Source organism: Electrophorus electricus, unplaced genomic scaffold, assembly GCF_041902795.1.
Source record: "Electrophorus electricus isolate QZ-2024a unplaced genomic scaffold, ASM4190279v1 Scaffold27, whole genome shotgun sequence".
Lineage (NCBI taxonomy): Eukaryota > Metazoa > Chordata > Actinopteri > Gymnotiformes > Gymnotidae > Electrophorus > Electrophorus electricus.
This window is the reverse complement of record NW_027658550.1, coordinates 2,627,678-2,699,766: the sequence shown is the minus strand read 5'-3', so window position 1 is coordinate 2,699,766 and position 72,089 is coordinate 2,627,678. Positions and strand designations below refer to the sequence as shown.

The 72,089-nt window shown below is 39.5% G+C and overlaps 1 protein-coding gene and 1 pseudogene across 1 annotated transcript in view; one reads left to right on the top strand and one right to left on the bottom strand.

Moving 5' to 3' along the window:
* Positions 1 to 7,276, top strand: part of LOC145655526 (TOG array regulator of axonemal microtubules protein 1-like) — a 9,428-nt gene extending 2,152 nt beyond the window's left edge. The window contains exons 3-15 of the mRNA XM_081709051.1: positions 885 to 1,016; positions 1,267 to 1,601; positions 1,813 to 1,825; positions 1,984 to 2,151; positions 2,433 to 2,603; positions 2,699 to 2,911; positions 4,370 to 4,487; positions 4,706 to 4,811; positions 5,113 to 5,348; positions 5,731 to 5,889; positions 6,216 to 6,342; positions 6,812 to 6,924; positions 7,129 to 7,276. Coding sequence (XP_081565177.1) covers positions 885 to 1,016; positions 1,267 to 1,601; positions 1,813 to 1,825; positions 1,984 to 2,151; positions 2,433 to 2,603; positions 2,699 to 2,911; positions 4,370 to 4,487; positions 4,706 to 4,811; positions 5,113 to 5,348; positions 5,731 to 5,889; positions 6,216 to 6,342; positions 6,812 to 6,924; positions 7,129 to 7,276 — 2,039 coding nt within the window. The remainder of the gene's footprint in view (positions 1 to 884; positions 1,017 to 1,266; positions 1,602 to 1,812; positions 1,826 to 1,983; positions 2,152 to 2,432; positions 2,604 to 2,698; positions 2,912 to 4,369; positions 4,488 to 4,705; positions 4,812 to 5,112; positions 5,349 to 5,730; positions 5,890 to 6,215; positions 6,343 to 6,811; positions 6,925 to 7,128) is intronic.
* Positions 7,277 to 22,453: 15,177 nt separating this feature from the next.
* Positions 22,454 to 66,289, bottom strand: LOC145655525 (cytochrome P450 2K1-like; annotated as a pseudogene).
* Positions 66,290 to 72,089: the final 5,800 nt, after the last annotated feature.

Sequence of the window (72,089 nt, the reverse complement as noted above, 5' to 3'; positions counted from 1 at the left end):
CATGAAAAATATCCTAAAATCCACACCGAAGCATTAACACAATGTAGCAGTGTGTGGATTATGAAACATGGGAGTAGTATTTATTAGAAACACTAGAGGAAGTCTGAATTTGAGTGTATTTCATGCTCCAGTACTAATTTTAGCAGTGATATGTTTGTAGATGACTGAGTAGAGCACACTAGAGTGGGCACCATGACCACCCACATGCAGGGTGGGTTTACGGTGAAACACATTATTTGTTGGGCAGTTTTGTTTAGCCTAGGATGATAATGCTTCCTACCATTGATATAGAAGCTTAGTATAATACTGGCTATACATGTATATTGATTATAGTTGTCACTTTGTCATTATTTTAACCCGCCCCAACAAACAAACAAAACATTGTCATGTTGCTTTGCTGGCTTCTGATACCACATCTAGATGGCTGCAAACGCAATCATCTATATAACATGGCTTCTTTAATATGCTGGGTGAAACAAGGCCAGTGTTGAGCTCTGGTGTGCTGCAGCGGTCTGTGTGATGTAAGGAATTTGTGATTTTTACCAAGTCCTATTTTAGTTGGCATTGACATTATAAGACTGCAGGCAAGACTAGACTTGAATCTTTTATTGCAGTCTGTTGATAAAAGATCCCACCTGCACTGTTCAAATCCAAGAAGAGCCTACAGAGGTCTCCTGTAAACAATGTAACCATATGATTAAGTTTTCTTAAAATTATGTTAAAGTCTTTAGTTATAAAATCTAAATTGCTATTGCTCACTTTTTGTTTACCGCTTAGTTGTTTTTTGGTATGCATTTGTAGTCTGATGTGTGCCTATTAGTTACATATGCTGAGCTGATGCTTCAAATTGTCCTCAAGTTTCCTGTTTCTGTTTCATTCTCCAGATTCAGTAGAGCCTTTCCAGCCCGATGCTCCAGGATGGAAAAGAGAGACAGTGGGTAGACTTTGTCGAAGCGGTAGCCTTGGTGCGGACCCAGATATTTTAAAAGCAGCTAATCTCAGTGATTCTGACAGAGGTGACTTGTTGATGTTGATTTTACTTTATTTATATATACAAAATGTAGAAAATAGCACATTTGCATAATTTTTGCAATAGATTTGTTTTGTTGTAAAATATTGCTAAATAGAATAATTGGAATCAAGGCATCACTTGACCATAAACTTCACTCACTGAGTGTCAAATGAAAGGAGCTACTGAACATTATTTGCTGCCAAATGAATAGTCATGGAAGATTCTCTTGAGAATAGATGCTCTTTTCCATACAGGTTTGCCCAAAGCCAACCGCTTGCTGTCTGGTAACCCCAGTGTAGAGCGCACCTTTTCAGTTCCTTCCAATCCACCCCCCCCCGGGTCTTTTCTGCTGCCCTCCTACCCTCTGGCCACTCTTCCGGGAGTGCAGCTGACTCCCACCCTGCCTCGTAGATGCCATGCAAACTCCTCACTGTCCATGTCCAATACATGGCCCAACAAGCGAGATACGATCCCTCGTCACAGGGACCCCAGCTCATGGGGGGATAAAACAGGTGAGGGCATAGCTACATTGCTTAGAAAATGTGTCTTTGTTCAGTGGGAAACTGCCAAAGCATTTTTGGCTCTTCAGTATTTAGCAGTGTCAGAATTAAAAATGAATCATACTGAAATATCAAATTGTATTGAAATGTAAGATTTCAGGATTCAATTAAAAAAAAAAAAGAAACTGAATCATTGTTGGGTCACACATTTACATGAGCTCTACTTAATCTGGAATGGATGTCTTGCTTTCAGTTATTCTTTGTTATATCTTTGTGATATCTAATCACATTTTGAGTAAGAACTTGATAGTTGGTAACAAGGATGCCAATTACAGGATGAAAATGTAAACTGTTTACTGTGATTGTAATGCAGCTGCCTTCACTTTTGACTGGTGTGTTTCTCCATATGTGAAGTACACAGAGGTTGATGTGGCTTTGCCTTAAACTGACACTTTTTTACCACCATGACAGGAGTTTTTGGCTTCACTGGTGCTCCCTGCTACCCTGGAGTGACTCTGTCCCCAGAACAGGAGGAGTTGGTAAGAAAACCCCCCAGGGAGCCACTGATTGGGGTGTATGGCCATGCTGTTTCAGCTGGCCATATGGATTCGGAAGAAAGCACTGAGCCAGAAAAAGCAGCGGTGAGACAATGTTTATTTTGTTTTATTGAACAATCTGCTAATATTTATTGATTCCCTTTACTTTAATCTTTCCTAACTTCAGCAGTGGTTTTTGAATGTGCTGTTGATATGGAATGACTTTGTTGCCAGTTTGACAGTAAAATTTTGATAAAATAACGATTTGATAAGATTTTAATGCAAATTGACTCCTACGTTGCATAATTTCAGTCCGGTCCTCCAGGTTCTGATTGACAGTCTTGAATAGAGATGCTATGTGGTTATTCATGTATGTGTATTTGTTGGAGAGGGTAAAGCCGTTTAGGTTTGCAAGGGTTAAGATGCATCAACATCGTCTGGAGCAGCAAGAAGTTCCGCCTATACAGGGGGAGTGGCAGAACATGCAACGATTGAAGCAGAACTTTAGACACATGGCATTTGACGTGGGCTCAGACGACACGGCATCTCTGAAAGGTAACGGTTGACCTCAATGAATGCTCCTCCTCGTGCTTACTGAGACTCATGGAAGCTCTGTAGTCACCATAGCCTGTTAATCTCCTTCCCATCAGATTTGCAGCGCAACGGTAGTGTTCTAGCATCCACGAAGGCTGAACTCCTGGATGATTTGCCCTCGAGCCCCAACAGCACACACGCACCCAGAAGCCTGGTCAAAAGTTTCATTCGTCCCAGCCCTCCCACGGCTCCTTCCAGACGCATGCTGCCACGACGCCAACAAGCCCCCAGTCTGAACAGAGCATGTCCACCCCTTTCAAACTGCTCTGGTGAGTGTCACCTGTTATTCTGCGCTTCATGCATGGTCACTGCTCTTGAGTAAATAGATTTGCTCTAAACGCTGTATCACACAATTGTGTTTTAAAGGCCCTGCACAGTTGTTTGTTTAAAAATGCAAAAAAACAAAAAAAAACCCAACCATATATATTCCAAAGAATGTTAAATATTCCAGTCACCTTCCTACTATCATTTTTTTAAACCATAAAACGACATTAAAAAGAGTGTTGTCCTTTTACCATTCTGCTGTTTGGGCGTGGACCTCAGAGGATTCATTGACAGCCTCTGTGTGAAAAGCTATTAGGGATTTTGGTCAACAGCAGAATCCTTGCTGTGTTTAAATAGACTAATCAATTAGAGGACACCACAGTTCGTATTTTAAGAATACATTTATAGCAATATCATCTGTGCATTTATTACATATTGATCATGTTTACATTAAAGCTATTAAGGAACGTTAGCTAACTAGCGTATATTCGGCTGGTTAATCAGGTCTAGCTAACAGGCTTTGACTACGCACGGAGAGAGCTAAACATGGGACAGGCAGAGACTGGTGGCAATTTCAAATAGTGTTGGTGTATCATAACGTTATAAAAAATACATTTGTTGACCCAAATTGCACAAAATTAGCAAACGTTTGCATGTACTAACGTTTTGTTATATTTTCCATTACTTGCTACGGTATTGAATAAAGTGTCGAATGAAAACAATGGCTGTTAATTAATATCAAAGACTTACTAACTTATCAATATTACCTCCAGTAAGTGTGGGGAAAGGTGTTGTGTTTCAGTTATAGTCGGCAGGCAAATCTAGAGCTGTATTGAGCTCAGTTTGCAAATTATTTCACAGTAAAATGCTTGCTACAAACTCTTGTATTGGGTGTCACTTAGACCCCAGAAAGAAATTTGAGCAACCTTGATTTGGTCTTGTTTTCTGGAATAAAATGTAGAGTAACCCTTTTCCCGTTTGTATACAAAAACTGAGCATTTGTATGTACATGTCATCTCTGTTCCTTGAAAAGAGCTATGTGCAGTGATTGAAGTGTAGTAGGGTCAGTTGATTTCACAGTTCATGTATATGCAATATTACATAGCTTATGATTCCCTATAGTCAATTAGTGTTATCTGTGACATCAAAGATAACACCACATAAAGTGTAAGTCCTAAATAGAAGTTAGGCGGTATAGAAAAAATAAAACAATTAGAGGTTGTTTTATGCACTCTACAATGCCCAATAACTACTGAACTGAAGCAGAAGTATGAAGATAATCACATACTTCCAGCTAATACAACATTTTGAGTAAGGAGAAAAAATACTGTGCAAGGCCATTAAATGTAGTTGGCCATCTTGAATAATGTTATGTTTTGCAGTCAAGTTGATTTGAAACAAAGTTGAACTGGTAGCCCTAAAATAAGTAGTCAGTTTGTTTGTGGTGCGGTATTCCTCTTTAGATGAACTCACACCAGGAACCCCCAGGAAGAATCCCCATGAGCAGCTGGCTTTGCGGCCGTTCTCTAAACCGGACCTTGCTGTCACTCAGAGCTTCAGACTGCTTAGCTCTGATGACTGGTAAATCTCATACCTGTAAAATTATGACGCATTTGGCTAGGGTCAAGTAAAACAGTTTAGTAATTTATGATTTTCTGCATATATGATACATATGCTTAGAAATTAGTAAAGTGATTTTATCACTATCACTTTTTTCCTTTTGTCCCCTCTTTCATAATCTTTTTTCAGTTATGATAACCTACTTTTACAGTTTGTGTTTGTCCAATATTTTCATACAGGGAGAAGAAGATTGATGGCCTGATACTCATGCGTAGTTTAGCACGGTATCACTCTGATGTGCTTAGTAGTAGGCTTCATGATGTCTGCCTTGTTCTTAATCAAGAGGTAAGTGACTATATCTGCTCACTATTGCGTCTGACTCCTTGTAACTTCCTGTGAATCTGTCTGATTCCTAAAATTAACCTATAATACCATTAAATTTTTTGTCATACACCATCAGCCTATGTTATTGAGACATTGCTGCCAAAAACTACACAGATCTTTCAGTAAAGTTAGTATAATGCTTGAAATTATTATAAAAATAATTTTCATCTAAGGGCATTTTAGATGCCATATTTAACTGTAATAATGAGTGATGAAGCCATTTCTTGGCATAACACAAGCTGGAATGTCTTCCTTCCCCCAGGTTCAGAACCTACGCTCTGGAGTGTCACGCGTGGCGGTGGTGACCTTGGGAGAGTTGTACTCTGGCCTGCAGAAAAGTATGGACCAGGAGGTGGAAGCTACAGCCAAGGTCCTCCTCCACAAAGCAGGAGAGTCCAATGCTTTTATTAGGCAGGATGTGGACACAGCCCTGGACTGCATGGTGCAGAACTGCACCCCCACCCGAAGCATGAACGCTCTTCTCGCTGGAGGACTCGGGTCAGTTAACTTGCAGTTAGCTTTCAGCTATAGCTTTCATCTAGCTGCAGCAGTCAAGAGGCCAACAAATGAGAGCGCTTTGGCTGCTGTTTGCTATTATTTTCACTTATCCTTTGGTGTTTCGAAATGTTTTTTGGCATTGGACAGTATTTTTGTTGATTTATCCTCTTAAAGATTTTTTTTAAAGCCATCAAATAGAATAGGATAATTTGATTATGCCTTTAGTTCATAGATAAGTGTATTAAGTTACTTTAAAGATGAAAGAGTTAAACATTGCACTGTATACATTGACTAGATTACTACATATTTGTTATTATGTCATACTTTTTTGAGTGCCTTTAAATATTTCCTTCTCTTTTCTCGTTTGTGTTCTCCTCAAAAGTCATTTGAATGCTGCAGTAAGAAAGTGCACTTCTCAGCATTTGGCTACTTTGATAGAAAAGATTGGCGCTGACCGCTTATTGTCTGGGACAAAAGGTGTGACTAATCGAATTCTACCTGCAGTCTCCAAATTGGCGCAAGACTCTTCCCAAGAAACCAGGTTGGTACCAGGATCAGATGGAAAACTATCAAAGCTTTTCACATGCCCAGATAGTAATCTTTTGGTTTATTCTTTTAGTCTCCTAACTATGACACTCTGAAGTCAGCAAATGCAGCTAAATTGTAGAGTAATAGAAGTTTTTTAGACACAGAGTGTCTTGGCAACTGGAATTGTGTCCTGGTAAAATAAATATACTAATAAATATTGGACTCTGCTTAATTGTAGTAAATGTAGTAGACTGGTACAATTTGTTGGTGTGCTGTGAGTCACCCTTAAGTTCCTCCCTCATGGTTCTCTCATGGGAACGGGGCTGTTATTTGTCTCAGGTACTTTGGTCGCCGCATGCTACTGTTCCTGTCGTCTCATCACGACTTTGATAAGATGGTGGAAAAGTACATCCCTACCAAAGACCTGCCCACCATCAGGGCCACTGTCCTCACTCTGAAATCCAAGGTGACAATTCAGCACAGTGTCTATTTGTATATATGATTAGGATTTTTAATTCCATTCAGCCACTATGCTGTAAGCTTACTGACTAAACAAAGCTTATTCACTAAACTTATTCACAGTATTAGTGAAACCCCAGAGCTGACAAGGTAGACAAATGTTTTAAACAAATACTAAAGTACAGAGCAGTGCAAGGCACCACACATTGTACACAGCAGTATGTATATACAACAAATATATTAAGCCAAAATCATATATTAAAGATGTCAGTGTACAAAAAGATGAGGCAATACAGTTGTCTCCTAGTAAATAGTTTGTGATCTCCCATTATAATAGTTCAAATATTGTATTTACAGTAAGGTATAGATATTGCACAGTGCAGTCCCAGACCCAGTAGTTAGAAACAAAGTATGAAAGAACATTTGGTCTTCATTATCTGGAGAGTCATCACCCAGTGATGCTGATGTGGATTTAGGTCCCGGGTGAGAAGCCTCAGGATACCCCTTCAGCTCGAGGCAGGCGCTATATCCCTTGCGGTGGAATGAGGTATGCCTCCTCTATAAACCGTCAACCTCAGATTGTCAGCAGGTGAATTTTTAAACAATCAAAGCAAAAAACATGAGTTCCTATTGAAACTGCTTTAATCTTTCTACTTTTTGATGGTGATTATGTTGTTGTTGTTGTTGTTGTTGTTGTTGTTGTTGTTGTTTTAAATTTATTGTAACCACATTCAATTTCTTTTTATTACAATAAACCAATCCTTACATTTTCTCTCTTGTTGTGTGTGTTCAGCAAAGATGCCAGCAAAGCACAGGTCCACAGCATTGCAGACAAGACCAAGTACATCAAACAGCTTAAATACACAGACAGGACAAGGTCCAGGTGTGGGATCCTCCCAACTGTACGTGGCGGGCCAAACCACATGACTCGCGGGAGATGAGCGTTCTGTGACACTTATTGCCAAGGTGCTATTTAAACAGACTGTGAGCACACAAGGGGTCACTGACTTATGGCATGAAGCTGAACTCAGAATCAGAACAGAATGACCTCAGCAGCACTCTAGGAAGCCAATCTGATATATTCAACACTTGCTGTCTGCAGAGATGCTGAGAAGTGCTTTGCCAATTCTGTTTGATGTGTTATGAGTTATGCTTAGAGTTATGATGCCCACAAGCTGCTGTCATTTGAGGTGCATTAGTGCTGGAGGACAGGTGGAGTTTAGCAAGTAAATATGGTTGTAGCCATATTATCAACAAGGATAATGGAGTTGAGCCTGTGCAGACTTTGCTAAGATGTTGTGTATACATTTGGCTGTCAGCTGGGCCATGCACTGGACTGACCAAGTATTTTTTCTTTAACTGGAATAAAAAAATTTAAATGTTTTCAAGAATAACACGCTTCATGTGATGTTTTATGGTTTATTGTTTAAAAAATTAATGATATAGAAGTCTATTTTGGTCATGACATCAGTATGGTAAAAAATTAAATACTGGAATTAATTAAAAAAATTAAATACATGGAACAGGATAATCACAACATGATTATACAACAAATTTAATTTATATATCCAAAATGTATTAATTTTATGAGATACAATCTAGTAGTTCCTTTCTGTGATATGAAAAATATTTTGTAAAAGGGTGCTATCTGTTGTAGTTACTGATTCTTATTTTCACTTCTTATATATATATTCCTGTTAGATCATATAGAAAATTGGTCATTGTTAGTATGGCATACTCCCTTGTGTAACCCTTTTCTTTGACACGCCACCCAGCACAATATCCTTAGATTCAGCCTTAACCTTTAGGTCCTTATATGTATTGACACCCACAGTATAAGCTGTGCAATGACTGATAAATTATTTTTGCTTTATACACACTACTCCAGTGTGACATTTATTTCTGTGTTCCTTTCAATAAAAAATAATCACATCATTGTGGTACAAAGTTTCTTCAACAAAATTCCCTTGCTAAACAAGAGAATTCATTCTAAAAATGTGGATGTTGGCAGCTGTCCCTAAACATTGTCAATTCACATCAGAGTGTAACTGGCAAACTGTCAAGACTACTGCAGCTACACATTCTTCTGTTTGAAAATGTGTGAAGATGATCACTGTAGATCATTGAGGCACCTCTATCACTGCAGATCAAACTGCCACTGATTTTACCCCTGATTTCCACTACCTGAATGCACAGACTTTCATTCTTAAAAGGAATGAACTGAAATAAAATGCTATTTGAAAATAATTATTGCTCATACTCTGGGGAGCTCAGATTAGATTTTAGGACATTCTCATTTACAAACAGTCTATCTATTTTTCTATTTTTATTTTTCACTATCTCAGGAAATTGCCTATGTTTATAAATGCTTACAGCTGATGTCTGTCATGAACTGAAACAAAAAAGGGGTCAATCTGACATTTTAGAACTTGAAAGTTGTACAATGGATAAGATAATGTTGTCTTGACATCATGCTCAGAACAAAGAAACAGTAACCTCCCCAAGAAGCAAGAAACCTCCAGCATACACTTCCAAAAGGGCTCAGTAACTGGCAAAAGTGGCACAGTGACTTCTGTTGAGCTGTAACTCACAACCGCAAGGGCCTCTGTGAATTATGACTGCAATCTGAAGCATTAGTGCCTTTAATCTCATGAAAAAGCCTTAGCAGCACGCAGCCCATTGTCTGAAATAAGATAACCCAGCGCAACCTGGTTTTATGTGATAAAGGAGCCCTGACAAACAGAAACACAAGGTGTTACCTTTTTTGGCACATGTATGAAAAGCATGTGCAACGCACAATTATAAGTCAAGGTGAATCCCTGTGTAAAAGGACTGGGAAAAGTGAAATATATACTGGCGAGTGTGATGAATAATTAGGATCTTCTGAGTCTACTATATGGCACTTCTATTAACACTTATAATCATATCCATATTCTGCTATACAGTATCCATACGATGAGGGGTGGTGCCTGTGGTAGATTATGTTATATAGTTGTGCCTATAGTATTTGATTTGCTCCCCTGATAAGCCTTGTAATCCTGGAAATCCCTGCATTGTCATTTTAGTCACTCACTGGGAAGAGGTTGAATTTTGTTAGAAGTTACAAGAGGTGGGTGTGGATTGTTTTACTTAGCCTTTATTGTTCTGCCAGTTCTGCCAGAGATTAAATCAAACAATATCACATGTGATATTGCTTTTATACAACAGTTCCACAAGTGCCATTTATTAGTTAACACTAATAATCTACAGTATGTTATGATTTGTTTGTTTATTTACTAATTTATTTGGTTCTGTCAACACAAATAGCTCCGCAAATGGACTGGTACTGAACTGTCACCAAACAACACAAACATTTTCCCATAGGTTGCTACTTTGTGGAGGTTTATGTTACCACAGGCCGGCTACTTTTATAATGTACATTTATCTGCATGTTCCCATTTATTGTGCAAACAGAAAAATATGAGTCTGTTGACAAATCATTTGATGACGTGACTCTGATGAGATAACAGCAAATGTTACAATCTAAGATAGATAACAATTGTAATTAAGGGTTAATAAAATGCACTTGTAAAGCAGAGTACCATTATACTCTATATCAGCACTCATGAAATCTCTATCGTCTAATCAAAGAACTAACTGTTCTATAATAAACAATATCATTGGATTTTAATGTTGAGCTGAGTTTTGGTCTGTCTTGTTCTTGTTACTTTTACTTAATTTTCACAATAATACACACAACCATTTACATGGAACTCCAATTTCATTGTGCCAACCCTTCCGTTTTTGCACAATAAAAGATGTCTAAAAATGACCGCAACACACATTCCAAAGTCATAAAAAATATGTGATTGCGCTGGAAGTGACAGAGTGTACCTGGAGTCTCATTCAACCTCTTTCTTGATATTCTGCTGGAGATGCTTCCGAATTGACCTGTAAGAGGATAGAAACTGTCTGGGGGTTTATGAAACAGCCAGTGATAGAATGCATGTGTACATGTGTTTTGTATGAGAGAGAGATCGCAAGAGAGAGATGTAGAGAGATCTAGCTGCTTGCCCAGATTTTGGATATATAGCCTTAATGTTTAGCAGACACATTTAGGCCAAGATTTGCCACAACATGACAACAAATATGCCATGACAAGATTGGTTCATTTAGGCCAAGGCTAAATCTGATCCTGGCATTTCATCAGCATTTCTCCTGTGATATTTTATAGTGACACTTAATAAGGCTTGTAGAAATACAACCACCCAGAACCTTCAACTTCCCAAGAATCATTTTATATAATGTGAATGGTTAGTGGCTTTCATGGCTATGCAGAGACAATGGAAAGACCGTAGGTCCACCAAAAGCTTTAATCAGCTACTTTGGGTGGACCCACTTGCACATGAAAGCAGTAATTTAAATATTCAATCCATTAACTGCTTTATAGTTATGCAATTGTCTCCCCTCTATGATCACCACATCTGTCAGAGCATTTTCCCCTAGTCCTGTCTGAAGCAGAGCAGAGCCCTGATCGATGCTATTGTTTTTTGGGCAGGCTTTAGCAAGTGATTGCTGTCTCTTTACACGCTTCTCAGAAAAGACATGTTCTTTGTCTTGTGTTACTCAAAGGTGGTTCTGTGTGCTAAAACAACATCTTGACCTTTCAGCGATGCTGCCACACTGAAAAACAGAAGGCCAAGAAAAAAACAGCTTCTATTCTTAGACTCTCTGGCACTCTAAGTGCTTGCTGATACCTTGCTGACTGCAGTATTTCCTACACCTTTCCAACTGAGAGGCTCCTGAACTTGCAGCGCCTCTGTCAATTAATCAATTGCATAACAAGAGTTCATCCACTCTATAATTGAGGGAGATACCCCCTCTAATCATTAACGCTCATCATTACAAAGACCATTAGTGTAAGCTGATGAAAAATTACTATTGGTCCTGATCAAACAAGGTTTCATAGACTTTAATGAGCACAGCAGACGCAAGGCTACACTGGGGGTCTGCAGCCTTTTGTAGTGCTTTTATTTTTAGGACTCATGTAAGGTGGTGCATGACCACCATGTGCATTGTAAGCTGTTGCCTTGGAAACAGGAGAAGCCATAGCACTGGCTGTGCAATGTTGCATCATTCATTGTTATAGCTTTCAAGAAAGCCCAGGTTGAGGAAATCATACATTCAAGCTTTAATGCATGCTTTCATACTAGTGCATAGTCCCAAAAAGCATTTGGAAATGGATGACAAACAGTGGCCACTGCATCCTCCTTAAGCCCAGAAAGCAAGAAGAAATTCTGAATATTGCAGCTAAGAAACCAATTTGTCAGTAGATCCAAATTTGGAAGACATTTCATGCCATGTCTGGTGTTCTTTGCAGTGATGACCAGTCTTACCTAAGCATTTCATTATTCACTGCTGATTTCCAGATATTTGTCACCTGGGATGCCCTACAGTGCTCCTTGCAGTCATAAGCACAGTTGCCCAATGAAATTCATTCAAACCAAGCTTCATTCAGCTAACTGACCTCTGGAAAGAAAAGGTGATCACAGCAGAGTACAGCTAGAACAGAGATAACCATTCTCAGGTCAGTTCAACTTCACAATCTCTTACCCTCTTTTGTACCAGGCCACATTTAAAGTGAATAAAAGTAAGAGGTAACTTGGCATCATTTGGTAGCAAGATTTGTTAACCACTAGACTGATTAAACTGTGCTTTATGTGCAATTATTTCTGAGGATACAAAGCACTCAAATAATCAGAATTTTTTGATGTTCATATTGTCTTCTATATTAAAGCAATTAAAATGTTGGTGGACTGATTCCATTTTCCAGCACAGTAATTTAGCCTTTATGTACTTATTCATGTGGAGCCAGACTATGATAAATCTCTCTCTCACACACTCACTCACTCACACACTCACTCACACACACACACACACACACACACACACACACACACACACACACACACACACACACACACCCCACATAGCAAGTCATATGATACAGGACAAAAAAAGGTGCAGTAATTTTCTAATATGCAGTGTGAAGCACACTCTACGTTACCATGAACATCACAATTCCCCCTACAATTTTTTGCAATTTAAAAAAATATGCTGGGTGAAGTGATGTGTAACTCTGGACACGATTCAAAGTAAACAATGCTTCGTCATGCTTCTCCACACCAGCCACTCCCCCACAGCAAGGGATGTTGGTGGCAGGGGACAAAAAAACCAGAGTGGTTTAACTAAATCCTTCTAATTGAACAGAATATACCACAGCAAAATTCGATGAAAGATGCAGTTCTTTTATTACAGCTCTTTTACACATGTCCATATTGAGAAACATGTCATTTTAAGTCTGCTGGCCTTAATATTTTATACATGGATGCAGCAGCTGGGAAGAGAATGTTTTTGTCAGTTGCTCTTCAGTTGTCCAGAGAGTACAGACAGCACATACCCTGGAACAAATGCAATTTCCCTCTTCATTAAAATGATTGTTTTTTTTTATTATTATTATGCCAGAAATGGTTTCCAGCAACATGCTTTCCTTTCTCAAAACTGTGTTTGGACCACTCAAGGACCTATATTCACCCATTCCTCAGGCTATTTAAGTCTTTTTTTTTTCATAATCTTAATGCATATTCCATATGCAGGTTGTCAAGGTTCAGATGGCTTCCTGGACAGCAAAATGAAGGTTAAATGCACATTTATAATCAGTATGGAATAATGCATTCCATTTTGTGATTAGCGATAGACGTGGTTATTTTTACTCCATCCAGATTAATGAGGTCCATATTCTTATTGGTCCAGTTTCCCTAGAATGTTTGCATTTCTCCAGATTATTTGTCTTTGTATTGCTAATCCTAGCAAGCATTGTTATTATTACAAACTCAGCCTGTATTTAATCATTTTTTATTCATTTAGTCTTTTAATCATCTTTTCTTATACAGACACATACATAAGAGATATGCAAAATGTATGATGTATAGTCCATGTATCATATCCAAGAGCCTTTTATCCCTTTTAATGCCTTTTAAAAATCTTTTTTCCAGTGGCATATCAGAGTGTGATTCCTGCTATGCCAAAAGTATTATTACATATTTTTTCCTTTGGCTAGTTTCTGTTCCCATCTCTCCAGACTGCAAGCGTCCTGTGCTGTCCCATTTCTCTTTCACATTCTCTCTCTCTCTCCTGCCCTCTCTCTCACTCCAATAATAGCATACTTCCTGTGGCTCCTGTAGTTCCATTACTAACTGTAACGCTCTCTGAGATCCTAATCATGCTGTATCAAGTGTAGGTAGACACGAAAGCAAAGGGACCCAGTAAATTTTCATATGGTAGTTTACACCAAGATTTGTTTGGAGATCTGTTTTCTGTTGTGATATGTGGAACTGATATTAGCTTTTGATGAATTGCTATAAAGAAATATTATGAACCCATAGAGGGGTGTCATCATTTTTATTTGAAATATGAATGGATGCTGAGGAACACAAAGGTGGGAATACATGTGTAGGTTAAGTCAGGTTACAGTGTGATAAATCACTCCCACCGTCATTTAAACATGCTTTTCTAACCATAGTTTACTATACCATGTAATGGACACCTGAGTCTTAAGGTGGACCCCTAAAGCTACCAGTAAAATGACACTCATGAGTTAGGTGATGTTTCAGCAAGGTCCCTCGCTGTCTCTTGCAGACTCCTCTGCGGTGACTCTGCGGCGGCGCACTGGCTCAGATGAAACCACGTTTCCCCTTTACCCTTCAGGCGTACGGCGTGGCTGGTTCTTTCTGTCACCTGGAATGGACCTGTCCACCTCGGCTCACTCCATTTTCTCTTGATGACTCTCAGCAGCACCCAGTCCCTAACGGGTATCGTCTGGGTTTGTCTGCTCCCTGTCCGGTCCCCCTCCTGCGTGGAGAAAGCTGAAACGATACTTTGCAATTCATTAAAGTATGATGTGTGTGTGAGATGTCTTTGTTTTCTCATTTATTGTTAAGGGTCCCTGGGGTCCTGGAAGTCCTCGACCTGTCTGCAATTCAAAAGGGGTAAAACCAGTTGTTGCATTTACTGAACATCTCATTTGCATTAATGCCAAAGGGAAGGCGTCAACCAAATTTAATTTTGTCTGTGCACAGATTTTGGCCACGTACGTGTACCCCTGTGCTGAGTCCACCATGTCTGTGTAGTCAATTACTATCTCTTCCCCTGGTGTTAATGACAACGGATACTTACCGGGTGCCACCTTAATTGCAGGTTTGGGATTGTACTGTTGACATACTCTACATGTCCCCTGCACTTTTGAGGAGAGACCACAGGTTCTCAATGGGACTAAGATCTGGGGAGTTTCCTGGCCATGGACCAAAAATGTCAATGTTTTGTTCACCGAGCCACTTGGTTATCATCATTTTGGCCTTGTGACATGGTGCTCTGGAAAAAGCAACCCACTAGCAAGTCTGGGTTTGACATCCTAAGACGGCGGCTTCGTAGCTAGCAAGCTATAGCGCCAACTAGCTACTGAAACTCTGCATTTCCATACAATTATGTCGCTATTAACAAGATAGCGAAGATTAATTAGCTACTTTGTTTCATTCTTTGGAAAGGTGCCATTTATAGTGATATAGATGGCTACTTATGTGGTGTTGCTTAAACGTACAGGTTTGATGGTATAGATTGACTTTTGCTAGCCAATATAGAGCTAACTAGCGAGCTAATAGAAATAGCTAGCTAGCAGAAAACGTTCGCCATTAGCGATCACAAAACCAGGTACAACTAGGAAACTCATTGCGGTCCATTGGTTGCCCGAACAGTTACATTTCTAACAGTGATTTAATATCGGTACTTACTTAATACTTTTGTTGTTTTTATTAATTTAACTGGTGGAGTTTCTGTCAGCCACGACCCTCATGTTTCTCCAGTGGTGGTGTTCATCTCTGCCCATCTGAATTATTGCATTTAACTACTTGTTGTTTCACGTTGACATTTTTTTTTTTTTATCGGGGACACTGCGTGTATATAAGCAGATATGATTTCTTTTCCGCCATCTGTTTCCATCTTCTTGTTGTCCATGATTTTTCTTCAAAAGAGTGGACATATTCCAGTTAGCTAGACTCTCTCTCCAGATACCGTTTTAGACAGATAAACGTCGGCTGGCCCTAAATGATGGCTTTGGCTCAACGTCCACGATAAAGCGTCAAACTATTGGCTGTGGAAAAACAACCAGTTTAAGACAAGACATGCGGTGCGTAAAGATACGAAAGAGCTTAAACGTACCGCTTGTCTAAACAGACTTTTGGGGGATATGAATAAGCATAAAACGGACAAGTAAGACACATGAAAATGACCATTGCCAGAGTGAAGGACAACTGATATTCAAGTCAATTATATTTAAAGGTATTTCAACGCAGACGTCGCCCCTGTGTGGCGAACTGTGTTAACCCTGAGTGACCGTGTTAATAGAGTTATGGTTACTGCACAATATTTTATCTTTTTAACCTATCGTCCTTCTTTTTTAAACAAAGTAAAAGCGCATATGAAAAATCTACATATGCTTTCTACTTTATATATATAAATTATATTGGCTGTGGAACCAAAGTATTAATCAATCTTTTTTCTGGAAAGCCCAGTAATATGAAGGCAACCTAGCTTTAGGAGGCTCAGTGAATGTTTACTTTGCATTTCTTGACTGACAGGAGAGCATAATCTCTCCTGTCTTGGACAATAAAGCATTCGTGTGAGTATTACTGAAAAACACTAACCATAAGAGAAAAAAGCATATTTTTTTCAATTGTTGTGTCCTGTGTTCGTTTGGTGTGTGTGTGTGTGTGTGTGTGTGTGTGTGTATCCATAAGACAAGCTTCCACTGTTGACAGCATTTGACCTCACCCTCAACCACTCTCCTCCGACCCACAAAGCGGCCAATGTTCTGGACCTGATCTTCACCTGTACCACCACAACATCGGACATCAGTCACCCCCCTCCACCTCTCGGACCATCACTTTCTATCCTTCTCTCTCTCCCTTCCTTCTCTTTCCATCCTGTCCTCTCCAACATGTTCCTCCTTCCTCCATCACAATCTGCACTCCATAACTCCCTCTTCCCTTACTTCTACTGTTTTGTCCACCCTTCCTCACCCTGACTCTCTGTCTTCTCTCTCTTTGGATACAGTTACAAATTCTTTCATTTCTACACTCTCCTCGTTAATGAATCTTCTGTGCCCTCTCTCCTCTAGACTTGCTAAGTCCTCCCCACCTGCCCGCTGGCTAACAGAAAAACTTCGCTGCCACAGGAGAGAACGAAGGACTGCAGAGAGGCGGTGGAGGAAATCTCACGTAGATTCAGACCTCAGCTCATACAAGTCTCTCCTTTCCAAGTTCTCACTGGAAGTAACATCTGCAAAGTCATCCTACTACAGAGAGAATTTCAAATCATCAGCATCTGATCCACGCAAGCTCTTCACTATTTTTTCTTCTCTCCTTAATCCTCCCCCTCCCCCTCCTTCCTCTTACTCTTACTCTGGAGGATTTTATCACCTTCTTTGAGGAGAAGGTTGCAGCAATCCGCCAGTCCTTTTCCTCTGTGCCCACTCTTCCAACCAACATATATTCCCCAACATCCAACTCTCTGACCTATTTTTCTCCTCTTTCCTCAGATTAAATTCTTCAACTCCTCACTTCCTGCAATCTGACTACATGTCTGCTGGATCCTCTGTTCCAGACAATCGCAAGAGATCTGCTTCCTTTCATCTCTTTCATCATCAACAACTCCTTATCTTCTGGATGCGTGCCTACTGCATTCAAAACCGCCAGGGTGGTACCAATCCTCAAGAAGGCCACACTTGACAGCTTCAGTGTTACCAACTACAGACTGGTATCACTTCTCTCTTTTCTCTCAAAAGCCCTTTAAAGCAGTTTATAATCAATTCTTTTTTTCACCCAGAACCAGCTGCATGATCCCAACCAGTCTGGCTACAAACCGGCACAGGTGACATGGAGAGGATCCACATCCAAACCATGTAGACTCTCCACTGGTGTTCCACAAGGCTCAGTATTAGGCCCCCTTCTCTTCTCTTTGTATACTCATTATCTTGGTGATGTAACATCTTCTCATGGTTTCTCCTACCACTGCTATGCTGATAACACTCAATTATTTCTTTCTTTTCCACCCTCTGACATGCAGGTCTCCAGATGTATCTCAGCATGTTTGACTGACATTGCGTCATGGATGATAGCCCACCACTTGAAGCTCAACCCCAGTAAAACCGAGCTTCTGTTCATCCCAGGTACTCCCAACCCTTACCATGACCTCACTGTTTCCTTTGAGAACTCCCTAGTATCACCATTCGAAGCTGCCTGTAGCCTGGGCGTAACTTTGGACAACCAGTTGTCGTTTTGAACTCGTTTCTAATCTAACCCGGTCTTGGAGATTCCTCCTTTGTAACATATGATGGATTCGACCCTTTCTCTCACAGGAAGCTACCCAGGTGCTTGTGCAGTCTCTTGTGATCTCAAAGCCAGACTACTGCAACTTGCTACTTGCTGGTCTTCCTCTAAGAGCCATCAAAGCTCTACAAGTTGTCCAGAATGCAGCAGCACGACTGGTCTTCAATCTTCCGAAGTTCACACATTACGCCACTGCTGCGCTTTCTTCACTGGCTTCCTGTAGCTGCACGCATCAGATTTAAAACCTTGATGCTTGCCTACAAAGCCAAAAATCGACCAGCCCCTTCATACATGAGGTCAATGGTCAAAGCCCAATCTATACCTCGAGTAATTCGAACCTCAAGTACGGCTCGGCTTGAAATACCTTGCTTCAGGTCTTATGGATGACAAGCATCGAGACTATTTTCTGTCTTGGCTCCAAGATGGTGGCATGAACTCCCACTTCCTGTCCGGACAGCAGAGTCCCTTGCAGTCTTCAAATGCAGACTGAAGACCCATCTATTTGCAGAATATTTAAAGGACAACTGACACTGCTCCCATATTGACTGACTAAATTAATACTTTTTGTAGGGTATTGTTTATGTTGTTTAACAAACTCTAGCACTTATTGTTTATAGCACTTATCATTGTTTAAGATAGACCTTATGTATTTTGTACTTCTAGTTATTAGCATTCATCCCTGTATTCTACAGTATTCTAGTTCATTGGTATGTCTGATTCTAAACTACTGTACTGTACTTGGATATATTCTATGAGTAAATGACAAAGCACTTTTGTAAGTTGCTCTGGATAAGAGCGTCTGCTAAATGCCGTAAATGTAAATGTGTGTGTGTGTGTGTGTGTGTGTGTGTGTGTGTGTGTGTGTGTGTGTGTGTGTGTTCCATTCTAGATCCACTTCTAGATTCCATTACAGAGTTTCATGTTTGCAGAAAATCAGGAGACAAGACTCTGCCCACCCTGAGGAGAAATAAAAGAGGGAAGAAGCTAGAGGAAGAGAGAGATGTTCTCTTGAGTTGTTTGTTAGCAGTGTTGATGGTTGGCTTAGTGTATGACTTTGCTTCCCATGTTGACTTTGCACTAGCAGTTTGTTTTTGCCGTTGTGTATTTGTATATGTTCCACTTTGTTCCCTTTGTTGTGTTTCACTGGTAAGTAGGAAGTGACTGCCATTTTGTTTGGGGGGTGGGTTTGCTCTGTGTTTTCCACGTAGTGTAGTTGTATGTGTATTTTTCTTTTGTCTGTTTAGGTTTAGTGAGTTATTTTGGCCTGTGTCACTCCTGACGTTATAATCCAGTGTTACACTGTCTCTTATATATATATATATATATATATATATATATATATATATATATATATATATATATATATAAATATATAAATATCATACTGTCTATTGTACAATACACTGTATATCATTGAACTGTTTTGGTTTGTCGCTGTCTGACTTCATTTCCACCATTCCACTTGATTTGTGGTTTTTATCACATTTCCTCTTACGACCTGGAGCCTTAAATGTTGTCACAATTTTCATTAATAATTTTACAATAAGCATTTAATTATGCTTTAATTGGGGTGCATGTACATAAAGCTTCTCAATGCTTATCTAGGATTTGTTTGTCAGTGTTGTAGATGAGACAAAAATATCACCTTAGGTTAGCACTCATGCTTTGAGAAGCTTTAAGAATATAGGCCTAGATTTAGTAAAATTAAAGTTTAGTTAAGCCTCTTTTCCTGTAAACATTCTTTTAGTTACCTCAACACCACCTATTTTTCACACACATACTGTTAGCTTTAGTCTTTGAGCAAGTAGTATACTCTAGTATCTGAAACAACAGAAAGGACAAAACAATATGAGCTGAAAACAGAAGAAAATGGAAATATAATGCTCTGTAAGTGTATGTAGCATTTAATATGAGAGTGCGCTGACCAAACATGCTGCAATGAACAGGTGATGCCTTTAGGATGTGCAGATTGTGGGGACATTCTGTTTCATGAATTCTAATGGTTTTTTTTAAATACCTAAATTGTTATTACTTTTCTATCATTACTTTTGCACTGTTAGAATAGATCTGTATATATCTATGATAAACTGTGGACCTCCGTAATAGGCATGCTACAGCCCTAGCTACAAAATCTAGATAATTTTCTGGTGTCAGATGATCTAATCTGGTCAATGATGGTCAAGATAGTTGAAAAGCTGGACATCCAGGCAATAGATGTACTTTATGCTATTAAATCATCTGATTAAACTGGTAGACTAGCAAAAGCTACGTTTTGTTTCAGGTTTGATGGTTTAGCCACAATTTCCAACTGGACAGCAGGTCCAGCAGCATAAACAACTTGACCAAGCTATTCAACCAGTATGATTGAGCAGTTGGGTCATACTGGTCAAATCTCAATCTGATTATACTGGGCAACCAGTTTGGTCATTGGTTATGCTGGCCAACTATCTTGTTCTTATCTTATCTGAAGTGTAATGCTTATAGATACATACAAAACACTCTTAATTGTAGGTATTTATCCAGAAACCAGAGTTGTATTATGCAGCATCTCTTTAGATTGAATACTATTCTGTAAAATAGTAGGCAGGTATTTAGACAGAACCTGAATTGTGTTAAATGGGATTTATATCAGCGTTTGTAAGGCTGCGATATGTACAACCTAGCATAAATAAATACGCTAGAATGTATAGCACGAATAGCCAGCCATGATAAAACCATGGTAACCTAAAAACGTACTTTTCACTTGGTTGTTGTTGCTTCCCGCTGGTCTCATTGAAGTCCAATCGCCTCTGTGTCCTCTGGAAACAGCACTTCTGTTGTGTTGGGAATGGATTTGAAGCATTTTTGAAGTTGCATGTGTTTTCTGAATTTGCACCGGGTTGTGTTGTCATTTTGATGAATGTGCTTTATGTATTTGCATTGCGTTTGTGAAATGTATCGCAAGTGTTGTCATTTTGATGAATGTGCTTTATGTATTTGCAGCACGATGGGTCTTCCCTGCAACCGTAGTGGGTGTGGAGTGTGAATCAAGCTCCAACTTTGCTAAAATGAAAATGTAAATAAAACATTTTCTCTCTTGCACTTTATGTATGTTCTTTAGAAAGGCTCTTCGTTCGGCTCTACATTCCTTCACTTACACACAACCCCACACCTGTTCCACCTTCTAGCTTGCCAAATGAGAGTAGGGAGGATTGGGAACTTTCTGCTCACCTACCCGACAGGCAAACCTAAAAGCCACCCTGAAATCATGTGATGAGCGACCCCAGCCCTTAAATTCTGACTCGAGATACCCTAACACAAAATCGATTCCGGTTGAGTCTAAAATGAGAAACTCCAAAACCAGTGGCAATGCTTAACAAGTGCCTTTGACCTTGCTATTCAACCATGCCATCTGATGGACAGCAGTGGGGAAGTCATTTTACATTCTCAAAACCTAACCCCAACAACATATACAATGTGTCATCGCAGTGCTATTGAAAATCTTGGGATTATGAGTGAGTGAGCTCTCATAGAGCTCCTAAAATGATCCAGTTCAAGGGTGAACTGTGACCTGATCCTGAACTCAACTCAACAAACAGGTAACGGGGTCAGCATGGTCTACTTTGATGCCAGTTCGCTGTGTGTTATCATACTACCTGACCACAGAATGACATTTAGGCAAATCCAGTCTAGTTCAATGATTATTTAGGACACACTTCCCTTTCAGGAGTCCCAGTTTAGTGTTCCAAAATCCATGGCATTTCCCTTTTGGCTCTATTTAGTTGTTAATCAATTTTTTTTTCTCTTTCTAGTTTTGTGGTAGCTTGGTGGTTAAGGTAGTTGACTTGTAATCAGAAGATTGTGGTTTCAAGCACCACTGCTGCCAGGTTGCCACTGATGGGCCCCTGAGCAAGACCCTTAACCTTCAGTTGCTCAAGTTGTACTCAGTCATAATTGTAAGTTGCTTTGGATAGAAGCATCTGCAAATGTTATTTGTGGTTTTTCTACAACAATTACTATACCTATAGCTTCATTTTAGTTGGTTCCATATACTCAAGCCCTGTTTATTTACTATATATGTTTATTAACATTTAATTTACCATATAATGCAGGATTCACTTTCATTTTTATAATCCCTGCATACGTGATTAGGACTCTGACTAACCATAACCTGAGTGAGACTGAATTAATATAAAGCTTTTTTTAAAGTAATTACACTTCAATTATAATTAACATATTTCCCTACATTTAGCATGGTGCCCTGGTTAAAGGTATTTTGACAAATTTAAAACATACATTGCTACTATTTCAATCCACTAACAAAAAACTTGATCATCTTAGGGAGGACAAGATGCAACAATTTCTATCAAATGTTTCCAGATGATGAGAGTGTTTACAGTGAAATGCATCATACCTTGTGCAGTAGAAATATTAGACTTTATTTGAAGATTATGGCAAAACAGAGGCAGACTTCCCATGTTGTTCATATGTGTCACACTACTGTCAGATGAAACATTTGTAATAATGTATATACGAATTATACTGAGGGATGACTATGAACTTGACTTGGCATGAAAAACTAAAAGCACTGTTAATATTTACTGTAAATTATTAAGGTTCATTCACATATAAGAAATCATACATTTATTATAAAACTGAATGTTACTCAGCAATATGAATGATGAGGGTTTAATTTTAGGTGCCAAGTGTTGGGGCAGATAAGTGAGTTACATGTGAATGTGTTGGTCACGTGTGATGAACTTTGAAATCCAGGTTGCACCAGTGCCTGTGAATTTTTAAATAGTATTTTGCCAATATTATTCCAACCTTGAATGTAAATACTACCCTTACATGTTAAAAGTGAATGGATTATGCCAAGTAGTTTACTGCGCTGAGCTTATGGGGAGAGGGGTCAACGTGAAGCCCACAGCTGGCATGAGGTCCAACTGTTCCTCAGACACGCCAGGTGAAACGAAAGTGCTGCAGAAGAGTGGCGAAGAAGAGGAACAGCTCCATCCTGGCCAGACTCTCTCCCAGACACACCCTACGCCCTTAACAGACACACAGACAGACATTTAAAGTACAACATGAAATCTGGAGCACCAGATCAATGACAGAAAATGATTTCAGTGCACCTCCACAGAAGGGCATGAAGGCATCTCTCTTAATGAAGTGTCCCTACTCATCGAGGAAGTGTCCTGGATTAAAAGTGTAAGGGCTCTCCCACTCATTCTCATCCTTCAACACGGATGTCAAAAGAGCAAATACACAGGTTCCCTGCAAAGAATCACAGTTTTAGCTTAAGCAGGAAGCTAGTGACAGCTTTCTCTGGTATGACAACAGTGCAAAATTTAAATTTACGCAGCCATTTTGTCATGTCTTTGTTATATTTATAAACCAGCCAGTTTCAGCTCTCAGTCTCCTACGTACATTTAATAATTTTATCCTATGCATGCTTTTGTTGTATTGCTTTTAGACTCTTCTCAGTTAATCTAACAGCCTGACCTTCTTGATGAAGAAGCCTTGGAAGTTAATATCACAGGTAGTGGTGTGAGGGAGACTCATGGGTACTATGTCTGCCAGTCTCTGTGTCTCATGGATGACTGCATCTGTGTAAGGCAGGTTCTTGTGGTCATCCAGCACTGGCTGGCGGCCTCCAACCACCCTGTCAATCTCCTGTTGTACCTGATCTGGAGCACAACAGAAGATATTGTCTCGTGTTTTTAAGAAGACAAAAGCAATCAACTCTTTCAATATTACAATATAAACAAATACAAGAAGCAACCATGGTAAACCCTCAAACACCATCAAGCACCTCTTTGTCTTCCTCATTGGAGAAATGTCTTGGACACTGGATATTCACATTGCAGTTGGAATTCTTACCTTGTATGTGGGGGTACTTGGCCATTAAGCAGAATGCCCCAGTGGAGCGTTGTGCTGGTTGTCTCAGTACCAGCAGCAAACAGGTTGGAAACAGTTTGAAGGAGATTCTGTGCATGGAACAATGAGTTCTTTTTTCCAGCCTCCTAACCAATAATCAGAAGGGATCAATTAGTCAGCCAACATAAGAGACCACTTTCTTCCATCAGAGTACAACTGAGTAATACCAGGGATCATATAGAGAGATGTTTGAAAACCATCAAACCACTGGCTTTTTCCATACCAAGCCTAATCAGCTGGCCTAACAGTGAACCAATTCAACAAGCATGAAAAGGTTTTCTTAAGAAGTCCCATTTTATTTATATTTTTAAGGAACCAGTTTTGCTGTGCTAAAACCTATAAAGAAGCTTAAAATCATAAGGTTCCATTTATGCTTGCCAACTTAAGCCATTGTTTCATCCATGTTCATTTGTATGGTGGCCAGGAAGACCCAACATGCTGCAACTACATTAAACACATTCATCAAAACACATGTGCTACATTTCAGAAATGCAATGCAAATTCATGAATGTTATACAAATTCCAAAAACATTTTATTCAAAATGACAACATATGCTACATTTCAGAAATGCAGTGCAAATTCAAAAAACACATGCAACTTCAGAAATGCTACAAATCCAGTCACAACACAATGAAAGTGTTGTTTCAGGGGGACACAAAAAGGGGTTATTCAACCAAACAGCCAGTGAAAAGTAATTTATATTTGTGATTTCCAAAGTTTTGTCACTGGTGGTACAGAATGAACAATTGGCCTATTTGTGCTTTGCATTCTTGCACATGTTTGGTTGTAAAGAATGCAGCCTTAAAGAACACTGATAAAACAAAATCCCAACTAACAGAAATATAAACCTGATCCTGCCAGTTAATAACTAGCTAGATGCATTCAGAGTGTGTTACTATTTTAAACTCCAGTTCAGCCTAAAGAGATTCTGTCGAATACAACTAGGTTTCTGTCCATATACCTACTTTTAGAGCGTTATTGATTTCAAACCATATTTTGTATGTATGTAAAAACAACACACTTGAGATTAACTAGTAAGAATAAGACAATTGACAAGATGGTCACTGTAGCAGACCAGTTAAACTATCAAACCTGAACAAAAACATAGTGTATCCTGTAAATTAGTAACACACTCTGAAGGTAGCTAGCTAGCTAGCTAACTAACTACGTATTAAGCCAGAAACATAGTCGCGTTAAATGGGATTTTTTTTTTCATCAGCGTTCTTTAAAGCTGCATTACAACCTAGCAGAATTAAATATGCAAAACTGCTGAGCATGAATAGATCAGTTGTTCATTCTGTATCAACATAATCCATAACAAACGATATAACCATGGTAATCACAAATATAAATATTTTTCATTAGCTACTCGGTCACCACTGGTCTCATAGGAGTCCATTCCCTCTCCGTGTCCTCAGAAACATGTCCGTCGTGTTGTAGCTGTTATTTGCAGGGTTTCTGAAGTTGCATGCGTTTTTTGATTTTGCATCACGTTTCATTTGCAGCACAGTGGGTCTTCACATTCATCGTACATTTGTGTTATTTTTAATTTTATTTTCTGCAATCTGAACAGTGTTACATTTAACTTTCCACTGAATTAAGAGAGTCAATCAAGGACACTCTGCCAATTGTAAACGCAATGTGTATAAATACTGCTATTATCAATGTTTAAACACCAGTTAAAGAGGTGTATACCAAGCTTGAAACAGGTGTTTGACAGTTCATGACTGAACTTGCTTTGGAGCAAGGGAAAGACATTCCTGTCTCCCATGAATATTGCCCCTATCTGTATTGTGAATTGTGTGATTTTTGTGTGCTTGTTTTTGTCCCACACAGAGCATCACGCACACATGGACAATGTTCCAGGCTGCTGGAACTGTCCAAATGCCCCATAATAAGAAGTGATAACGGCCTTTTGAAAGCCAACTTTGATGTTGTCATTCTTGTGACATAGCGAACAGGGAATTCCTTTACACAGTGTGACAATCAGGCTTCCCACACTCATAGAGCTCCTTGTGCAAGTATAGTCAATTAAGCAAAACATGTTAATTTTGTTAGTCTTTCCACTACTGCTTCCACTTACTGTAGTACTAGCAATTAAACTTCACATCTAGTAGTTCTCTAGGTAATGCTGTCAGTTATTAGGGATCCCTGTATGACCTTTATTCTCATTTATCCTGTCTGTTTTTAAAAATGATATTACCTATATGAATCAATACATTAATTCCTTTAGAATTGGTGATTAGTTGCTAAACATCCTATCGATTGTTGATCAAACTCAAAATCTCCCACTGAGATGCAAACGAGAGTTTTCTGTTTCACCATTTGGCAGCCAGATAGTGCTACTGAAGCACTTTGAATTGCCACAGTATATGAAAAGTGCTATATAAATTAACTTAAGTTGCCTATTGATTAAAGGTCAGATTGAGTCGTCTTCTAGTTAGTCCTGTAGATTACTTTTGTTTTCTAAACAAATATTCTCATTTGTTTTATCTGGTTTCTCTCTTTATTCCCTCTATTCTTCAATGTATTATACACTATGCGATTGCTGATTAGTTCAACGTTCCATTAGCTGTCAAGTTTGTGGCTTCACTGGTGGCATTTCTAACCTGTGGTGGATGATCACGAGTTAGACAACTTGCGACTTCCAGTTGAGACTGATTAAAATATTTCCATATGCGATGGTGCCCCATTAATTTACTATAACTATAACAAATTTGATGAGTGCAGAATTATAAATTAGGAGTTCATACCACTACAGAGGTCATATGGATACTCCAAAATATGAGTGGTTGTATATGCACTATGTACAAGATAAAACTTGACACATTAAGCATTTCTGTATACAGCACAAGAAGGACATACCACGTTTTGTTTGCATGCTAGAAAACAGTCAATAAAGCCTCTGCACTCCTGAGGGTTCAGGGTCTCCTGGAGGCTGTGCACAAGCTGCATTATATCCTTCAGAGTTTTTTCACAGTTTGCCATGATAATTTTCCAGTCCTTTAGCCAGAGCCGAAGCCAGGGGAACATATTGTAAAGCTACAAACACACAGATTAACATTTTGTTATGTGCCTCCTACATTTATCCATACATCATCCTATCTTTGTGTCTCTTGCTTATTCAAAAACATAGCAGGGTACCTGTATAGAAGCTGAACCAGTGATCCTGATATTCTCATTGCTTCGGTTTACCATGTTTTGGAACCGAGGATCACTGTATTCAAACCTGCTTCCATATACAATGGCTGAGGTGATATTTGAGGCATTTATACAATAACCAATAACAGGATGTTAAATGTTCCCATATATTACATTTTGGATAAATGGATAATTACATTATGGATAATTTGGATAATTACATTTTTGGCTCAACTACAAAAAATAGTTACTTCTGGTAAGAGTAAAATAGAAAATATATACTTATGTCTCTTACCCTTAAAGTTCTCCACCACTTCCCTCAAATTCCACATCTCTTCTATGATTCTCTCTTCACTCCCTCTCTTGCCCTGCCCAAAGTCCTGCAGGGTGCTAAGGGCAAAGCGCCTCATCTCTTTCCAGTTCTCACCATTAGAAAACAGAATTCCTTGATCATAAACAGAAATCATTAAACCTTTGTTGTTAAACAGCTAAATGCCAGCGAAATGCCATAAATGTAAATGTAAACACAAAATGCAGAATGGTTTTTCATCTTAACTGTGAGACAACTGCATGTTTTTACAATATTTATATAAAACAGGTATTCATGATGAAACACACATTGGGAAACTGCTTATGATCTATTCCAGTGCAAAACCAAATTATAACCATGATTAATAAGGAAAATAACATAAAATAATAATTGTCTTCAGAAAATGGCCTTTTATGAAGAACATTGCTGGCCTGGCTTCCCTCTGGCTGTTTCACAACGGTTTCCCCTTTTCTCCTAATTCTTCTCTTACACTTTAGTCATGCTCTTTCACCATGAATCTTGTTTTATTAATGTTTCCCTTGTTGGTGTCACTCTGGGTGACTTCTCCTTCAGGATATAAACACCTCCCCTGCCCTTCTTTTGGAAAATCTGATCACACCTCCATCCTTATCCTGCCTGCATACCGACAAAACTCAAACAGGAAAAAAGGTTTTCTGATCAGTCTATCAATGGAGTGCAGAGGCCACCTTCACACTTCAGGACTGCTTTGAAACCACAGACTGGTGGATATTTTGTGACACAGCTGGCACTAACATCAATGAATTCTCAGACATATGTGGAATAGACTTTGCATGATCACTGACTACAAAGGAAGTTGGTACTGTGATAGGGGGGTTGACCTCCTCACTTGCAGAGAAGCTAAATGTTCATTATGCTCGGTTTGAGGAAAACATCCCCCTTGCTGCAAAACTCCCAGTAGATCAGGAGAGCTTTGTGTCTGAGGAGGTCAGATCCTTTAAGGCAGTTAACCCACGCAAGGTACCTGGTCCACAATTGGATACTGGACTACCTGATATGCAGACCCAAGGTGGGGAAAGTAGAAAACAGCTTCTCTTCAACACTGACTCTGAGCACAGGGGCTCCACAGGGTTGTGTGCTCAGCCCCCTCCTGTACTCCCCATTTACACATGACTGTGTAGCCAAACACACATCTAACATCATCTTCAAGTTTGCTGATAGCACAACCATCCTAGGCCTCATCACAAGGGGAGACAAGTCAACCTACAGAGACAAGGTTAGTGCTCTATCAAAGTGTTGCTACGACAACATCCTCCAGCTCAATGTCAGTAAAATGAAGGAGATGATTGTGGACTACAGGAAGCTGCATTTGGGTGGTCACTCTCGCCTATACATCAACGTATCCCAAGGGGAAAGAGTCGGTTGAGTTTTTCGGTATACACCTCACAGATGACCTCACCTGGTTCAACCACACCAACACACTGGTGAGATCAGCCCAACAGCACCTCTTCTTTCTGTGAAGGTTCAGGAGGTTTGGCCTGCCGCCTGACATTTTCACCACCTTTTATAGATCTAAAACAGAGAGCAAACCCACAGGTTGCATCACTGTCTGGTACTGCAGCTGCACTGCAAGTGACTGAAGGTCCTCCAGAGAGTAGTGAGGACTGCAGAATCCATCATAGGCCACAAACCTCCAGCCTTACAGGATAGCCATCAGTCCTGCTGCTTGGGGAAAATGAAAATGATGCAGCTAGACAGTAGCCACCCAGCACACAGCCTGCTCACTGTGTGTCACAGGCATCGCAGTTCCCACGGCGACATATTTACGTGCTTGGTTTGGTTTCTGTCCCTGGTATACTTGGCTCGGTTTTGTCAAGCTCTTGTTTTGGTTTCGTTCTGTTCCACCCCCGAGCCTGTATCCCCAGCTGTAATTATGTTCACCCGTGTCTGGTAATGTTTATCTGGATCTTCATCAGTCTTGGTTATTTAAGCCCTGTTTTGCTTTCCAGTTTGTCGGTTATTTTGGTTTGCCAGTTGTGTTTAGATTTGGTGTTGCTGTTGCTGTCATTGTCTCTGTTACTTCCTAGTTAGTTTCCTGAAGTCTACCTCATTCTGTGCTGATGAACAGTTTCTACCCTCCTATAAGGCTCTTAAACAGGATGTGAAACAGTTAGTCCTTAGTATTAGTTCTTGGCAGCACACCACTACTTGAACATTTCCACATAGTCACTATTAACATACAGGGTGTAGTTTATCTACAGATTACCCTGGGCTAATATATTCAATAGCAGGAGGCTCCTTATTAGGACTCTTCTGAAGTCTAGTCACCATCTATTCTGAAAAAAATCAAAACAAAAAAGTAAATAAATAATGAATGAAAAACAAATAATTTACCTAATTAAAATTTAAATAGTACCATGATCAACTCACACACACATTCCATCATCTAAATTGGCTGAATAAGGTTTTCTGAATCCTTGGCTGAAGTCATAGAATATGGGACTGATGTCTCTTGTCTCCAAATTCTTCTGCATGATTCACCAGTGCTTGTTTGACAGTTTGATATCCTGTCAGGACAACTACTTTCTTTGGACCAAAATACACAGTGAATATGGATCCATATTGTTTTGACATCTGCAAACACAAATTGGATGGATAAAAAGTTTTCTGTTAATACAATGTACTCTATACAATGGGTTGATGGATTTTTTTGAATTTTAAGTAAAGACACTGCCATATTTATTTATTTAGTTAGGGTTTCAGAAGTAATAATCACATTGTTGAACTTGTGACTTTATGAGTCAAGACTGATTTAACATAGTCCTTAAATAATAATTAATTCATTAATTTTCCCTGCTAATCAGAGTGGTGCGGTAACGTGCGGTGGCCCGAGTGCCGTAGGGGGAGCGGCAGGACGCACAGACTCCTCCGACTGGGACGAACATTTATTCACATTTAACATGAAACACTAACGGCACTCACAAGAATCACTCACGACTGATACAAACAAGAAACGATTAACATTAAACACATACGGTGAACACTAATACAGTGAACATTGACTATGTTACAGCACACGTTACAGAATAACCAACCGCTACAGCACGCACTCTCCCTCGACAAAAAAAGTAATTCCTAGCGGGGGGTGCATGAACATCCTCTGCACCTCTGCCTGGATCCCAGGATATTGGGGAGAGGACCGTTGTCTGCGTCTTCTCCGGAGGTAGAGGGGAACAGCCCCAGGAATTTCTTGGGGGGGGCCTCAGGCGGTTGAGCCCGGGCCAGGGAGGACCGAGGGGCACCACAACCACCAGAAAGAGGGCGGTTGGGTGGAGCCAGCGGGATCTCCCAAGACCCTTCTCCTCAGCTGACTCGCCAGCGAAACTGGAAAGGTCTGCCCAAAGCCTCAGAGGCAACCCGCCTCTGGGACGCTCTTAGAGCGGCGGGAAAGAGGAGGACCGTTTAGGGATGTCTGGAACCGGGGCGGACGTGCACCCCCGCGTGTCCGCTGAGGCCTCGGACACGTCAAGGAGCCTGCGGGGACGGCGGGCGCCACGTCACAGCGCCTTGTGTTTGTGTGTTGGTGCTATTGTGTGTTTCTGTTTGCGCCTTTTGTGTTTACAGGCGCAACGTGTGGTGGAGTGTACCGGACTGCCCCGAGAGAGGCAGGGAAGCTGCCTTTCTCTCTCTCCCCGCGAGGTCTCTCTTGCTGGCGGCACCTGGCCCGCCTGGGCGCCGGGCACTGCCATGCTGTGTTTGTGTGTACGTGTACACGGTACCTGGAGGTTCACGTTCATTGGACGGATGCGTCGGGATCCGCGCCCCTTGGGAGGGGGTTCTGTCACGGAACGCTCGCCTCCCGCGATTCACGTGGTTCGACCCGCCATGTGCAGTGGGAGGACTGTCTTGTCTGTAACCACACCTGCACCTCGTATATACACCTGCACCTTAATGTATATAAATGCGTGTTAAAGTGTGCAGGATGTTGGTTATTGTTGGCGTAATGTCTGAATGTAATGTGTTTGTTAGATGTATTCTTGTGTATCGTGTTTGTTTAACTTTAACCATTTCATGTTCCTTGTTTGTGATAAGCGTGCCATTGTGTCGTTTGTTAATAAATGTTCGTCCCAGTCGGTAGAGTCTGTGCATCCTGCCCCTCGCCCTACGGCACTCGGGCCGCCGCACCTTACAGGTGCCCCAAGTAATCTTATCATTTTTGATTGCCAATTTATTGAGGTGATCATAACACTATATTTGTGACAATAGCTGTTGTAAAAAATGCTATATACCAACTAGCTAGCTATCTTCTCCGTAAACTAGCTACTGTTAGCTCACACCTACGTTCCATGCAAACATTATTGTAAAAAGTAGAAAAATGAACATTATGAAAACTATTCCAGTGTTTAATTAATATCACTTCCACTTTGTAAATATTTCTACCATGTGAGTCACGTATCTGTGACTATCATGAACAATTGCATCATTTCCTAGATGAGGCAGATGTAAAAGGAGACATTTACAGCGAGGCCTTACTTAGCCATTGTTGTAAAACAATTATTTTGTAGCCTTCTTGTCATTTTACTACCTTAACCCTTTCCTTTTATAAGCTGTTTTTTAATCAGTAACAATTTATGAAACATTAGCTAACCTACTAATATGCAAAAAATAGGCTTGTCTTCATAGCCAGAGTACACATATTATACTGTTACTGTTCCATATTACACAGGGTACTGTTCTGAATGTTTCTTGTAGATAATGGTCTAATGAATCATTGCTTGGTCTTACTAAATGCTACGCTGTCTGCCAGTTCACACAAGCCACCTGTTGCAGTGTTGCTGTCAATGTATGTCAATTAGAATTCTGTCAGTGGAGGTGCTGATGCCATCAGGGGCTGCTGTGTTCTCGCACACATAGCTGGCACTAAATAACAGGTCTAAACCAAGTTAAGAATGCACTCTTCTCGGTAAAATTTAATTTTTAGCTCTGAAAATGACCAAGGTGTGGACCTCAGTGACCTCATAGCTAGCTATGAGCATGCTCCTAAAGTTAAAGGGGAACTTCATGGATTTGACTAATTTTCTTTATCATTCAATGATTTAGACATAAACAAAGTTATTAAGAGTTTTTTGGTGTGAAATGTGCATTTCTAGACACATTTAGTAATTAGCTGTCAGAGTAGTTCACAGTGGTAGTACTAGAACCACACGTTGTGACGTCTACACTGCAAAAATAGTCACTTAATCTGTTCTCCAAAATGAGCAGTATCTGTCTTCTAAGTTTGTATATGATGATGGTAAAAGAGTGATAAACTTTAAAAACTACATCTTTGGGTCCTATTTTTCCTTACAACATCCTCCATGTGTCTCTCCATCCTACACCTCCTGGTTCTTCTGCTTGTGTGTGTGTGTTCAGTCACTCTCCTTGCATTCAACCAACCAGCAGGTCAGCAGGTGTAGTGTTACGATAGAAATGACAAGTCACCATTTACTACATAATTAATGTGAAGTAGCCCTATTTTGTTAGAATAACTTGAAAGTAGTCTAAAAATGTCATTTTATTTATTTTATTTTTTTAATGCCCTGGCCAGTATTCTTTGGCTGCACTTTAGGGGGACATTGATTTTATTTTTCAATTTTCATTAGTGATGTCACATACGTCATTGTTTGTATGCAGACCTCTACAGGATTTTATATTTGAAGGTTCAGTTTTACAACTAGCTGACTGGGGATTTAGGAACGACAATATCACAATATTTTTTACTAATATCAGCCTTTATCCAGTAGACTCAGTATAATGTGCAAACAGCAGTAAGATGTTGTAAAGGGATTGTGGGGCAAAACATGGGTGCAAATTCACAGAGCTGATGGACCTGGAATGTGGAACAGGTTGCACTGAATGGTGGGAGATGCTAGAGTGACGCTGAAAGGACAAAAGCTGAATGTGACATCATCAGGAACAAGGCGCGATTAACAGTACTCATTAAGTGACGATTTATTAATGAAACACACAAAGAAAACAAAGCAGCTTCAAATAGAAGCAAAAGAAAATAAATGAAAATAAAATAAAATTAAAAACAAGCAGGAACGCTACTAAATGGTGGGCAGGCTCAGCAAAGCCTGTAACAGCAGGGTTAGGGACCATCAGTAGGGTCAGAGCTGATGAGATAGCACCTCTTTTATATCTGAGGTCAATTTTTCAACTAGGAGTGAGATATTGTATTTATTTGATGCTATGAGTTTATGTATTTGTGTTAACATTTTCTGAGGTTTAATTTAGTGTAGTTATATATATGGCTAGGGGGAGTATGGTTACAAAAGTGTCTGATATTGACTGTTTTCTTTAAAACATCTTTGTACAAATTGAAAGTGACAGTTATCTGGTATGTTGTATTTTTCTGACGTCAAAGAAAATACCAGAGAATAACTGTGCCCGGCTGATTATACCTCTCTGCCTCCATGTGCAAAATACAAAGGGTTTGTTATTGATTAAAAACATGGGATTGTTCCATAAAGTTTGATCATAGGGAGAATAGATGCAATTAAGAATTTTGTTTGAAATCTACCAAGTATTCAAGGTAGTACTTATTGTATTGTATTCATAACATTTCAATTTTTTAATAATTTTGTTTATGAATGGAATGCTATTGATGCCTACTTCTTGAATTAAGCTCCTCAATGTCTAATCATGATTGGTTTAAATTACTTGTCCAGTGTCTGATGTAAAGCAATTGGTGGGAAAAGAAGTAGTAATAAAAATTTGTATTAATAAATAAATTTAATTTTGAGGTTGACATTCAGGTACATGCTGATGGCAAACACCTAGAAATCACAGAGGGGGAGAGTTAGAGAGTTAGTGTGCACCTTCTGCAGTTGTTTGACACATTTAGGTCCTTTTCAGGATACGAGATTAACTGGTCCAACTTTTCCAACTGGTCAGCTCTTACATCTTTGAACAACATGGCCAGTTCAATTCAACTACCCTCCTTATTTCCTGTTAATGATTCATTTAAATACCCGGGGTTTGATTCTTTCTTCTTTATCAGTGATGGCAATGGACAATTTTCACACCTTGCTGCAAAAAATTGAGATGATTTATATAGGTGGAGCTCACTGAGAACATCTCTGGGATAAAAATGAATATACTTCTACAACTCAGCTATCATTTTTACATACTCCTGATTTACCTCCCACTCCCTGTATAAATGACATAGGCTACCGTGATTTGGGCTGGCATTTCAACAAGCAAAATGGCTCAGTTTTTTGGCTTGATACATCATTGTTTATTCAAAAAACCTTTTTCCATAACTCTTTTTCACATTTTGACTTTAGTAATATTCTGACTTTTCCATCTCATCCTAGCGTAAAAATCTTTTTGTGATATTTGGGTGTTTGGGCTTTTTCCAATTCTGCAAAAACTTTGTGGACAGAAACCCCACTACTGATGGTGTCTAACCCTGTTGAGGGTCCCTAACCCTACTGATGGTCCCTAAACCTGCTGATGGTGCCTAACCGAGTTTACGGAGGCAGTAGGAGGGTTTATTGGAAAACTGGTGGACGAAATGATTCCAAGAGCCACCATAAAGACATTTCCCAACCAGGGTGAGAAAAAAACCATCTGCAAGCCTCTGAACTCTCACACTACTGCCTACAACGTGGGGCTCATCAGGAACATGAACAAGTACAAGTCTGTGGCATACGGAAAGCACAGGGCGGTGAGAGAGCTGAATCAGCGCTATGGGAGGAAACTAGAGTCACAGTTCCAGCAGAGTGGCTCTAGATCCCTGTGGCATGGACTATGGATAGATACATAAATATATATACCTACAGAGAGACAGATAGACACAAACCTACCGATAAATACCTGCAGATGGATGGACAGATACATACATAAATATACATACCTATAGATAGATAGATAGACACATACCTACCGATACGTACCTATAGATGGATAGACAGATACATAAACAACTATACATACCTAAAGAGCGATAGATAGATACATACCTATCAATACATACCTGCAGATAGATAAAAACATAGATACATACCTGCAGATGGATAGACATATACATACATAACAATACATAACTATAGAGAGAGATAGATAGGTACATACCTACCAATACATACGTGCAGATAGATAAATACATAGATACATACTTTCTGATACATACCTGTAGATGGATAGACAAATACATACATAACTATACATACCTATAGACAAATAGATAGATACATACCTACCGATACGTACCTATAGATATCTATCTATAGGTACGTATCGGTAGGTATGTATCTATCTATTTGTCTATACAGATACATAAATAACTATACATACCTAAAGAGAGATAGATAGATACATACTTACCGATACATACATGAAGATAGATAAATACATAGATACATACTTACCAATACAGACCTGCAGATGGATAGACAGATTCATACATAGCTATACATACCTATAGAGAGAGAGATAGATAAATACCTACAGATACATACATGCAGACAGATAATACATAGATACATACTTACCGATACATACCTGTAGATGGATAGACAGATACATGCATTACAATACATACCTTTAGATAAATACATAGATACATACTTACCGATACATACCTGTAGGTGGATAGACAGATACATACAAAACTATACATACCTACAGACAGATAGATAGATATATACCTACCGATACGTACCTGCGGATACATACATAACAATACATACCTATAGAGAGATAGACAGATACATACCTACCGATACATACCTGCAGATAGATAAATACATAGATACATACTTACTGATACATGCCTGCAGATGGACAGACAGATTCATACATAACTATACATACCTATAGAGAGAGAAATAGATAAATACCTACAGATACGTACGTACGTATAGATGGACAGACAGATTCATACATAACTATACATACCTATAGAGAGAGAGATAGATAAATACCTACAGATACGTACGTACGTATAGATGGACAGACAGATACATAAACAACTATACATACCTAAAGAGACAGACAGATATATACCTATCGATACATACCTGCAGATAGATATATAGATATACACTTACCGATACATACGTGCAGATGGACAGACAGATATATACATAACTATACATACCTATAGACAGATAGATAGATACATATCTACCGATACATACATAACAATACATACCTATAGAGAGATAGACAGATACATACCTACCGATACATACATGCAGATAGAGAAATAGATACATACGTAGCGATACATGCGTGCAGATGGACAGACAGAATCATACATAACTATACATACCTGTAGAGAGAGAGAGAGATAGATAAATACCTACAATTACATACCCATAGATGGAAAGACAGATACATAAACAACTATACATACCTAAAGAGAGATAGAGATACATACTTACCGATACATACCTGCAGATAGATAAATACATAGATACATACTTACTGATACATGCCTGCAGATGGACAGACAGATTCATACATAACTATACATACCTATAGAGAGAGAGAGAGATAAATACCTACAGATATGTACCTATAGATGTATAGACAGATACATAAACAACTATACATACCTAAAGAGAGAGCGACATATACATACCTATCGATACATACCTGCAGATAGAAAAATACATAGACACCTACTTACCAATACATACCTGCAGATGGATAGACAGATACCTACATAACAATACATACCTATAGAGAGATAGATAGATACATACCTAGCGATACATACCTGCAGACAGATAAACACATAGATATACACTTACCGATACATACCTGCAGATGGAAAGACAGATACATACATAACTATACATACCTATAGACAGATAGATAGATACATACCTACTGATACATACGTGCAGATAGATAAATACATAGATAGATACTTACCGATACATACCTGTAGGTGGATACACAGGTACATACATAACTTTACATATCAATAGAGAGATAGATAGATACATACCTACCGATACATACGTGCAGATAGATAAATACATAGATACATACTTACCGATACATACCTGTAGGTGGCCAGACAGATACATACATAACAATACATAACTATAGACAGATAGATAGATACATACCTACCGATACGTACCTGCGGATACATACATAACTATACATACCTACAGAGAGATATATAGATACATACCTACCGATACCTACATGCAGATAGATAAATACATAGATACATACCTAGCGATACATAACTGCAGACAGATAAATATATACACTTACCGATACATACCTGCAGATGGACAGACAGATATAGACAGAACTATACATACCTATAGACAGATAGATAGATACATACCTACCGATACGTACCTATAGATGGATAGACAAATACATAAACAACTATACATACCTAAAGAGAGACAGACAGATACATACCTATCGATACATACCTGCAGATAGATAAATACATAGATATACACTTACCGATACATACCTGCAGATGGACAGAGATATATACATAACTATACATACCTGTATAGAGAGAGAGATAGATAAATACCTACAGTTACATACCCATAGATGGATAGACAGATCCATAAACAACTATACATACCTAAAGAGAGATAGATAGATACATACTTACCAATACATACGTGCAGATAGATAAATGCATAGATACATACTTACCGATACATACCTGTAGGTGGATAGACAGATATATACATAACTATACATACCGACAGACAGATAGATAGATACATACCTACCGATACATACATGCAGATATATAAATACATAGATACATACCTGCAGATGGACAGACAGATATAGACAGAACTATACATACCTATAGACAGATAGATAGATACATACCTACCGATACGTACCTATAGATGGATAGACAAATACATAAACAACTATACATACCTAAAGAGAGACAGACAGATACATACCTATCGATACATACCTGCAGATAGATAAATACATAGATATACACTTACCGATACATACCTGCAGATGGACAGAGATATATACATAACTATACATACCTGTATAGAGAGAGAGATAGATAAATACCTACAGTTACATACCCATAGATGGATAGACAGATCCATAAACAACTATACATACCTAAAGAGAGATAGATAGATACATACTTACCGATACATACGTGCAGATAGATAAATGCATAGATACATACTTACCGATACATACCTGTAGGTGGATAGACAGATATATACATAACTATACATACCGACAGACAGATAGATAGATACATACCTACCGATACATACATGCAGATATATAAATACATAGATACATACCTGCAGATGGACAGACAGATATATACATAACTATACATACCTATAGATAGATAGATAGATAGATAGATAGATAGATAGATAGATAGATAGATAGATAGATAGATAGAGATAGATAGATACATACCTACCGATACGTACCTATAGATGTATAGACAGATACATAAACAACTATACATACCTAAAGAGAGATAGATAGATACATACCTACTGATACATACCTGCAGATAGAAAAATACATAGACACCTACTTACCAATACATACCTGCAGAAGGATAGACAGATACATACATAACAATACATACCTATAGAGAGATAGATAGATACACACCTACCGATACATACGTGCAGATAGATAAATACATAGATACATACTTACCGATACATACCTATAGATGGATAGACAGATATGTATGGTTATGTATGTATCAATAGAGAGGTAGATAGATACATACCTACCGATACGTACCTATAGATGGATAGACAGATACATAAACAACTATACATACCTAAAGAGAGATAGATAGATACATACCTACTGATACATACCTGCAGATAGAAAAATACATAGACACCTACTTACCAATACATACCTGCAGAAGGATAGACAGATACATACATAACAATACATACCTATAGAGAGATAGATAGATACACACCTACCGATACATACGTGCAGATAGATAAATACATAGATACATACTTACCGATACATACCTATAGATGGATAGACAGATATGTATGGTTATGTATGTATCAATAGAGAGGTAGATAGATACATACCTACCGATACGTACCTATAGATGGATAGACAGATACATAAACAACTATACATACCTAAAGAGAGATAGACCTATCTAGAGATACCTATCGATACATACCTGCAGATACATAAATACATAGCTACATACTTATCAATACATACCTGCAGATGGATAGACAGATACATACAAAACAACACATACCTATAGAGAGATAGATAGATACATACCTACCGATACATACTTACAGATAGATTACATATATACATACTTACCAATACATACCTATAGATGGATAGGCAGATACATACATAACTATACATATCAATAGAGAGATAGATAGATACATACCTACCGATACATACATGCTGATAGATAAAAACATATACATACTTACCAATGCATACCTGCAGATGGATAGATACATACCTATAGATACATACCTGCAGACAAATAGCTAGATCCATACTTACTGATACATACCTGTAGATGGATAGACAGATACATACCTACCAATACATACCTACAGATAGATACATATATACCTACTGATACATATGTATAGATAGATACTTACAGTGAGAGAGATAGATACCTACCAATACATACCTACAGATGGACAGATGCTTACCTACCAATACATACCTGCAGATAGATATATAGTTACATACCTACCGATATAGATAGATAGAGCGATAGATACATACATACATACAGACACATAGATACAGATAGATGCATACATACATACGTACATACACAGATAGATAGATAGACACTTACATACAGATACATACATACATACATACATAGATACATCCAAACATACATACGTACATAGATACATACATACATATATACATACATACAGATGGATACATACATACAATCATACACAGATACATATTTACAGATAGATAGATAGATACAGATACATAGTTACAGATACATAGATACATACATACAGATACAAACATACATACGTACATAGATAGATAGATACATACATAAATACAAACAAGCATACATAGATACATAGTTACAGATGGATACATACATACATACAAATACATAGTTAGATAGATACATACATACATACACAGATACATAGTTACATACGTACATAGATACATACATACATACAGATACGTACGTACATACATACGCAGATAGATAGATAGATAGATAGATAGATAGATAGATAGATAGATACATACATACACAGATACAGTACAGATACTTACATACATACACAGATACAGTTACAGATACAGATACACAGATACACAGATAGATACATACATACATAGATACAGATAGATACGTACATAAATAGATACATAGTTACAGATAGATAGATAGATAGATACATACATACACACACAGATACATAATTACAGATACACAGATGCATACATACATAGATAGATACATACAAACATACAAAAGTAATTAGATACACGTAGGAAGACAAAGAAGAATTTTAGGTCTACCTTTGATATCGAAGAAATCAAGAATTGTCCTAACTATCCAATATGAGGAAAAGGCACGCAATCGTTATTTTGCAGTGTCGGTTTGCGCTCTGACCGTAATGTCAACACCGCGTGCAGTCGGACCTTTATAAAATAACTTGTTCTATTCTGTCTCACACACACACACACACACACACACACACACACACACACACACACACACACACAGTGACGTCATATACACCACTGTGTCGTTTTAGCGTGATTAAAATAGGCTACTCACAGGACTGTTACGGATCTTTTGCTTTGACTAGCTAGGTTAGCTAAATCAGCTAGGTTAGCTAGCTAGCTAACTATTCGACGAAACTGAGTATACAAACGCAATGGTAAAAACCTGTGGTAAAAAGACCAAAACCTTAAGTAAATTGTTAACTGTTAAAAAATAGATTTCTAAAGCCTGGATTATGAAATATTGGGAGATAGAGGCGACAATGCAGCGCTAAAGACAAAAAAGCAATTTTAACCGCAGTTATGAGTGGCAGCACCAGCAATCGCAGGTGTGAGTGGCATTATATTTACATTTACCCTCCACATCCTTTGTGTCTGTATATTCGTCCTCGATGCGTCCAGTACACCATCTCCAGAAACGCCTCATTTTTCCTCTGTCCTCTTCAGTGACTTTCCACAGACTGATTTGTAAAGGTGTTCATGGGATTCCCCTCACATGTGACATCAGGCCACAGGACATATGGGGTTCTAAAGTTCCAAGAGTGTAGATGAGTTGTTTTTCTTTGAATTTCCTAATTTCATTGCTGCCATAGCAACAACTGGCAATGCAAACAGACGTGTCATTAATGCAGTGACTCTACCTCAACCTGGATTGATTAACCATGTACGGCTCACCGGAGACTGTGATACATATAACATCCCAAAGTGTACTTCATTCTGAGCAAAATCTAACTAGCCTCATTACTGCTGAACTATGAGGGGCCCTTTAGGGAGAAATCAGGGAAACACGACTTGTACATACATATGAAACATTTTCACATAAATAGCCTACTACTTACATTTGTGTATAATAATTTAAACTTGCATATACACGCACTTGCCCACTCAATCCCTGGTGCGTAAACATAGAGTTGCACTATGCTTATGTTGGTATGGGGATGTCTGTGTGTATATAACAATTTTCTGTGCGCCCGGAAGTCATTTCATTGTAACTTCAAGGCAGATATTTAACATGTGTACAGTGCGTATAATAGACAGAGGAAGACTGTTGAACTATTAATATTACGACAGTTATTGACATTTGTGTAATAAGTAGTGCTTCTCTTGATGACAAATGTAACTTTTCCCATATAGAATTGTGTGCTTTATATTGTTTGGAGGAACTTTTTCTTCTCATTTAGAAATATGTTCACTAAGTGCTCAGATTGTCTTATTATTTATTATGCTCAGTCTCAGCATTTTTGGCAGATTTCACCACGTTATTACGAACGTGGATACGTCATCTTATAATTATAAGCAGTGTGAGATGTGAAGCTAAGCGAATCACATGTGCAGAATTTCTAACAATAGCCTGTTTTGTATAGCCTGGCTAACTGACCAATCAGTGAAATTAAATGTGGCTGCTGAGCTTGTTGCAGCTGGGTCAATTTAATTTGATTTAATTGTGTTTAATTTTAAACTCAGCTGCGTGCCATGAGACACAAGTTAATCTGAGCATTTTTTTTTGTTCTAGCTGTAAGATAACGCCGACTTAACCTAGCCATGTTTTAGTTCGCTTGAAATAATTGAGGTTCATCGCTAGAGGGTGCTGTTCACTTTTTTTCTTTTTTCTTTTTGTATTATTGATCAGGAAAAAACTGAAATAGATGAGGTGGACGTTTTCTATGTATGATATGGAATTTGAGTATATGAGTGAATGTTACTATGTAAATGTGTAAGAATTTGTGGATAAGATTATTATGAGATTATTTATAATCAAACGACTACATTATACAACCACATCTTCCTTTTATTTACATATAATACAGATATTTTATTTACAGAGCAGCTCCTCATTGGTTCAGCTCAGAAGCTTCTTTTTGATGTCCTCTTTCTCCAGGTACTCCTGCAGAATTTGTAGATAAGATTATTATGAGATTATTTATAATCAAATGACTACACTATGCAACCACATCTTCCTTTTATTTACATATTATACAGATATTTACAGATATTTATATTTTACTTACAGAGCAGCTCCTCATTGGTTTGGCTCAGAAGCTTCTTTTCAATGTCCTCTTTCTCCAGGTAGTCCTGCAGTTTAGGCATCTCATCTGCCAACCGCCTGAGGGCAGAAGAGACGTGGTGTGAAGCTTAGCCTGCTGTTAAAGGCTACAGATATAGTACATCTGTGAGGCTAAAAGCGCTTATTATATGAAGCCTTATAGAGGTCATTTGGAATGATCTCTTTCGATCAACCCTAATGTAACCCTTACAAACTTTCATGAACTCATTTGAATAACACTACCATAGCCCTTTGAATAACACTACCATAGCCCTTAAGAACTTTCCTAAAATTTTTTAGGATGTTCTGAACAGATTATCTCTTAAAGGTTAAATCCCTCAAAGGTCTTAGTCCTGCTCATCCCACATGCTGATGTGTGAGTGAAACAGTGCAGAGGTGTAGAGACCTGGACTTGGCGGCATGCAGGGCTTTCCTGGCAATTAGTGCTGCCGGAGAACCAGAACATGCTTCCACATCCAGTATATTTTACTCCAGTTATTCTTTTTATGAGCCTACACACACACACACACACACACACACACACACACACACACCACACATTGGCTTTTACTTTGCTTAAAAAAGGAGGGAAGATAGGTTAAAAAAGAAAATATTGTGCACTGACCATAACTCTATTAACATGCTCACTCAGAGTTAACACAGATCACCACACGGGGGTGATGTCCGAGTTGAAATACCTTTGAATATAATTTACTTGAATATCAGTTTTCCTTCAATCCGGCAATGGTCATTTTCATGTGTCTTACTTGCCTGTTTTATGCTTATTCATATCCCCCAAAAGTCTGTTTAGACAAGCGGTACGTTTAAGCTCTTTCGTGGTGCATTTGACATACGAGTTTATCTTTTGCTCATAATGCATTAATGACATTTACCATCTCCAGTTAACAATTTACTTCAGGTTTTGGTCTTTTTACACAGGTTTTTACCATAGCGTTTGTGTACTCAGTTTCGTCGAATAGTTAGCTAGCTAACCTAGTGCCTGTGTGTGTGATAGTTAGGACAACTCTTGATTTCTTCGATATCAAAGGTAGACCTAAAATTCTTCTTTATGTCTTTCTGTGTGCATGTATGTTTGTATGTATCTATCTCTCTATAGGTATGTATTGTTATGTATGTATCTGTTTATCCATCTACAGGTATGTATCGGTAACGTACCGATGGATAGACAGTGAGGGAAGCCCATTGTAGGTATGTGACCTACAACCTTCACCTGTCTGTCTTTAAGTGGGTTTCCCCTAAGGCTGGATTTTAAGGCCCTGTTTTGGGTCTACACTGAACACCATCAGTCCATCCAACAGTCCATCATCTTAGCCATTCATCTACCCACCTCTGCCCTGAAGTCATTCCCCTCAGTCCTAGCTTAGCTAGGTCCTCCCTCCTTGTTTGATCAATCTCCCTCTCTTTTTCTATCTAGCTCTTTGTTTTTTCACATTGCACAAGAAACGTTTGTGCGCAATTAGACACGCACGCACGCACGCACGCACAAACACGCACACACACTCGTGCTCACACGCACACACTCGCGCGCACACACACACACACACATGCACATGTGTACACACACACACATATGCTGTACTGACTCTGTAGTCTAACTCAGAGCATTTTAAATTTAAAAAATTCCATTGAGATTAAGCTGCAAAACCACATCTTTAATTTGAGAAATTAACATCAATAATGGATGAACTATACAATAATAACTGCTCAGTTTGTTCTGAATCCTCTTATTTAACGGGACCATGAGTAACTGGCCCCATGGCTGCTTGTTTCTCAGCCAGCTGTTTGTCATTACATTATTAGATCCTGCACTAGAGAGCTAGCAAAGGTCTAGAACAAACCCATTTAATACACAAAAAGGTCTGGAGTAAACGCCTTCACATCACTTAGAGTGTGGCCTCCTTATAGACTGTCTTGTAGGTGTAGTGATGGAGTACCAAACTCCCTCTCATTAACTGTAAACCTGGAATGTATTTATGATGGCCAGTAACCTGAATTTCCAACACCCTAGACAATGCAGACTCAGTACGGTATGCTGCCTTCTCTATTCAATTGCCGTTAAGGGTTCTTATTGATGGGTTGGGATTATAGAATTATGGTGTATTAACAGATTATTGCTTCTGTGTGCTTTGGATGACATGCCCAAATCCACCTGAATATGTCAAAGCCAATCCAGGTGGTGTTTATATGAATAAGGTTTATATGAGTAATCTTCATCACTGCCCACTGGTTCTCTGGCAGCTCCAAGCGCAGACATGACGAGCGTGAAGAAGTGGGCGCCTTCGCCTCTCCGGGTCCTACACCTGTCCGCCAGGCTCTTCTCACACCCACGCGCTTCCAGTCAGTGGGGGCGGCCTCCCACGACCCCCGCCCACAGCACTTCTCGCGGACGTGCAATGCTGTGCACTTCCTGTGTTAAATGTATGGGTTCGGCGTGCCACTCTACAACGTGCGCTATCATACCAACACCAATGGCTTACTCTGTGTCAACTACAGCGTGCTGGTACCAGGGTTATCCGAACCGTTCTGCGGTGCTGCCGAAGTTCTCCCCTGCCCCAACAACAACAACATGGAGGAGGAGGCCCACCACACCGCAAGGCCATGGGTCATGCCTAGAGTTACTGCTGTTACTTCTCAGTTTGAATAAGCTTGGTTCATTTTGTTGTTTGAATTCTCATGTTTACCGATGTTTTATGTTATGTTTTTTCTTAAGTTGTATAATGTTTTAATTATGCAGTAAGAGTTTCCAGTTTGTAAAGGCTTTTTGTGGTTTTTGCATGTAGATGAGTTCACAATTTTGACTGTGTTGCACATTAAAAAAGAAAGTTGTTGGATACATTTCTCCCTCTTTTCCCACAGATATTAAAAATGTTTTCATTGACTGGGGGGGGGGGGTTTACACCTGTCAAAGCGTAATGCAAGTGTCCTAATGTGAGCTTGGGCAGGACAGAAACCTCCCATGGAGCAGAACAGCAAAAGCTCGTTTAATTTTCATTTTCAGTAGGTATACAGACCGTGAAAATGGGGCTTCTGGCTTTTTGGGTTTTAAGCAGGAAGTGTCAGAAAAGTTACCACAGGGATAACTGACTTGTGGCGGCCAAGCGTTCATAGCGACGTCGCTTTTTGATCCTTCGACGTCGGCTCTTCCCATGATTGCGAAGCAGAATTCACCAAGCGTTGGGTTGTTCACTCACTAACAGGGAACGTGAGGTGGGTTTAGACCGTCATGAGACAGGTTAGTTTTACCCTACTGATGATGTGATGTTGCAACAGTAATCCTGCTCAGTATGAGAGGAACCGCAGGTTCAGACATTTGGTGCGTGTGGGATTATGACTGAACGCCTCCAAATCAGAATCCTCCCGGACCCCAGTGAGCAAAGACACGTGTGAACGGACCAGGGATTCAGCTGCAAAGCATGTTTGTGGAGAACCTGGTGCTAATTGACCTTAAATGACCTGATTCTGGGCCAGGTTCTTGTGAGTGGCAGAGCAGCTACGTTGCTGCGATCCATTGAAAATTAGCCCTTGATCCAATCTAAGAGGTTTAGCCCGAGGAGGGGGGCTTAAGTGTGGTCCCTAAAGGGTCGGCTGGTGCGCTGCATTCCTAGAGGTCTGGAGCTCCGGAATGTAGCATGGGACATGGTGAGGAGTGTGTCCAGGTGAGTATGTGCTGTGCTGGGCATGAGTGATGGAGCGTAGTGCCCTGGAGGTATGGATGTTCCATAAGGGGAAATGATGTGGAGTGTGCCCAGGTGAGGATGCACTTAGTCGAAGCTTTCTCTCTCCTCCTGCCGTATACTCCCCAACTCGTTGCAGTGCCGACGTAGAGCATGTGGCCGCACGTTTGCTTGCAGCGTCCAGTATTAGTATATCCTATACACACAAACCCCATTCAACCGCCCAGCACGGCTGTCAGAGGGGGTGTGTGACTGTCGATCTACAACAGGTGGTAGTAACACTGAAAGAACTTTTTTAAAGCCAGAATTTACCGAATTTATTTTTTCACATTACATTCTATATTACATAAAGTCATTTACTTCAGATCTCAAGGCAGAGCTGTATGGCAAATAGTAAATTGTTAATACAGATTTTTTTTTTGTATTATTAATAGGTTAATAATATTAGTTTATTCGATCAAGTAGGCTAACGCTGGGTATTGTTAACACCATCAACTACAATGTGTTTATTTCCTTACCTTTATTTACATTCTGAGTGTAAAATCTCATATTTACGTAAACATTCACATAAAAGATTCACAATCTTTTCATCATGAGTGGGCATACAGAGAAACCGCTTTCCCAACGCGTCAGTCCGACGGGACCCCAGAGTTTAGAGCATGGACCCCTTCAGTGCACTGGTAGCCTTTACCAGAGCTGAGCTCAAGACCTGCTCCACTGGGTTGAGCTCCGGTCCCGGTGACCAGAACAATTTAATCAAATGTGTTGTGTTTTTTGTTCCTCTCCAAGATGTTTCAGACGCCGATATTCAGATTTGAGTCTGAGCAAGTTGAGAAACCCACTATGAGGGTTTCTGGGTGCTCTGGAGGAGCATTCAGAAGTACTTGTGACTAGAGAAACACAGCCAACCACATAAACAAGAAATAATGTCAGTAATGTTTGCGGCAGGTGTTTCAAATGTGCCCAGACTCATATTCAAAAATATCCATGTTTCAACAGTTTGAAGGAGGCCATGACACGAACAGTCTGGTGGAAATTCCACAAGATATCAAACTCCACACTCACACAAACTAGTCATTCTCCCATTTGGAACAATCCAGACTTTACCATGAACAAAAATATTAAACTTTACCTCTTGGATAGAAAAAGGCATTACACACCTTAAACATATTTATCATAAGACTTCTTTCATGTCACGCCCACAACTAGCCCCAAAATATGGTATAGAAAGCCCCAGTTCCTACAATACCATCAGCTAAGATCACCTATGTGTTCAAAAATCAATTCCGATACCTACATCCATATCAGATTTTATAAACAAACATTCTTAATTCAAAAAACCTATTATCTAAGATATACAAAATAATAGTGAAATCAAATCTCACAGTTACTCTCTGTGCCTTAGCAGCACGCAGCCCATTGTCTGAAATAAGATAACCCAGCGCAACCTGGTTTTATGTGATAAAGGAGCCCTGACAAACAGAAACACAAGGTGTTACCTTTTTTGGCACATGTATGAAAAGCATGTGCAACGCACAATTATAAGTCAAGGTGAATCCCTGTGTAAAAGGACTGGGAAAAGTGAAATATATACTGGCGAGTGTGATGAATAATTAGGATCTTCTGAGTCTACTATATGGCACTTCTATTAACACTTATAATCATATCCATATTCTGCTATACAGTATCCATACGATGAGGGGTGGTGCCTGTGGTAGATTATGTTATATAGTTGTGCCTATAGTATTTGATTTGCTCCCCTGATAAGCCTTGTAATCCTGGAAATCCCTGCATTGTCATTTTAGTCACTCACTGGGAAGAGGTTGAGTTTTGTTAGAAGTTACAAGAGGTGGGTGTGGATTGTTTTACTTAGCCTTTATTGTTCTGCCAGTTCTGCCAGAGATTAAATCAAACAATATCACATGTGATATTGCTTTTATACAACAGTTCCACAAGTGCCATTTATTAGTTAACACTAATAATCTACAGTATGTTATGATTTGTTTGTTTATTTACTAATTTATTTGGTTCTGTCAACACAAATAGCTCCGCAAATGGACTGGTACTGAACTGTCACCAAACAACACAAACATTTTCCCATAGGTTGCTACTTTGTGGAGGTTTATGTTACCACAGGCCGGCTACTTTTATAATGTACATTTATCTGCATGTTCCCATTTATTGTGCAAACAGAAAAATATGAGTCTGTTGACAAATCATTTGATGACGTGACTCTGATGAGATAACAGCAAATGTTACAATCTAAGATAGATAACAATTGTAATTAAGGGTTAATAAAATGCACTTGTAAAGCAGAGTACCATTATACTCTATATCAGCACTCATGAAATCTCTATCGTCTAATCAAAGAACTAACTGTTCTATAATAAACAATATCATTGGATTTTAATGTTGAGCTGAGTTTTGGTCTGTCTTGTTCTTGTTACTTTTACTTAATTTTCACAATAATACACACAACCATTTACATGGAACTCCAATTTCATTGTGCCAACCCTTCCGTTTTTGCACAATAAAAGATGTCTAAAAATGACCGCAACACACATTCCAAAGTCATAAAAAATATGTGATTGCGCTGGAAGTGACAGAGTGTACCTGGAGTCTCATTCAACCTCTTTCTTGATATTCTGCTGGAGATGCTTCCGAATTGACCTGTAAGAGGATAGAAACTGTCTGGGGGTTTATGAAACAGCCAGTGATAGAATGCATGTGTACATGTGTTTTGTATGAGAGAGAGATCGCAAGAGAGAGATGTAGAGAGATCTAGCTGCTTGCCCAGATTTTGGATATATAGCCTTAATGTTTAGCAGACACATTTAGGCCAAGATTTGCCACAACATGACAACAAATATGCCATGACAAGATTGGTTCATTTAGGCCAAGGCTAAATCTGATCCTGGCATTTCATCAGCATTTCTCCTGTGATATTTTATAGTGACACTTAATAAGGCTTGTAGAAATACAACCACCCAGAACCTTCAACTTCCCAAGAATCATTTTATATAATGTGAATGGTTAGTGGCTTTCATGGCTATGCAGAGACAATGGAAAGACCGTAGGTCCACCAAAAGCTTTAATCAGCTACTTTGGGTGGACCCACTTGCACATGAAAGCAGTAATTTAAATATTCAATCCATTAACTGCTTTATAGTTATGCAATTGTCTCCCCTCTATGATCACCACATCTGTCAGAGCATTTTCCCCTAGTCCTGTCTGAAGCAGAGCAGAGCCCTGATCGATGCTATTGTTTTTTGGGCAGGCTTTAGCAAGTGATTGCTGTCTCTTTACACGCTTCTCAGAAAAGACATGTTCTTTGTCTTGTGTTACTCAAAGGTGGTTCTGTGTGCTAAAACAACATCTTGACCTTTCAGCGATGCTGCCACACTGAAAAACAGAAGGCCAAGAAAAAAACAGCTTCTATTCTTAGACTCTCTGGCACTCTAAGTGCTTGCTGATACCTTGCTGACTGCAGTATTTCCTACACCTTTCCAACTGAGAGGCTCCTGAACTTGCAGCACCTCTGTCAATTAATCAATTGCATAACAAGAGTTCATCCACTCTATAATTGAGGGAGATACCCCCTCTAATCATTAACGCTCATCATTACAAAGACCATTAGTGTAAGCTGATGAAAAATTACTATTGGTCCTGATCAAACAAGGTTTCATAGACTTTAATGAGCACAGCAGACGCAAGGCTACACTGGGGGTCTGCAGCCTTTTGTAGTGCTTTTATTTTTAGGACTCATGTAAGGTGGTGCATGACCACCATGTGCATTGTAAGCTGTTGCCTTGGAAACAGGAGAAGCCATAGCACTGGCTGTGCAATGTTGCATCATTCATTGTTATAGCTTTCAAGAAAGCCCAGGTTGAGGAAATCATACATTCAAGCTTTAATGCATGCTTTCATACTAGTGCATAGTCCCAAAAAGCATTTGGAAATGGATGACAAACAGTGGCCACTGCATCCTCCTTAAGCCCAGAAAGCAAGAAGAAATTCTGAATATTGCAGCTAAGAAACCAATTTGTCAGTAGATCCAAATTTGGAAGACATTTCATGCCATGTCTGGTGTTCTTTGCAGTGATGACCAGTCTTACCTAAGCATTTCATTATTCACTGCTGATTTCCAGATATTTGTCACCTGGGATGCCCTACAGTGCTCCTTGCAGTCATAAGCACAGTTGCCCAATGAAATTCATTCAAACCAAGCTTCATTCAGCTAACTGACCTCTGGAAAGAAAAGGTGATCACAGCAGAGTACAGCTAGAACAGAGATAACCATTCTCAGGTCAGTTCAACTTCACAATCTCTTACCCTCTTTTGTACCAGGCCACATTTAAAGTGAATAAAAGTAAGAGGTAACTTGGCATCATTTGGTAGCAAGATTTGTTAACCACTAGACTGATTAAACTGTGCTTTATGTGCAATTATTTCTGAGGATACAAAGCACTCAAATAATCAGAATTTTTTGATGTTCATATTGTCTGCTATATTAAAGCAATTAAAATGTTGGTGGACTGATTCCATTTTCCAGCACAGTAATTTAGCCTTTATGTACTTATTCATGTGGAGCCAGACTATGATAAATCTCTCTCTCACACACTCACTCACTCACACACTCACTCACACACACACACACACACACACACACACACACACACACACACACACACACACACACACACACACACACACACCCCACATAGCAAGTCATATGATACAGGACAAAAAAAGGTGCAGTAATTTTCTAATATGCAGTGTGAAGCACACTCTACGTTACCATGAACATCACAATTCCCCCTACAATTTTTTGCAATTTAAAAAAATATGCTGGGTGAAGTGATGTGTAACTCTGGACACATGATTCAAAGTAAACAATGCTTCGTCATGCTTCTCCACACCAGCCACTCCCCCACAGCAAGGGATGTTGGTGGCAGGGGACAAAAAAACCAGAGTGGTTTAACTAAATCCTTCTAATTGAACAGAATATACCACAGCAAAATTCGATGAAAGATGCAGTTCTTTTATTACAGCTCTTTTACACATGTCCATATTGAGAAACATGTCATTTTAAGTCTGCTGGCCTTAATATTTTATACATGGATGCAGCAGCTGGGAAGAGAATGTTTTTGTCAGTTGCTCTTCAGTTGTCCAGAGAGTACAGACAGCACATACCCTGGAACAAATGCAATTTCCCTCTTCATTAAAATGATTGTTTTTTTTTTATTATTATTATGCCAGAAATGGTTTCCAGCAACATGCTTTCCTTTCTCAAAACTGTGTTTGGACCACTCAAGGACCTATATTCACCCATTCCTCAGGCTATTTAAGTCTTTTTTTTTTCATAATCTTAATGCATATTCCATATGCAGGTTGTCAAGGTTCAGATGGCTTCCTGGACAGCAAAATGAAGGTTAAATGCACATTTATAATCAGTATGGAATAATGCATTCCATTTTGTGATTAGCGATAGACGTGGTTATTTTTACTCCATCCAGATTAATGAGGTCCATATTCTTATTGGTCCAGTTTCCCTAGAATGTTTGCATTTCTCCAGATTATTTGTCTTTGTATTGCTAATCCTAGCAAGCATTGTTATTATTACAAACTCAGCCTGTATTTAATCATCTTTTTTATTCATTTAGTCTTTTAATCATCTTTTCTTATACAGACACATACATAATAAGAGATGTGCAAAATGTATGATGTATAGTCCATGTATCATATCCAAGAGCCTTTTATCCCTTTTAATGCCTTTTAAAAATCTTTTTTCCAGTGGCATATCAGAGTGTGATTCCTGCTATGCCAAAAGTATTATTACATATTTTTTCCTTTGGCTAGTTTCTGTTCCCATCTCTCCAGACTGCAAGCGTCCTGTGCTGTCCCATTTCTCTTTCACATTCTCTCTCTCTCTCCTGCCCTCTCTCTCACTCCAATAATAGCATACTTCCTGTGGCTCCTGTAGTTCCATTACTAACTGTAACGCTCTCTGAGATCCTAATCATGCTGTATCAAGTGTAGGTAGACACGAAAGCAAAGGGACCCAGTAAATTTTCATATGGTAGTTTACACCAAGATTTGTTTGGAGATCTGTTTTCTGTTGTGATATGTGGAACTGATATTAGCTTTTGATGAATTGCTATAAAGAAATATTATGAACCCATAGAGGGGTGTCATCATTTTTATTTGAAATATGAATGGATGCTGAGGAACACAAAGGTGGGAATACATGTGTAGGTTAAGTCAGGTTACAGTGTGATAAATCACTCCCACCGTCATTTAAACATGCTTTTCTAACCATAGTTTACTATACCATGTAATGGACACCTGAGTCTTAAGGTGGACCCCTAAAGCTACCAGTAAAATGACACTCATGAGTTAGGTGATGTTTCAGCAAGGTCCCTCGCTGTCTCTTGCAGACTCCTCTGCGGTGACTCTGCGGCGGCGCACTGGCTCAGATGAAACCACGTTTCCCCTTTACCCTTCAGGCGTACGGCGTGGCTGGTTCTTTCTGTCACCTGGAATGGACCTGTCCACCTCGGCTCACTCCATTTTCTCTTGATGACTCTCAGCAGCACCCAGTCCCTAACGGGTATCGTCTGGGTTTGTCTGCTCCCTGTCCGGTCCCCCTCCTGCGTGGAGAAAGCTGAAACGATACTTTGCAATTCATTAAAGTATGATGTGTGTGTGAGATGTCTTTGTTTTCTCATTTATTGTTAAGGGTCCCTGGGGTCCTGGAAGTCCTCGACCTGTCTGCAATTCAAAAGGGGTAAAACCAGTTGTTGCATTTACTGAACATCTCATTTGCATTAATGCCAAAGGGAAGGTGTCAACCAAATTTAATTTTGTCTGTGCACAGATTTTGGCCACGTACGTGTACCCCTGTGCTGAGTCCACCATGTCTGTGTAGTCAATTACTATCTCTTCCCCTGGTGTTAATGACAACGGATACTTACCGGGTGCCACCTTAATTGCAGGTTTGGGATTGTACTGTTGACATACTCTACATGTCCCCTGCACTTTTGAGGAGAGACCACAGGTTCTCAATGGGACTAAGATCTGGGGAGTTTCCTGGCCATGGACCAAAAATGTCAATGTTTTGTTCACCGAGCCACTTGGTTATCATCATTTTGGCCTTGTGACATGGTGCTCTGGAAAAAGCATCCCACTAGCAAGTCTGGGTTTGACATCCTAAGACGGCGGCTTCGTAGCTAGCAAGCTATAGCGCCAACTAGCTACTGAAACTCTGCATTTCCATACAATTATGTCGCTATTAACAAGATAGCGAAGATTAATTAGCTACTTTGTTTCATTCTTTGGAAAGGTGCCATTTATAGTGATATAGATGGCTACTTATGTGGTGTTGCTTAAACGTACAGGTTTGATGGTATAGATTGACTTTTGCTAGCTAATATAGAGCTAACTAGCGAGCTAATAGAAATAGCTAGCTAGCAGAAAACGTTCGCCATTAGCGATCACAAAACCAGGTACAACTAGGAAACTCATTGCGCTCCATTGGTTGCCCGAACAGTTACATTTCTAACAGTGATTTAATATCGGTACTTACTTAATACTTTTGTTGTTTTTATTAATTTAACTGGTGGAGTTTCTGTCAGCCACGACCCTCATGTTTCTCCAGTGGTGGTGTTCATCTCTGCCCATCTGAATTATTGCATTTAACTACTTGTTGTTTCACGTTGACATTTTTTTTTATTATCGGGGACACTGCGTGTATATAAGCAGATATGATTTCTTTTCCGCCATCTGTTTCCATCTTCTTGTTGTCCATGATTTTTCTTCAAAAGAGTGGACATATTCCAGTTAGCTAGACTCTCTCTCCAGATACCGTTTTAGACAGATAAACGTCGGCTGGCCCTAAATGATGGCTTTGGCTCAACGTCCACGATAAAGCGTCAAACTATTGGCTGTGGAAAAACAACCAGTTTAAGACAAGACATGCGGTGCGTAAAGATACGAAAGAGCTTAAACGTACCGCTTGTCTAAACAGACTTTTGGGGGATATGAATAAGCATAAAACGGACAAGTAAGACACATGAAAATGACCATTGCCAGAGTGAAGGACAACTGATATTCAAGTCAATTATATTTAAAGGTATTTCAACGCAGACGTCGCCCCTGTGTGGCGAACTGTGTTAACCCTGAGTGACCGTGTTAATAGAGTTATGGTTACTGCACAATATTTTATCTTTTTAACCTATCGTCCTTCTTTTTTAAACAAAGTAAAAGCGCATATGAAAAATCTACATATGCTTTCTACTTTATATATATAAATTATATTGGCTGTGGAACCAAAGTATTAATCAATCTTTTTTCTGGAAAGCCCAGTAATATGAAGGCAACCTAGCTTTAGGAGGCTCAGTGAATGTTTACTTTGCATTTCTTGACTGACAGGAGAGCATAATCTCTCCTGTCTTGGACAATAAAGCATTCGTGTGAGTATTACTGAAAAACACTAACCATAAGAGAAAAAAGCATATTTTTTTCAATTGTTGTGTCCTGTGTTCGTTTGGTGTGTGTGTGTGTGTGTGTGTGTGTGTGTGTGTATCCATAAGACAAGCTTCCACTGTTGACAGCATTTGACCTCACCCTCAACCACTCTCCTCCGACCCACAAAGCGGCCAATGTTCTGGACCTGATCTTCACCTGTACCACCACAACATCGGACATCAGTCACCCCCCTCCACCTCTCGGACCATCACTTTCTATCCTTCTCTCTCTCCCTTCCTTCTCTTTCCATCCTGTCCTCTCCAACATGTTCCTCCTTCCTCCATCACAATCTGCACTCCATAACTCCCTTTTCCCTTACTTCTACTGTTTTGTCCACCCTTCCTCACCCTGACTCTCTGTCTTCTCTCTCTTTGGATACAGTTACAAATTCTTTCATTTCTACACTCTCCTCGTTAATGAATCTTCTGTGCCCTCTCTCCTCTAGACTTGCTAAGTCCTCCCCACCTGCCCCCTGGCTAACAGAAACACTTCGCTGCCACAGGAGAGAACGAAGGACTGCAGAGAGGCGGTGGAGGAAATCTCACGTAGATTCAGACCTCAGCTCATACAAGTCTCTCCTTTCCAAGTTCTCACTGGAAGTAACATCTGCAAAGTCATCCTACTACAGAGAGAATTTCAAATCATCAGCATCTGATCCACGCAAGCTCTTCACTATTTTTTCTTCTCTCCTTAATCCTCCCCCTCCCCCTCCTTCCTCTTACTCTTACTCTGGAGGATTTTATCACCTTCTTTGAGGAGAAGGTTGCAGCAATCCGCCAGTCCTTTTCCTCTGTGCCCACTCTTCCAACCAACATATATTCCCCAACATCCAACTCTCTGACCTATTTTTCTCCTCTTTCCTCAGATTAAATTCTTCAACTCCTCACTTCCTGCAATCTGACTACATGTCTGCTGGATCCTCTGTTCCAGACAATCGCAAGAGATCTGCTTCCTTTCATCTCTTTCATCATCAACAACTCCTTATCTTCTGGATGCGTGCCTACTGCATTCAAAACCGCCAGGGTGGTACCAATCCTCAAGAAGGCCACACTTGACAGCTTCAGTGTTACCAACTACAGACTGGTATCACTTCTCTCTTTTCTCTCAAAAGCCCTTTAAAGCAGTTTATAATCAATTCTTTTTTTCACCCAGAACCAGCTGCATGATCCCAACCAGTCTGGCTACAAACCGGCACAAGTGACATGGAGAGGATCCACATCCAAACCATGTAGACTCTCCACTGGTGTTCCACAAGGCTCAGTATTAGGCCCCCTTCTCTTCTCTTTGTATACTCATTATCTTGGTGATGTAACATCTTCTCATGGTTTCTCCTACCACTGCTATGCTGATAACACTCAATTATTTCTTTCTTTTCCACCCTCTGACATGCAGGTCTCCAGATGTATCTCAGCATGTTTGACTGACATTGCGTCATGGATGATAGCCCACCACTTGAAGCTCAACCCCAGTAAAACCGAGCTTCTGTTCATCCCAGGTACTCCCAACCCTTACCATGACCTCACTGTTTCCTTTGAGAACTCCCTAGTATCACCATTCGAAGCTGCCTGTAGCCTGGGCGTAACTTTGGACAACCAGTTGTCGTTTTGAACTCGTTTCTAATCTAACCCGGTCTTGGAGATTCCTCCTTTGTAACATATGATGGATTCGACCCTTTCTCTCACAGGAAGCTACCCAGGTGCTTGTGCAGTCTCTTGTGATCTCAAAGCCAGACTACTGCAACTTGCTACTTGCTGGTCTTCCTCTAAGAGCCATCAAAGCTCTACAAGTTGTCCAGAATGCAGCAGCACGACTGGTCTTCAATCTTCCGAAGTTCACACATTACGCCACTGCTGCGCTTTCTTCACTGGCTTCCTGTAGCTGCACGCATCAGATTTAAAACCTTGATGCTTGCCTACAAAGCCAAAAATCGACCAGCCCCTTCATACATGAGGTCAATGGTCAAAGCCCAATCTATACCTCGAGTAATTCGAACCTCAAGTACGGCTCGGCTTGAAATACCTTGCTTCAGGTCTTATGGATGACAAGCATCGAGACTATTTTCTGTCTTGGCTCCAAGATGGTGGCATGAACTCCCACTTCCTGTCCGGACAGCAGAGTCCCTTGCAGTCTTCAAATGCAGACTGAAGACCCATCTATTTGCAGAATATTTAAAGGACAACTGACACTGCTCCCATATTGACTGACTAAATTAATACTTTTTGTAGGGTATTGTTTATGTTGTTTAACAAACTCTAGCACTTATTGTTTATAGCACTTATCATTGTTTAAGATAGACCTTATGTATTTTGTACTTCTAGTTATTAGCATTCATCCCTGTATTCTACAGTATTCTAGTTCATTGGTATGTCTGATTCTAAACTACTGTACTGTACTTGGATATATTCTATGAGTAAATGACAAAGCACTTTTGTAAGTTGCTCTGGATAAGAGCGTCTGCTAAATGCCGTAAATGTAAATGTGTGTGTGTGTGTGTGTGTGTGTGTGTGTGTGTTCCATTCTAGATCCACTTCTAGATTCCATTACAGAGTTTCATGTTTGCAGAAAATCAGGAGACAAGACTCTGCCCACCCTGAGGAGAAATAAAAGAGGGAAGAAGCTAGAGGAAGAGAGAGATGTTCTCTTGAGTTGTTTGTTAGCAGTGTTGATGGTTGGCTTAGTGTATGACTTTGCTTCCCATGTTGACTTTGCACTAGCAGTTTGTTTTTGCCGTTGTGTATTTGTATATGTTCCACTTTGTTCCCTTTGTTGTGTTTCACTGGTAAGTAGGAAGTGACTGCCATTTTGTTTGGGGGGTGGGTTTGCTCTGTGTTTTCCACGTAGTGTAGTTGTATGTGTATTTTTCTTTTGTCTGTTTAGGTTTAGTGAGTTATTTTGGCCTGTGTCACTCCTGACGTTATAATCCAGTGTTACACTGTCTCTTATATATATATATATATATATATATATATATATATATATATATATATATATATATATATATATATATATATATATATATATATATATATAAATATATAAATATCATACTGTCTATTGTACAATACACTGTATATCATTGAACTGTTTTGGTTTGTCGCTGTCTGACTTCATTTCCACCATTCCACTTGATTTGTGGTTTTTATCACATTTCCTCTTACGACCTGGAGCCTTAAATGTTGTCACAATTTTCATTAATAATTTTACAATAAGCATTTAATTATGCTTTAATTGGGGTGCATGTACATAAAGCTTCTCAATGCTTATCTAGGATTTGTTTGTCAGTGTTGTAGATGAGACAAAAATATCACCTTAGGTTAGCACTCATGCTTTGAGAAGCTTTAAGAATATAGGCCTAGATTTAGTAAAATTAAAGTTTAGTTAAGCCTCTTTTCCTGTAAACATTCTTTTAGTTACCTCAACACCACCTATTTTTCACACACATACTGTTAGCTTTAGTCTTTGAGCAAGTAGTATACTCTAGTATCTGAAACAACAGAAAGGACAAAACAATATGAGCTGAAAACAGAAGAAAATGGAAATATAATGCTCTGTAAGTGTATGTAGCATTTAATATGAGAGTGCGCTGACCAAACATGCTGCAATGAACAGGTGATGCCTTTAGGATGTGCAGATTGTGGGGACATTCTGTTTCATGAATTCTAATGGTTTTTTTTAAATACCTAAATTGTTATTACTTTTCTATCATTACTTTTGCACTGTTAGAATAGATCTGTATATATCTATGATAAACTGTGGACCTCCGTAATAGGCATGCTACAGCCCTAGCTACAAAATCTAGATAATTTTCTGGTGTCAGATGATCTAATCTGGTCAATGATGGTCAAGATAGTTGAAAAGCTGGACATCCAGGCAATAGATGTACTTTATGCTATTAAATCATCTGATTAAACTGGTAGACTAGCAAAAGCTACGTTTTGTTTCAGGTTTGATGGTTTAGCCACAATTTCCAACTGGACAGCAGGTCCAGCAGCATAAACAACTTGACCAAGCTATTCAACCAGTATGATTGAGCAGTTGGGTCATACTGGTCAAATCTCAATCTGATTATACTGGGCAACCAGTTTGGTCATTGGTTATGCTGGCCAACTATCTTGTTCTTATCTTATCTGAAGTGTAATGCTTATAGATACATACAAAACACTCTTAATTGTAGGTATTTATCCAGAAACCAGAGTTGTATTATGCAGCATCTCTTTAGATTGAATACTATTCTGTAAAATAGTAGGCAGGTATTTAGACAGAACCTGAATTGTGTTAAATGGGATTTATATCAGCGTTTGTAAGGCTGCGATATGTACAACCTAGCATAAATAAATACGCTAGAATGTATAGCACGAATAGCCAGCCATGATAAAACCATGGTAACCTAAAAACGTACTTTTCACTTGGTTGTTGTTGCTTCCCGCTGGTTTCATTGAAGTCCAATCGCCTCTGTGTCCTCTGGAAACAGCACTTCTGTTGTGTTGGGAATGGATTTGAAGCATTTTTGAAGTTGCATGTGTTTTCTGAATTTGCACCGGGTTGTGTTGTCATTTTGATGAATGTGCTTTATGTATTTGCATTGCGTTTGTGAAATGTATCGCAAGTGTTGTCATTTTGATGAATGTGCTTTATGTATTTGCAGCACGATGGGTCTTCCCTGCAACCGTAGTGGGTGTGGAGTGTGAATCAAGCTCCAACTTTGCTAAAATGAAAATGTAAATAAAACATTTTCTCTCTTGCACTTTATGTATGTTCTTTAGAAAGGCTCTTCGTTCGGCTCTACATTCCTTCACTTACACACAACCCCACACCTGTTCCACCTTCTAGCTTGCCAAATGAGAGTAGGGAGGATTGGGAACTTTCTGCTCACCTACCCGACAGGCAAACCTAAAAGCCACCCTGAAATCATGTGATGAGCGACCCCAGCCCTTAAATTCTGACTCGAGATACCCTAACACAAAATCGATTCCGGTTGAGTCTAAAATGAGAAACTCCAAAACCAGTGGCAATGCTTAACAAGTGCCTTTGACCTTGCTATTCAACCATGCCATCTGATGGACAGCAGTGGGGAAGTCATTTTACATTCTCAAAACCTAACCCCAACAACATATACAATGTGTCATCGCAGTGCTATTGAAAATCTTGGGATTATGAGTGAGTGAGCTCTCATAGAGCTCCTAAAATGATCCAGTTCAAGGGTGAACTGTGACCTGATCCTGAACTCAACTCAACAAACAGGTAACGGGGTCAGCATGGTCTACTTTGATGCCAGTTCGCTGTGTGTTATCATACTACCTGACCACAGAATGACATTTAGGCAAATCCAGTCTAGTTCAATGATTATTTAGGACACACTTCCCTTTCAGGAGTCCCAGTTTAGTGTTCCAAAATCCATGGCATTTCCCTTTTGGCTCTATTTAGTTGTTAATCAATTTTTTTTTCTCTTTCTAGTTTTGTGGTAGCTTGGTGGTTAAGGTAGTTGACTTGTAATCAGAAGATTGTGGTTTCAAGCACCACTGCTGCCAGGTTGCCACTGATGGGCCCCTGAGCAAGACCCTTAACCTTCAGTTGCTCAAGTTGTACTCAGTCATAATTGTAAGTTGCTTTGGATAGAAGCATCTGCAAATGTTATTTGTGGTTTTTCTACAACAATTACTATACCTATAGCTTCATTTTAGTTGGTTCCATATACTCAAGCCCTGTTTATTTACTATATATGTTTATTAACATTTAATTTACCATATAATGCAGGATTCACTTTCATTTTTATAATCCCTGCATACGTGATTAGGACTCTGACTAACCATAACCTGAGTGAGACTGAATTAATATAAAGCTTTTTTTAAAGTAATTACACTTCAATTATAATTAACATATTTCCCTACATTTAGCATGGTGCCCTGGTTAAAGGTATTTTGACAAATTTAAAACATACATTGCTACTATTTCAATCCACTAACAAAAAACTTGATCATCTTAGGGAGGACAAGATGCAACAATTTCTATCAAATGTTTCCAGATGATGAGAGTGTTTACAGTGAAATGCATCATACCTTGTGCAGTAGAAATATTAGACTTTATTTGAAGATTATGGCAAAACAGAGGCAGACTTCCCATGTTGTTCATATGTGTCACACTACTGTCAGATGAAACATTTGTAATAATGTATATACGAATTATACTGAGGGATGACTATGAACTTGACTTGGCATGAAAAACTAAAAGCACTGTTAATATTTACTGTAAATTATTAAGGTTCATTCACATATAAGAAATCATACATTTATTATAAAACTGAATGTTACTCAGCAATATGAATGATGAGGGTTTAATTTTAGGTGCCAAGTGTTGGGGCAGATAAGTGAGTTACATGTGAATGTGTTGGTCACGTGTGATGAACTTTGAAATCCAGGTTGCACCAGTGCCTGTGAATTTTTAAATAGTATTTTGCCAATATTATTCCAACCTTGAATGTAAATACTACCCTTACATGTTAAAAGTGAATGGATTATGCCAAGTAGTTTACTGCGCTGAGCTTATGGGGAGAGGGGTCAACGTGAAGCCCACAGCTGGCATGAGGTCCAACTGTTCCTCAGACACGCCAGGTGAAACGAAAGTGCTGCAGAAGAGTGGCGAAGAAGAGGAACAGCTCCATCCTGGCCAGACTCTCTCCCAGACACACCCTACGCCCTTAACAGACACACAGACAGACATTTAAAGTACAACATGAAATCTGGAGCACCAGATCAATGACAGAAAATGATTTCAGTGCACCTCCACAGAAGGGCATGAAGGCATCTCTCTTAATGAAGTGTCCCTACTCATCGAGGAAGTGTCCTGGATTAAAAGTGTAAGGGCTCTCCCACTCATTCTCATCCTTCAACACGGATGTCAAAAGAGCAAATACACAGGTTCCCTGCAAAGAATCACAGTTTTAGCTTAAGCAGGAAGCTAGTGACAGCTTTCTCTGGTATGACAACAGTGCAAAATTTAAATTTACGCAGCCATTTTGTCATGTCTTTGTTATATTTATAAACCAGCCAGTTTCAGCTCTCAGTCTCCTACGTACATTTAATAATTTTATCCTATGCATGCTTTTGTTGTATTGCTTTTAGACTCTTCTCAGTTAATCTAACAGCCTGACCTTCTTGATGAAGAAGCCTTGGAAGTTAATATCACAGGTAGTGGTGTGAGGGAGACTCATGGGTACTATGTCTGCCAGTCTCTGTGTCTCATGGATGACTGCATCTGTGTAAGGCAGGTTCTTGTGGTCATCCAGCACTGGCTGGCGGCCTCCAACCTCCCTGTCAATCTCCTCTTGTACCTGATCTGGAGCACAACAGAAGATATTGTCTCGTGTTTTTAAGAAGACAAAAGCAATCAACTCTTTCAATATTACAATATAAACAAATACAAGAAGCAACCATGGTAAACCCTCAAACACCATCAAGCACCTCTTTGTCTTCCTCATTGGAGAAATGTCTTGGACACTGGATATTCACATTGCAGTTGGAATTCTTACCTTGTATGTGGGGGTACTTGGCCATTAAGCAGAATGCCCCAGTGGAGCGTTGTGCTGGTTGTCTCAGTACCAGCAGCAAACAGGTTGGAAACAGTTTGAAGGAGATTCTGTGCATGGAACAATGAGTTCTTTTTTCCAGCCTCCTAACCAATAATCAGAAGGGATCAATTAGTCAGCCAACATAAGAGACCACTTTCTTCCATCAGAGTACAACTGAGTAATACCAGGGATCATATAGAGAGATGTTTGAAAACCATCAAACCACTGGCTTTTTCCATACCAAGCCTAATCAGCTGGCCTAACAGTGAACCAATTCAACAAGCATGAAAAGGTTTTCTTAAGAAGTCCCATTTTATTTATATTTTTAAGGAACCAGTTTTGCTGTGCTAAAACCTATAAAGAAGCTTAAAATCATAAGGTTCCATTTATGCTTGCCAACTTAAGCCATTGTTTCATCCATGTTCATTTGTATGGTGGCCAGGAAGACCCAACATGCTGCAACTACATTAAACACATTCATCAAAACACATGTGCTACATTTCAGAAATGCAATGCAAATTCATGAATGTTATACAAATTCCAAAAACATTTTATTCAAAATGACAACATATGCTACATTTCAGAAATGCAGTGCAAATTCAAAAAACACATGCAACTTCAGAAATGCTACAAATCCAGTCACAACACAATGAAAGTGTTGTTTCAGGGGGACACAAAAAGGGGTTATTCAACCAAACAGCCAGTGAAAAGTAATTTATATTTGTGATTTCCAAAGTTTTGTCACTGGTGGTACAGAATGAACAATTGGCCTATTTGTGCTTTGCATTCTTGCACATGTTTGGTTGTAAAGAATGCAGCCTTAAAGAACACTGATAAAACAAAATCCCAACTAACAGAAATATAAACCTGATCCTGCCAGTTAATAACTAGCTAGATGCATTCAGAGTGTGTTACTATTTTAAACTCCAGTTCAGCCTAAAGAGATTCTGTCGAATACAACTAGGTTTCTGTCCATATACCTACTTTTAGAGCGTTATTGATTTCAAACCATATTTTGTATGTATGTAAAAACAACACACTTGAGATTAACTAGTAAGAATAAGACAATTGACAAGATGGTCACTGTAGCAGACCAGTTAAACTATCAAACCTGAACAAAAACATAGTGTATCCTGTAAATTAGTAACACACTCTGAAGGTAGCTAGCTAGCTAGCTAACTAACTACGTATTAAGCCAGAAACATAGTCGCGTTAAATGGGATTTTTTTTTTCATCAGCGTTCTTTAAAGCTGCATTACAACCTAGCAGAATTAAATATGCAAAACTGCTGAGCATGAATAGATCAGTTGTTCATTCTGTATCAACATAATCCATAACAAACGATATAACCATGGTAATCACAAATATAAATATTTTTCATTAGCTACTCGGTCACCACTGGTCTCATAGGAGTCCATTCCCTCTCCGTGTCCTCAGAAACATGTCCGTCGTGTTGTAGCTGTTATTTGCAGGGTTTCTGAAGTTGCATGCGTTTTTTGATTTTGCATCACGTTTCATTTGCAGCACAGTGGGTCTTCACATTCATCGTACATTTGTGTTATTTTTAATTTTATTTTCTGCAATCTGAACAGTGTTACATTTAACTTTCCACTGAATTAAGAGAGTCAATCAAGGACACTCTGCCAATTGTAAACGCAATGTGTATAAATACTGCTATTATCAATGTTTAAACACCAGTTAAAGAGGTGTATACCAAGCTTGAAACAGGTGTTTGACAGTTCATGACTGAACTTGCTTTGGAGCAAGGGAAAGACATTCCTGTCTCCCATGAATATTGCCCCTATCTGTATTGTGAATTGTGTGATTTTTGTGTGCTTGTTTTTGTCCCACACAGAGCATCACGCACACATGGACAATGTTCCAGGCTGCTGGAACTGTCCAAATGCCCCATAATAAGAAGTGATAACGGCCTTTTGAAAGCCAACTTTGATGTTGTCATTCTTGTGACATAGCGAACAGGGAATTCCTTTACACAGTGTGACAATCAGGCTTCCCACACTCATAGAGCTCCTTGTGCAAGTATAGTCAATTAAGCAAAACATGTTAATTTTGTTAGTCTTTCCACTACTGCTTCCACTTACTGTAGTACTAGCAATTAAACTTCACATCTAGTAGTTCTCTAGGTAATGCTGTCAGTTATTAGGGATCCCTGTATGACCTTTATTCTCATTTATCCTGTCTGTTTTTAAAAATGATATTACCTATATGAATCAATACATTAATTCCTTTAGAATTGGTGATTAGTTGCTAAACATCCTATCGATTGTTGATCAAACTCAAAATCTCCCACTGAGATGCAAACGAGAGTTTTCTGTTTCACCATTTGGCAGCCAGATAGTGCTACTGAAGCACTTTGAATTGCCACAGTATATGAAAAGTGCTATATAAATTAACTTAAGTTGCCTATTGATTAAAGGTCAGATTGAGTCGTCTTCTAGTTAGTCCTGTAGATTACTTTTGTTTTCTAAACAAATATTCTCATTTGTTTTATCTGGTTTCTCTCTTTATTCCCTCTATTCTTCAATGTATTATACACTATGCAATTGCTGATTAGTTCAACGTTCCATTAGCTGTCAAGTTTGTGGCTTCACTGGTGGCATTTCTAACCTGTGGTGGATGATCACGAGTTAGACAACTTGCGACTTCCAGTTGAGACTGATTAAAATATTTCCATATGCGATGGTGCCCCATTAATTTACTATAACTATAACAAATTTGATGAGTGCAGAATTATAAATTAGGAGTTCATACCACTACAGAGGTCATATGGATACTCCAAAATATGAGTGGTTGTATATGCACTATGTACAAGATAAAACTTGACACATTAAGCATTTCTGTATACAGCACAAGAAGGACATACCACGTTTTGTTTGCATGCTAGAAAACAGTCAATAAAGCCTCTGCACTCCTGAGGGTTCAGGGTCTCCTGGAGGCTGTGCACAAGCTGCATTATATCCTTCAGAGTTTTTTCACAGTTTGCCATGATAATTTTCCAGTCCTTTAGCCAGAGCCGAAGCCAGGGGAACATATTGTAAAGCTACAAACACACAGATTAACATTTTGTTATGTGCCTCCTACATTTATCCATACATCATCCTATCTTTGTGTCTCTTGCTTATTCAAAAACATAGCAGGGTACCTGTATAGAAGCTGAACCAGTGATCCTGATATTCTCATTGCTTCGGTTTACCATGTTTTGGAACCGAGGATCACTGTATTCAAACCTGCTTCCATATACAATGGCTGAGGTGATATTTGAGGCATTTATACAATAACCAATAACAGGATGTTAAATGTTCCCATATATTACATTTTGGATAAATGGATAATTACATTATGGATAATTTGGATAATTACATTTTTGGCTCAACTACAAAAAATAGTTACTTCTGGTAAGAGTAAAATAGAAAATATATACTTATGTCTCTTACCCTTAAAGTTCTCCACCACTTCCCTCAAATTCCACATCTCTTCTATGATTCTCTCTTCACTCCCTCTCTTGCCCTGCCCAAAGTCCTGCAGGGTGCTAAGGGCAAAGCGCCTCATCTCTTTCCAGTTCTCACCATTAGAAAACAGAATTCCTTGATCATAAACAGAAATCATTAAACCTTTGTTGTTAAACAGCTAAATGTCAGCGAAATGCCATAAATGTAAATGTAAACACAAAATGCAGAATGGTTTTTCATCTTAACTGTGAGACAACTGCATGTTTTTACAATATTTATATAAAACAGGTATTCATGATGAAACACACATTGGGAAACTGCTTATGATCTATTCCAGTGCAAAACCAAATTATAACCATGATTAATAAGGAAAATAACATAAAATAATAATTGTCTTCAGAAAATGGCCTTTTATGAAGAACATTGCTGGCCTGGCTTCCCTCTGGCTGTTTCACAACGGTTTCCCCTTTTCTCCTAATTCTTCTCTTACACTTTAGTCATGCTCTTTCACCATGAATCTTGTTTTATTAATGTTTCCCTTGTTGGTGTCACTCTGGGTGACTTCTCCTTCAGGATATAAACACCTCCCCTGCCCTTCTTTTGGAAAATCTGATCACACCTCCATCCTTATCCTGCCTGCATACCGACAAAACTCAAACAGGAAAAAAGGTTTTCTGATCAGTCTATCAATGGAGTGCAGAGGCCACCTTCACACTTCAGGACTGCTTTGAAACCACAGACTGGTGGATATTTTGTGACACAGCTGGCACTAACATCAATGAATTCTCAGACATATGTGGAATAGACTTTGCATGATCACTGACTACAAAGGAAGTTGGTACTGTGATAGGGGGGTTGACCTCCTCACTTGCAGAGAAGCTAAATGTTCATTATGCTCGGTTTGAGGAAAACATCCCCCTTGCTGCAAAACTCCCAGTAGATCAGGAGAGCTTTGTGTCTGAGGAGGTCAGATCCTTTAAGGCAGTTAACCCACGCAAGGTACCTGGTCCACAATTGGATACTGGACTACCTGATATGCAGACCCAAGGTGGGGAAAGTAGAAAACAGCTTCTCTTCAACACTGACTCTGAGCACAGGGGCTCCACAGGGTTGTGTGCTCAGCCCCCTCCTGTACTCCCCATTTACACATGACTGTGTAGCCAAACACACATCTAACATCATCTTCAAGTTTGCTGATAGCACAACCATCCTAGGCCTCATCACAAGGGGAGACAAGTCAACCTACAGAGACAAGGTTAGTGCTCTATCAAAGTGTTGCTACGACAACATCCTCCAGCTCAATGTCAGTAAAATGAAGGAGATGATTGTGGACTACAGGAAGCTGCATTTGGGTGGTCACTCTCGCCTATACATCAACGTATCCCAAGGGGAAAGAGTCGGTTGAGTTTTTCGGTATACACCTCACAGATGACCTCACCTGGTTCAACCACACCAACACACTGGTGAGATCAGCCCAACAGCACCTCTTCTTTCTGTGAAGGTTCAGGAGGTTTGGCCTGCCGCCTGACATTTTCACCACCTTTTATAGATCTAAAACAGAGAGCAAACCCACAGGTTGCATCACTGTCTGGTACTGCAGCTGCACTGCAAGTGACTGAAGGTCCTCCAGAGAGTAGTGAGGACTGCAGAATCCATCATAGGCCACAAACCTCCAGCCTTACAGGATAGCCATCAGTCCTGCTGCTTGGGGAAAATGAAAATGATGCAGCTAGACAGTAGCCACCCAGCACACAGCCTGCTCACTGTGTGTCACAGGCATCGCAGTTCCCACGGCGACATATTTACGTGCTTGGTTTGGTTTCTGTCCCTGGTATACTTGGCTCGGTTTTGTCAAGCTCTTGTTTTGGTTTCGTTCTGTTCCACCCCCGAGCCTGTATCCCCAGCTGTAATTATGTTCACCCGTGTCTGGTAATGTTTATCTGGATCTTCATCAGTCTTGGTTATTTAAGCCCTGTTTTGCTTTCCAGTTTGTCGGTTATTTTGGTTTGCCAGTTGTGTTTAGATTTGGTGTTGCTGTTGCTGTCATTGTCTCTGTTACTTCCTAGTTAGTTTCCTGAAGTCTACCTCATTCTGTGCTGATGAACAGTTTCTACCCTCCTATAAGGCTCTTAAACAGGATGTGAAACAGTTAGTCCTTAGTATTAGTTCTTGGCAGCACACCACTACTTGAACATTTCCACATAGTCACTATTAACATACAGGGTGTAGTTTATCTACAGATTACCCTGGGCTAATATATTCAATAGCAGGAGGCTCCTTATTAGGACTCTTCTGAAGTCTAGTCACCATCTATTCTGAAAAAAATCAAAACAAAAAAGTAAATAAATAATGAATGAAAAACAAATAATTTACCTAATTAAAATTTAAATAGTACCATGATCAACTCACACACACATTCCATCATCTAAATTGGCTGAATAAGGTTTTCTGAATCCTTGGCTGAAGTCATAGAATATGGGACTGATGTCTCTTGTCTCCAAATTCTTCTGCATGATTCACCAGTGCTTGTTTGACAGTTTGATATCCTGTCAGGACAACTACTTTCTTTGGACCAAAATACACAGTGAATATGGATCCATATTGTTTTGACATCTGCAAACACAAATTGGATGGATAAAAAGTTTTCTGTTAATACAATGTACTCTATACAATGGGTTGATGGATTTTTTTGAATTTTAAGTAAAGACACTGCCATATTTATTTATTTAGTTAGGGTTTCAGAAGTAATAATCACATTGTTGAACTTGTGACTTTATGAGTCAAGACTGATTTAACATAGTCCTTAAATAATAATTAATTCATTAATTTTCCCTGCTAATCAGAGTGGTGCGGTAACGTGCGGTGGCCCGAGTGCCGTAGGGGGAGCGGCAGGACGCACAGACTCCTCCGACTGGGACGAACATTTATTCACATTTAACATGAAACACTAACGGCACTCACAAGAATCACTCACGACTGATACAAACAAGAAACGATTAACATTAAACACATACGGTGAACACTAATACAGTGAACATTGACTATGTTACAGCACACGTTACAGAATAACCAACCGCTACAGCACGCACTCTCCCTCGACAAAAAAAGTAATTCCTAGCGGGGGGTGCATGAACATCCTCTGCACCTTTGCCTGGATCCCAGGATATTGGGGAGAGGACCGTTGTCTGCGTCTTCTCCGGAGGTAGAGGGGAACAGCCCCAGGAATTTCTTGGGGGGGGCCTCAGGCGGTTGAGCCCGGGCCAGGGAGGACCGAGGGGCACCACAACCACCAGAAAGAGGGCGGTTGCGTGGAGCCAGCGGGATCTCCCAAGACCCTTCTCCTCAGCTGACTCGCCAGCGAAACTGGAAAGGTCTGCCCAAAGCCTCAGAGGCAACCCGCCTCTGGGACGCTCTTAGAGCGGCGGGAAAGAGGAGGACCGTTTAGGGATGTCTGGAACCGGGGCGGACGTGCACCCCCGCGTGTCCGCTGAGGCCACGGACACGTCAAGGAGCCTGCGGGGACGGCGGGCGCCACGTCACAGCGCCTTGTGTTTGTGTGTTGGTGCTATTGTGTGTTTCTGTTTGCGCCTTTTGTGTTTACAGGCGCAACGTGTGGTGGAGTGTACCGGACTGCCCCGAGAGAGGCAGGGAAGCTGCCTTTCTCTCTCTCCCCGCGAGGTCTCTCTTGCTGGCGGCACCTGGCCCGCCTGGGCGCCGGGCACTGCCATGCTGTGTTTGTGTGTACGTGTACACGGTACCTGGAGGTTCACGTTCATTGGACGGATGCGTCGGGATCCGCGCCCCTTGGGAGGGGGTTCTGTCACGGAACGCTCGCCTCCCGCGATTCACGTGGTTCGACCCGCCATGTGCAGTGGGAGGACTGTCTTGTCTGTAACCACACCTGCACCTCGTATATACACCTGCACCTTAATGTATATAAACGCGTGTTAAAGTGTGCAGGATGTTGGTTATTGTTGGCGTAATGTCTGAATGTAATGTGTTTGTTAGATGTATTCTTGTGTATCGTGTTTGTTTAACTTTAACCATTTCATGTTCCTTGTTTGTGATAAGCGTGCCATTGTGTCGTTTGTTAATAAATGTTCGTCCCAGTCGGTAGAGTCTGTGCATCCTGCCCCTCGCCCTACGGCACTCGGGCCGCCGCACCTTACAGGTGCCCCAAGTAATCTTATCATTTTTGATTGCCAATTTATTGAGGTGATCATAACACTATATTTGTGACAATAGCTGTTGTAAAAAATGCTATATACCAACTAGCTAGCTATCTTCTCCGTAAACTAGCTACTGTTAGCTCACACCTACGTTCCATGCAAACATTATTGTAAAAAGTAGAAAAATGAACATTATGAAAACTATTCCAGTGTTTAATTAATATCACTTCCACTTTGTAAATATTTCTACCATGTGAGTCACGTATCTGTGACTATCATGAACAATTGCATCATTTCCTAGATGAGGCAGATGTAAAAGGAGACATTTACAGCGAGGCCTTACTTAGCCATTGTTGTAAAACAATTATTTTGTAGCCTTCTTGTCATTTTACTACCTTAACCCTTTCCTTTTATAAGCTGTTTTTTAATCAGTAACAATTTATGAAACATTAGCTAACCTACTAATATGCAAAAAATAGGCTTGTCTTCATAGCCAGAGTACACATATTATACTGTTACTGTTCCATATTACACAGGGTACTGTTCTGAATGTTTCTTGTAGATAATGGTCTAATGAATCATTGCTTGGTCTTACTAAATGCTACGCTGTCTGCCAGTTCACACAAGCCACCTGTTGCAGTGTTGCTGTCAATGTATGTCAATTAGAATTCTGTCAGTGGAGGTGCTGATGCCATCAGGGGCTGCTGTGTTCTCGCACACATAGCTGGCACTAAATAACAGGTCTAAACCAAGTTAAGAATGCACTCTTCTCGGTAAAATTTAATTTTTAGCTCTGAAAATGACCAAGGTGTGGACCTCAGTGACCTCATAGCTAGCTATGAGCATGCTCCTAAAGTTAAAGGGGAACTTCATGGATTTGACTAATTTTCTTTATCATTCAATGATTTAGACATAAACAAAGTTATTAAGAGTTTTTTGGTGTGAAATGTGCATTTCTAGACACATTTAGTAATTAGCTGTCAGAGTAGTTCACAGTGGTAGTACTAGAACCACACGTTGTGACGTCTACACTGCAAAAATAGTCACTTAATCTGTTCTCCAAAATGAGCAGTATCTGTCTTCTAAGTTTGTATATGATGATGGTAAAAGAGTGATAAACTTTAAAAACTACATCTTTGGGTCCTATTTTTCCTTACAACATCCTCCATGTGTCTCTCCATCCTACACCTCCTGGTTCTTCTGCTTGTGTGTGTGTGTTCAGTCAGTCACTCTCCTTGCATTCAACCAACCAGCAGGTCAGCAGGTGTAGTGTTACGATAGAAATGACAAGTCACCATTTACTACATAATTAATGTGAAGTAGCCCTATTTTGTTAGAATAACTTGAAAGTAGTCTAAAAATGTCATTTTATTTATTTTATTTTTTTAATGCCCTGGCCAGTATTCTTTGGCTGCACTTTAGGGGGACATTGATTTTATTTTTCAATTTTCATTAGTGATGTCACATACGTCATTGTTTGTATGCAGACCTCTACAGGATTTTATATTTGAAGGTTCAGTTTTACAACTAGCTGACTGGGGATTTAGGAACGACAATATCACAATATTTTTTACTAATATCAGCCTTTATCCAGTAGACTCAGTATAATGTGCAAACAGCAGTAAGATGTTGTAAAGGGATTGTGGGGCAAAACATGGGTGCAAATTCACAGAGCTGATGGACCTGGAATGTGGAACAGGTTGCACTGAATGGTGGGAGATGCTAGAGTGA